This window comes from Bombina bombina, chromosome 1 (genome assembly GCF_027579735.1).
Source record: "Bombina bombina isolate aBomBom1 chromosome 1, aBomBom1.pri, whole genome shotgun sequence".
Taxonomy (NCBI): domain Eukaryota; kingdom Metazoa; phylum Chordata; class Amphibia; order Anura; family Bombinatoridae; genus Bombina; species Bombina bombina.
The window spans coordinates 1452568498-1452640586 of record NC_069499.1 but is presented as its reverse complement, the minus strand read 5'-3'; the positions used below and the strand labels follow the sequence as shown (position 1 = coordinate 1452640586).

Here is a 72089-nt window from a genome sequence, read left to right as displayed (position 1 = left end):
ACGCAGTAAAATTTGTACCGGTTTAATTTTTAAAGGCACAGCACATATTTTTGTTATTTACATTTCTTTCATGTAATTAGCAAGAGTCCATGAGCTAGTGACGTATGGGATATACATTCCTACCAGGAGGGGCAAAGTTTCCCAAACCTTAAAATGCCTATAAATACACCCCTCACCACACCCACAAATCAGTTTTTACAAACTTTGCCTCCTATGGAGGTGGTGAAGTAAGTTTGTGCTAGATTCTACGTTGATATGCGCTCCGCAGCAGGTTGGAGCCCGGTTTTTCCTCTCAGCATGCAGTGAATGTCAGAGGGATGTGAGGAGAGTATTGCCTATTTTGAATGCAGTGGAATCTCCTTCTACGGGGTCTATTTCATAGGTTCTCTGTTATCGGTCGTAGAGATTCATCTCTTACCTCCCTTTTCAGATCGACGATATACTCTTATATATATACCATTACCTCTGCTGATTTTCGTTTCAGTACTGGTTTGGCTTTCTACAAACATGTAGATGAGTGTCCTGGGGTAAGTAAATCTTATTTTCTGTGACACTCTAAGCTATGGTTGGGCACTTTTTTAATAAAGTTCTAAATAAATGTATTCAAACATTTATTTGCCTTGACTCAGGATGTTCAACATTCCTTATTTTCAGACAGTCAGTTTCATATTTGGGATAATGCACTTGAATCAATTATTTTTCTTACCTTAAAAATTTGACTTTTTTCCCTGTGGGCTGTTAGACTCGCGGGGGCTGAAAATGCTTCATTTTATTGCGTCATTCTTGGCGCTGACTTTTTTGGCGCAAAAAATCTTTTCTGTTTCCGGCGTCATACGTGTCGCCGGAAGTTGCGTCATTTTTGACGTTCTTTTGCGCCAAAAATGACGGCGTTCCGGACGTGGCGCGTCATTTTTGGCGCCAAAAGCATTTAGGCGCCAAATAATGTGGGCGTCTTATTTGGCGCTAAAAAAATATGGGCGTCGCTTTTGTCTACACATTATTTAAGTCTCATTTTTCTTTGCTTCTGGTTGCTAGAAGCTTGTTCCTTGGCATTTTTCCCATTCCTGAAACTGTCATTTAAGGAATTTGATCAATTTTGCTTTATATGTTGTTTTTTCTCTTACATATTGCAAGTTGTCTCTCGTTGCATCTGAGTCAGAAGATACTTCAGGAAAATCGCTGTCTGGTGCTGGAACTACCAAAGCTAAGTGTATTTGCCTGTAAACTTTTGGTAGCTATTCCTCCAGCTGTTGTTTGTATTAATTGTCATGACAAACTTGTTAATGCAGATAATATTTCCTTTAGTAATGTACCATTACCTGTTGCAGTTCCATCAACATCTAATGTTCAGAATGTTCCTGATAACATAAGAGATTTTGTTTCTGAATCCATCAAGAAGCTATGTCTGTTATTCCTCCTTCTAGTAAACATAAAAAATCTTTTAAAACTTCTCTTTATACAGATGAATTTTTAAATGAACATCATCATTCTGATTCTAATGACTCTTCTGGTTCAGAGGATTCTGTCTCAGAGATTGATGCTGATAAATCTTCATATTTATTTAAAATGGAATTTATTCATTCTTTACTTAAAGAAGTACTAATTGCTTTAGAAATTGAGGATTCTGGTCCTCTTGATGCTAAATCTAAACGTTTAGATAAGGTCTTTAAATCTCCTGTGGTTATTCCAGAAGTTTTTCCTGTTCCTGGTGCTATTTCTGAAGTAATTTCCAGAGAATGGAATAATTTGGGTAATTCATTTACTCCTTCTAAACGTTTTAAGCAATTATATCCTGTGCCGTCTGACAGATTAGAATTTTGGGACAAAATCCCTAAAGTTGATGGGGCTATTTCTACCCTTGCTAAACGTACTACTATTCCTACGTCTGATGGTACTTCGTTTAAGGATCCTTTAGATAGGAAAATTGAATCCTTTCTAAGAAAAGCTTATCTGTGTTCAGGTAATCTTCTTAGACCTGCTATATCATTGGCTGATGTTGCTGCGGCTTCAACTTTTTGGTTGGAAACTTTAGCGCAACAAGTAACAGAACATGATTCTCATAATATTATTATTCTTCTTCAACATGCTAATAATTTTATCTGTGATGCCATTTTTGATATTATCAGAGTTGATGTCAGGTTTATGTCTCTAGCTATTTTAGCTAGAAGAGCTTTATGGCTTAAAACTTGGAATGCTGATATGTCTTCTAAATCGACTCTACTTTCCATTTCTTTCCAGGGTAACAAATTATTGGTTCTCAGTTGGATTATATTATCTCAACTGTTAATGGTGGGAAAGGAACTTTTTTACCACAGGATAAAAAATCTAAGGGTAAAAACAGGGCTAATAATCGTTTTCGTTCCTTTCGTTTCAACAAAGAACAAAAGCGTGATCCTTCATCCTCAGGAGCAGTTTCAGTTTGGAAAACCATCTCCAGTCTGGAATAAATCCAAGCCTTCTAGAAAAGCAAAGCCAGCTTCTAAGTCCACATGAAGGTTGCGGCCCTCATTCCAGCTCAGCTGGTAGGGGCAGGTTACGTTTTTTCAAAAAAATTTGGATCAATTCTGTTCACAATCTTTGGATTCAGAAAATTGTTTCAGAAGGGTACAGAATTGGTTTCAAGATAAGACCTCCTGCAAAGAGATTTTTTCTTTCCCGTGTCCCAGTAAATCCAGTGAAAGCTCAAGCATTTTCTGAAATGTGTTTCAGATCTAGAGTTGGCCGGAGTAATTATGCCAGTTCCAGTTCTGGAACAGGGGCTGGGGTTTTATTCAAATCTCTTCATTGTACCAAAGAAGGAGAATTCCTTCAGACCAGTTCTGGATCTAAAAATATTGAATCGTTATGTAAGGATACCAACGTTCAAATGGTAACTGTAAGGACTATCTTGCCTTTTGTTCAGCAAGGGCATTATATGTCCACAATAGATTTACAGGATGCATATCTGCATATTCCGATTCATCCAGATCATTATCAATTCCTGAGATTCTCTTTTCTGGACAAGCATTACCAGTTTGTGGCTCTGCCGTTTGGCCTAGCTACAGCTCCAAGAATTTTTACAAAGGTTCTCGGTGCCCTTCTGTCTGTAATCAGAGAACAGGGTATTGTGGTATTTCCTTATTTGGACGATATCTAGGTACTTGCTCAGTCTTTACATTTAGCAGAATCTCATACGAATCGACTTGTGTTGTTTCTTCAAGATCATGGTTGGAGGATCAATTCACTAAAAAGTTCATTGATTCCTCAGACAAGGGTAACCTTTCTGGGTTTCCAGATAGATTCAGTGTCCATGACTCTGTCTTTGACAGACAAGAGACGTTTAAAATTGAATTCAGCTTGTCGAAACCTTCAGTCACAATCATTCCCTTCGGTAGCCTTATGCATGGAAATTCTAGGTCTTATGACTGCTGCATCGGACGCGATCCCCTTTGCTCGTTTTCACAATGCGACCTCTTCAGCTCTGTATGCTGAATCAATGGTGCAGGGGATTACACAAAGATATCTCAATTAATATCTTTAAAACCGATTGTACGACACTCTCTAACGTGGTGGACAGATCACCATCGTTTAATTCAGGGGGCTTCTTTTGTTCTTCGACCTGGACTGTAATTTCAACAGATGCAAGTCTTACAGGTTGGGGAGCTGTGTGGGGATCTCTGACCGGCACAAGGAGTTTGGGAATCTCAGGAGGTGAGATTACCGATCAATATTTTGGAACTCCGTGCAATTTTCAGAGCTCTTCAGTCTTGGCCTCTTCTGAAGAGAGAATCGTTTCATTTGTTTTCAGACAGACAATGTCACAACTGTGGCATACATCAATCATCAAGGAGGGACTCACAGTCCTCTGGCTATGAAAGAAGTATCTCGAATTCTGGTTTGGGCGGAATCCAGCTCCTGTCTAATCTCTGCGGTTCATATCCCAGGTATAGACAATTGGAAGCGGATTATCTCAGTCGCCAAACGTTGCATCCGGGCGAATGGTCTCTTCACCCAGAGGTATTTCTTCAGATTGTTCAAAATATGGGAGCTTCCAGAAATAGATCTGATGGCGTCTCATCTAAACAAGAAACTTCCCAGGTATCTGTCCAGATCCCGGGATCCTCAGGCGGAAGCAGTGGATGCATTATCACTTCCTTGGAAGTATCATCCTGCCTATATCTTTCCGCCTCTAGTTCTTCTTCCAAGAGTAATCTCCAAGATTCTGAAGGAATGCTCGTTTGTTCTGCTGGTAGCTCCGGCATGGCCTCACAGGTTTTGGTATACGGATCTTGTCCGGATGGCCTCTTGCCATCCATGGACTCTTCCGCTAAGACCAGACCTTCTGTCGCAAGGTCCTTTTTTCCATCAGGATCTCAAATCCTTAAATTTAAAGGTATGGAGATTGAACGCTTGATTCTTGGTCAAAGAGGTTTCTCTGACTCTGTGATTAATACTATGTTACAGGCTCGTAAATCTGTATCCAGAGAGATATATTATAGAGTCTGGAAGACTTATATTTCTTGGTGTCTTTCTCATCATTTTTCTTGGCATTCTTTTAGAATTCCGAGAATTTTACAGTTTCTTCAGGATGGTTTAGATAAAGGTTTATCCGCAAGTTCTTTGAAAGGACAAATCTCTGCTCTTTCTGTTCTTTTTCACAGAAAGATTGCTAATCTTCCTGATATTCATTGTTTTGTACAAGCTTTGGTTCGTATAAAACCTGTCATTAAGTCAATTTCTCCTCCTTGGAGTTTGAATTTGGTTCTGGGGGCTCTTCAAGCTCCTCCTTTTGAACCCATGCATTCATTGGACATTAAATTAATTTCTTGGAAAGTTTTGTTCCTTTTGGCGATCTCTTCTGCCAGAAGAGTCTCTGAATTATCTGCTCTTTCTTGTGAGTCTCCTTTTCTGATTTTTCATCAGGATAAGGCGGTGTTGCGAACTTCTTTTGAATTTTTACCTAAGGTTGTGAATTCCAACAACATTAGTAGAGAAATTGTGGTTCCTTCATTATGTCCTAATCCTAAGAATTCTAAGGAGAAATCGTTGCATTCTTTGGATGTTGTTAGAGCTTTGAAATATTATGTTGAAGCTACTAAGTCTTTCCGAAAGACTTCTAGTCTATTTGTTATCTTTTCTGGTTCTAGAAAAGGCCAGAAAGCTTCTGCCATTTCTTTGGCATCTTGGTTGAAATCTTTAATTCATCATGCCTATGTTGAGTCGGGTAAAACTCCGCCTCAAAGGATTACAGCTCATTCTACTAGGTCAGTTTCTACTTCCTGGGCGTTTAGGAATGAAGCTTCGGTTGATCAGATTTGCAAAGCAGCAACTTGGTCCTCTTTGCATACTTTTACTAAATTCTACCATTTTGATGTATTTTCTTCTTCTGAAGCAGTTTTTGGTAGAAAAGTACTTCAGGCAGCGGTTTCAGTTTGAATCTTCTGTTTATGTTTTTCATTAAACTTTATTTTGGGTGTGGATTATTTTCAGCAGGAATTGGCTGTCTTTATTTTATCCCTCCCTCTCTAGTGACTCTTGCGTGGAAAGATCCACATCTTGGGTAGTCATTATCCCATACGTCACTAGCTCATGGACTCTTGCTAATTACATGAAAGAAAACATAATTTATGTAAGAACTTACCTGATAAATTCATTTCTTTCATATTAGCAAGAGTCCATGAGGCCCGCCCTTTTTTTGTGGTGGTTATGATTTTTTTGTATAAAGCACAATTATTCCAATTCCTTATTTTATATGCTTTCGCACTTTTTTCTTATCACCCCACTTCTTGGCTATTCGTTAAACTGATTTGTGGGTGTGGTGAGGGGTGTATTTATAGGCATTTTAAGGTTTGGGAAACTTTGCCCCTCCTGGTAGGAATGTATATCCCATACGTCACTAGCTCATGGACTCTTGCTAATATGAAAGAAATGAATTTATCAGGTAAGTTCTTACATAAATTATGTTTTTATATCTGTACCACGACCAATATTGCACTTTGTTTTTCTTTTTATCATCAGAGGAAGAAAGAAAGCAGCGCGGCTCCAAAGCAGTCTCCAGGAACAGCGGCGAACCCAAACTAAACACAGGCTGAGCACAGGGACTTCGTAAGTGGCTGGAATTGAAGAGGTGCTCACCGAAGAAAGGAAAGTCAATCCAGCAAATCACAAAGAAAGGATGACTAAGTGCCGCACGGCACGAAACGCGTAAGGACATGCCACCTTCTTCTGTCTCCTGTTGATAGTTTGTGTGCAGCGACTGAAAATATGGAATAAAGCTCCGTTCTTGTTTTCATTTACCAAGTGTGCCGCCTCCTTCTTTCTTTGTGTCTTTCTTTTTATCATGGCTGACCTACTGGAACATACTTGTTCTATGTGTTTAGCTGCCAATGTGGAACCCCCTCTTACATTTTGTCCCTCATGTACTGAGAGGGCTTTACAGTTTAAAGAACAGATTTTCTTTAAGGCTAGTATATCTAAGGATGCTTCTAAGCTTGATGAGACTCAGGGTATGCCGCAACTTTCTCTCCAAGCGTCACAGCCTTTAACACCCACTTAGACGCCATCAACTGTGTCCACCTCATTTACTCTGCAGGATATGGCTGCAGTTATGTCATCCACTCTTACAGAAGTTTTGTCTAAGTTGCCAGTGTTACAAGGCAAACGTAGTAGAAGAGAGGACCCAGGTGGTCCAGGCGACTTCTGACTCTTTGATGGCGATCTCCGACGTACCCTCCCAGGGGTCTGAAGTGGGGGGTAGGGAGACTCTATCTGAAGGGGAACTGTCTGATTCAGGAAGTACATTGCCCCAGACAGATTCGGACGTGATGTCCTTCAGATTTAAGCTTGAACACCTCCGTCTGTTGCGGGAGGTTTTGCTGACTCTGGATGATTGTGACTCTATTGTGGTACCACCAGAGAAATTGTGTAAGATGGACAAATACTTAGAGGTTCCTTTTTATTCTGTTTTTCCGGTTCCTAAGAGAATTTCGGAAATAATTACACGGGAATGGGAAAGACCGGGTATCCCGTTCTCACCTTCCCCTACTTTTAAGAAAATGTACCCTATAGCTGACACCGTTCGGGACTCTTGGCAAACGATCGCTAAGGTGGAGGGAGCTATATCTACTCTGGCTAAGCGTACGACTATCCCTATTGAGGACAGTTGTGCTTTCAAAGACCCTATGGATAAAAAATTGGAGGGTCTTCTAAAAAAGCTATTTGTTCATCAAAGGTTTCTATTACAACCGACGGCCTGCATTGTACCAGTCACAACGCGGCTGCCTTTTTGTTTTTGACGCCTTAGAAGAGTCTCTTAAGACTGAGACTTCTTTAGAGGAAATAATGGATAGAATTAAAGCCCTTAAGCTGGCTAATTCTTTTGTTGCGGATGCCGCCTTTCAGATCGCCAAATTGGCGGCTAAGAATGCAGGATTTTCCATTTTAGCGCGCAGAGCCTTATGTTTAAAATCTTGGTCTGTGGATGTGTCCTCTAAAGCCAAGCTTTTGGCTATTCCTTTCAAAGGAAAGACCCTATTCGGGCCTAACTTGAAAGAGATCATTTCTGACATTACGGGAGGTAAGGGTCACCTCCTACCGCAGGATAAAACATCTAAGCAGAGGGGTAGACAGAGTAATTTCCGTTCCTTTCGAAATTTAAAGGGAGTCCCCTCTTCCTCTTCCGCTAAACAGGAAGGGAATTTTGCACAAGCCAAGTCCGTCTGGAGACCCAACCAGGCTTGGAACAAAGGTAAACAACCCAAGAAGCCCGCTGCTGCTCCCAAGACAGCATGAAGGGACGGCCCCCGATCCGGAACCGGATCTAGTAGGGGGCAGACTTTCTCTCTTTGTCCAGGCTTGGATAAGAGACTTCAGGATCCCAGGACACTAGAAATTGTGTCTCAAGGGTATCAGTTGGAGTTAAAAAATTCATTCCCAAGGGGAAGGTTTCTTCTTTCACGATTGTCTGTAGACCAGATAAAAAGAGAGGCGTTCTTACGTTGTGTAAAAGACCTCTCCACTATGGGAGTAATTTGTCCTGTTCCAATACAGGAACAGGGGCAGGGGTTTTACTCAAATCTTTCTGTGGTTCCAAAAAAAGAGGGAACGTTCCGACCCATTTTAGATCTCAAGAGTCTAAACAAGTTTCTCAGAGTCCCATCCTTCAAGATGGAGACTATTTGGACAATTCTTCCATTGATCCAGGAGGGTCAATATAAGACTACCGTGGATTTAAAGAATGTATATCTTCATATTCCTATCCACAGAGATCATCACCAGTTTCTGAGGTTTGCCTTTCTGGACAAACATTTTCAGTTTGTGGCTCTTCCCTTTGGGCTGGCCACGGCACCCAGGATCTTCACGAAGGTTCTAGGGTCTCTGCTAACGGTTCTCAGACCGCAGGGCATTGCAGTGGCGCCTTATCTGGACGATATTCTGATCCAGGCGTCGTCTTATCAACTGACAAAGTCTCATACCGACATGGTTCTGTCCTTTCTAAGGACTCACGGGTGGAAGGTGAATCTAGAAAAAAGTTCACTAATTCCACAGACAAGGGTTCCTTTCCTGGGAACTCTAATAGATTCTATATCCATGAAAATCTTTTTGACGGAAGTCAGAAAGTTAAAGATTCTGAATACATGCCGAGCCCTTCAGTCCAATCCTCGGCCATCAGTGACTCAGTGCATGGAGGTAATTGGATTGATGGTGGCGGCAATGGACATTGTTCCGTTTGCTCGTTTTCATCTCAGACCTCTACAACTGAGCATACTCAGACAGTGGAATGGAGATTATGCAGATTTGTCTCCTCAGATAGATCAGGAGACAAGAGACTCTCTTCTTTGGTGGTTGTCACAGGATCATCTGTCCCAAGGGATGTGCTTCCGCAGACCCTCATGGGTGATAGTGACAACGGACACCAGTCTACTAGGATGGGGTACAGTCTGGAATTCCCTGAAGGCTTGGGTGTGTGGACTCGGTCGGAGTCTCTACTTCCAATCAATATTCTGGAGTTGAGGGCAATTTTCAATGCTCTTCAGGCTTGGCCTCAGTTGGCTTCGGCAAAGTTCATCTGATTTCAGTCGGACAACATCACGACTGTGCCTTACATCAATCATGCAGGAGGATCAAGGAGTTCTGTGGCGATGACAGAAGTATCCAAGATAATTTGGTGGGCGGGGCTCACTCTTGTTATCTGTCAACAATCTTCATCCCAGGAGTAGAAAACTGGGAAGCGAATTTTTTGAGCAGACAGACGTTTCATCCGGGGGAGTGGGAACTCCACCCGGAGGTCTTTGCCACCCTGATTCTCAGATGGGGCAGACCGGAGCTGGATCTTATGGCATCTCGTCAGAATGCCAAGCTCCCGAGATACGGATCCAGGTTCAGGGATCCTCAGGCCGAACTGATAGATACCTTGGCAGCGCCTAGGTCGTTCAACCTAACTTATGTGTTCCCTCCATTTGCTCTCCTTCCCCGGGTGATTGCTCAAGTCAAACAGGAGAGGGCTTCGATGATTCTCATCGCTCCTGCGTGGCCTCGCAGGACTTGGTATGCCGATCTGATGGACATGTCATCTCTGCCACCGTGGAAGCTCCCATTGCGGCAGGACCTTTTCATTCAGGGACCCTTCCATCATCCGAATCTAATTTCTCTGTAGCTGACTGCTTGGAGATTGAACGCTTGATTTTATCTAAGCGGGGGTTCTCTGATGCGGTCATTGATACCTTGATTCAGGCACGCAAGCCTGTTACTAGAAAGATTTACCATAAGATATTGCGTAAATATCTTTATTGGTGCGAATCCAAGGGCTACTCATGGAGTAGGGTTAGGATTCCCAGGATTTTATCTTTTCTCCAAGAAGGATTGGAGAAAGGGTTATCAGCTAGTTCCTTAAAGGGACAGTCTACACCAGAATTTTTTTTTTTAAATTTCTTTTTATTGAAGAGACATAGGAGCAAGACAACATATTCATATGCACTCAGAGTAATATTACAGAGAATAAGTTACAATCAGAGTTCTAGGTTAAATGCTACATTATAAGCATCGATATACAGTATTCGCGTACTTTTGAGAAAGATGAAAGACACTTATGCATTTAGAGGTACATATAGCTTATTCAGGCATTTTCTTATATTGCACCCATGTCCCTAAATTTTATAATATCATCAAAACTAAACTAAACTAAATAAAACCCAAACTAAGCACTAACTAAAAGAAAACAAAACCAATCCCCTCTCCCCCCATGAACATGGATATATATATATTGCACCCTGTAAAGCCGATTGATAATGTGGTCTCATAAGTAAGGGTTCAGTGTCATAATGAATAATGGTGGTGCGCGAGTGTTGGACAGCTCAAGATACACCACAGCCCGTGCTTTGTGGACCAGAAGGAGGGATCTAAAGAGTGAGACAGTAAGGGCCATTCTTTAACCAGAATCTTGTGTTAGATAAAAGGGAATGTTTGGGGGCTAGAAAAGTAAAAGATAAGAATATAATGTGCTAAGGACTATAGGAATATTACAGCTGAAAGCCGGAAGTTTTACCTCTGTGGTTATGCAGTGGGAGACATCCAGAGGGACAATACTTCTAAGAACGTATAGGCAAAAGAAACTGTTTGCAGCTTTAAATATATAGATATGCTCAAAGTGGGATGTTGACGATTCGACTTGTGTTTGTATTGTCAGCAGTATAAATGGGTATTACAGATGGGTTGGGCCTACAAATGTAGCAGTCAAGTGATTAGTATTTTACTGCCATAGAAGCTGGAAGGGGGGGGGGGGGCTCCCCGCCCAACTGTTAACAATGTTGTTACCCCATCAAACAGAGTTGTGAGACATAGGAACAAGACAACCTATACATTCAAAGTAAGATTACAGAGAGTAAGTCACAATCAGAGTTCTAGATTAAAGGCTACATTATAAGCACCGATATACAGTATTCGCATATTTTTGAGAAAAAATGAAAGATACTTATGCATTTAGAGGTACATAAAGCTTGTTCAGGCATCTTCTGATGTTGCACCCATGTCCCTAAATTTTATAATAGCAACAAAACTAAACTTGCATTTTGAATAGGCTGTTACTCGTTGATCTAGAGCGTATCACCTCCATGGAAGTGGAATGGGATAACGAGATATGTTACCTGTGCTGCAGATTTTAAAACTTATGCTATGCTAACAACAAGCATGTTCAGGGATGGTTGATGTCCCAGCCAAAGGGGAGGGATCCAAGGGGTCTCAACTTTTCCAACTTTAATCAAAATGGGTATATAAAATTAGAACAGCTCCAACAAATCGGAAATAATATTACGGGGTGTGATATAGGTGGGTTATCAAAATTGCAACACTCAGTTAGCAAGTTTTATGGCGCTCAAGTTTAAATATGAGGACTGACATGTAGTTAACAGAATGACTTACAATCAGACACCAGGTGATCTCATTTATCCTCTAGTATGGGACCAATAAATAGTGTGTTAGGTGTAATCCATGAATAAGCAATTAAAGACTAACTACATTCTCATTGCTAACCTATGCAGATAAGTAAAAAAAAAACTATCAAAAATATCTATAGCACCTAAAACTAAAAAAAACTATCTACCTACACAAGAAATGTATATGATTTGTTCCACATTCAATTAGGATGTCTGAATAAGCACAGCTTTGCGGCATTGGTTGAGGGGGCTGCAGCGACTACATAGCATAGGAGAATTGTGCCGTCTAAGATTAGTGTACATAGCAGTGTTCAATGTCCCGTCTGGATCAACCCTCCTTGCGCCCATAATGATGCTTGTATGCGCACAAGAGAAAGCAAATACACAGCTAGGATTAGGATATCGGTACAGATACAGCTTTGAAGAGGGTACTGTGAAACAGGTTAACAACAGCTTAGAACATCTTGAAAACAAAATAAGTGGCCAACTGGGCCAAGGTCAAGTGCTCTTGTGAATTCAACTTCACGCAGAAATTGGAGGTATGGGGGTCTGTCATACCCGCATTGTATGATAAAAGGGGGGGGGGTGCATAACGGGTAGCGGCTCAGGGACGCACACTATATTTCAGCTGACTCCAGTAGGCAAGCAAAACTGCCGAAATATATAGTTCCCCCTGCATAGCGCAGTATAAAAAACTCCTTCTCCAGACTGCCCCATGAAGATTCCCGCCTGTCGCCAGGCTTCTGTTGGTGAAGGTGCTTTATGCATCTCATAGACAAACAACGGGGAGGGTAACACAGGCTCTAGCATTATACCAGTCCACGGCTGCATGAAATGTTCCAGTCTATGCTGTTGTGCTTATTAGTGGTAAAGCGCAGTTCCGTTATTCATGCAGTAAAACGATCAATTTCAACATAAGTCTGCGTTTCAAAGTGTGAAATTAACTTGCCATGAAGCTTCACCTCCGTTTGCCAAAAATTATTTACACATAAGTTAGCTGAGGGTGCTGCGTATTATCAACCCACTCCAGCTTTCGGTAGATCTAGTCCTTCTTTTAATCTAAATCTGAGGCGACAGCTGGCAGTAGCGCTATGACATAGTGAGGTGCTGAGTATAGAACCATGTAGCTGAGAAAAGGCAGCAGCAAAACTCATGAAGCCGTAAACACCTACATACGTGCTGAAGCTGCTTGCTGTTGGATTGTAGTGCCAAGGCGAGTATGAGACAAGGTTAGCAGAGTCCTTAGATTTCTTCCTCAAACTATGCGGCCAATCTCTAGATGTAGAATCCAATTCTTCAGGGACATTGGCAGGGTGTTGTGCTTTGCGTTTGCCTGTTTCAGCCTCCCAAATAACCCGGTCATCCATTTGTGCCGAGGCCCTGATAGAGCAACTATTCCTCGCCGGGGATACCACGCTTGTGTTTAAAATGGCCGCTGTTAAAAAGGCCCCTTCTGTATTCATTTTGCCTGTTGCTATCTGCCGCGGTACTCTCAAGCCGGCAGGGGAGGTCTTTGAACGGTCAGCTGTGCGAAGCACTCGCGCTTCCCAGAGAAGCTCTTCCATGGCATCTGCTAGGGAGTCAAACAAGGGCTGAAAAATATCAATGAGGGAGGAAATAGTGTGCTCCATCTTGTGTGCTGACAGGGTGAACACTCCCAAAAAGTTAATGGGCTTAAGTTTCGTTTTATGCCTTCTCGGTGGCCAGGAGTTAGAGCTTCCTGATCCTATAAGTTTCCCGGACACAATTATTGTCAAGGGAGGTCTGGATGGCTTGAGGTTTGGCCATAATTCTCTTAGAAGCATTTGTTGTTCACAGAGCAGTGTGAAGCAGTGGCCATCTTGCTGAGCCGCTCACCGGAAGTCCCTACACCAGAATTTTTATTGTTTTAAAAGATAGATAATCCCTTTATTACCCATTTCCCAGTTTTGCATAACCAACACAGTTATAATAATATACTTTTAACCTCTGTGATTATCTTGTAGCTAAGCCTCTGCAAACTGCCCCTTTTTTCAGTTCTTTTGACAGACTTGCAGTCTAGCCAATCAGTGCCAGCTCCCAGATTACTTCACGTGCACGAGCACAGTGTTATCTATATGAAATATGTGAACTAACACCCTCTAGTGGTGAAAAACTGTTAAAATGCAATCTGAAAGAGGTGGACTTCAAGGTCTAAGAAATTAGCATATGAACCTCCTAGGTTAAGCTTTCAACTAAGAATACCAAGAGAACAAAGCAAAATTGGTGATAAAAGTAAATTGGAAAATTGTTTAAAATTACATGCTCTATCTGAATCATGAAAGTTTATTTTGGCCTAGACTGTCCCTTTAAAAGGACAGATTTCTGCTTTGTCTATTTTGCTACACAAACGTCTGGCAGATGTTCCAGATGTTCAATCTTTTTGTCAGGCCCTGACTAGAATCAGACCTGTGTTTAGACCAATTGCTCATCCTTGGAGTTTGAATTTAGTTCTTAATGTTCTTCAAGGGGTTCCATTGGAACCTATGCATTCCATAGATATTAAGTTATTATCTTGGAAAGTTTTATTTTTGGTTGCTATTTCTTCTGCTCGCAGAGTTTCTGAGCTTTCGGCATTACAATGTGATTCTCCTTATATTATTTTTCATTCTGATAAGGTGGTGTTACGTACCAAACCTGGTTTTCTTCCTAAGGTTGTTTCCAACAAAAATATTAATCAGGAAATTATTGTTCCTTCATTGTGTCCTAAGAAGAAGCGTCTGTTACATAACTTGGACGTGGTCCGTGCCCTGAAGTTTTACTTGCAGGCGACTAAAGAATTTCGTCAATCATCTTCATTGTTTGTTGTTTTTTCTGGGAAACGTAGGGGCCAGAAAGCTACGGCTACCTCTCTTTCCTTTTGGCTGAAGAGTATCATCCGTTTTGCATATGAGACTGCTGGACAGCAGCCTCCTGAAAGAATTACGGCTCATTCTACTAGGGCTTCCTCATGGGCAAAATGATGCTTCTGTTGAACAGATTTGCAAGGCTGCAACTTGGTTGTCTCTTCACACTTTTTCCAAATTTGATACTTTTGCCTCGGCTGGGGCTGTTTTTGGGAGAAAGGTTCTTCAAGCAGTGGTGCCTTCTGTTTAGGTTCCTGTCTTGTCCCTCCCTTTCATCAGTGTCCTATAGCTTTGGTATTGTATCCCATAAGTTAGGATGAAATCCGTGGACTCATCCTATCTTGTAAAAGAAAAGGTAATGTATGCTTACCTGATAAATGTATTTCTTTTACGATATGACAAGTCCACGGCCCACCCTGTCATTTTTAAGACAGGTCTTTATTTTTTGTTAACCTTCAGTCACCTCTGCACCTTGGCTTTTCCTTTCTCTTCCTAACTTCGGTCGAATGACTGGAGTGGGAGGGAAGGGAGGAGCTATATATACAGCTCTGCTGTGGTGCTCTTTGCCTCCTCCTGCTGACCAGGAGGCGATATCCCATAAGTAAGGATGAAATCCGTTGACTCGTCATATCGTAAAAGAAATAAATTTATCAGGTTAGCATACATTTCCTTTTTTAACAAACAAAATAACATTCTCAAAATCATACGTTTTTAAACTTTCCTTTTATTTTTATTAAAAAAATAAATTCTATTTGTATAAAATCCTATTTGGTGTCATAGAATACATATATATATATATATATATATATATATATATACATTTTTTTATATATATATATATATATATATATATATATATATATATATATATATATATACTTTTGCATATACATTTTCTGTATATATTATATATTTTTTATATTTCCATAATTTTCCCTATTTAAAAAAAATAAATCTCCATAAGGTATTAGCTCTTTTGAGAGCGCCCTTTCCTATAAACTACTCTTCTCACAATTCCCCCTAGGAAACATAGAGGAAGCTTCCAAATAGTGATAGGAGCCTATACCAACTAGCGCTAAATTTATATATTTTTTGACACATGTTCCTTCCTTGTGTCCTAATCCCAAGAATGCTCTTGAAAGATCTTTGCATTCTTTGGATGTTGTAATAGCTTTGAAATATTATGTTGAAGCTACTAAAGATTTCATGAAGACTTCTAGTCTATTTGTTGTCTTCTCTGGTTCTAGGAAACGGCAGAAAGCTTCTGCCATTTCTTTGGCATCTTGGTTGAAGCTTTTGATTCATAAATCTTATTCAGAGGCGGGACAGTCCCCACCTCAGAGAATCACAGCTCATTCTACTAGATCAGTCTCCACTTCTTGGGCTTTTAAGAATGAAGCATCAGTTGATCAGATTTGCAAAGCAGCAACTTGGTGGTCTTTGCATAAATTTACAAAATTTTACCATTTTGATGTATTTGCTTCTTCCGAAGCAGTCTTTGGTAGAAAAGTTCTTCAGGCAGCTGTTTGTTTGATTCTTCTGCTAATGTTTTAAGTTTTTTTCTTTCAATTTATGAGAATCTTTTTTTTTTGTGGATTTAATTTTTTCAGCGGAAAATGGCTGTTTTTATTTTATCCCTCCTTTTCTAGTGACTCTTCTGTGGACTTCCACATCTTGGTTATTTCTATCCCATACGTCACTAGCTCATGGACTCTTGCCAATTACATGAAAGAAAACATAATTTATGTAGGAACTTACCTATTAAATTCATTTCTTTCATATTGGCAAGAGTCCATGAGACCCACCCTTTTTCTGGTGGTTATGATTTTTTTGTATAAAAGCACAATTATATTTCCATTTTCTCTTTTTTGTATGCTTTTTACTCCTTATTTTATTACCCCACTACTTAGCTATTCGTTAAACTGAATTGTGGGTGTGGTGAGGGGTGTATTTATAGGCATTTTGAGGTTTGGGAAACTTTGCCCCTCCTGGTAGGATTGTATATCCCATACGTCACTAGCTCATGGACTCTTGCCAATATGAAAGAAATTAATTTATCAGGTAAGTTCTTACATAAATTATGTTTCTTTCATGTAATTGGCAAGAGTCCACGAGCTAGTGACATATGGGATATGCAATCCTACCAGGAGGGGCAAAGTTTCCCAAACCTCAAAATGCCTATAAATACACCCCTCACCACACCCACAATTCAGTTTTACAAACTTTGCCTCCTATGGAGGTGGTGAAGTAAATTTGTGCTAAGATTTCTAAGTTGATATGCGCTTCTCAGCATTTTTTGAAGCCCGTTTCCTCTCAGAGTACAGTGAATGTCAGAGGGATGTGAAGGGAGTATCACCTATTGAATGCAATGGTTTTCCTCACGGGGATCTATTTCATCGGTTCTCTGTTATCGGTCGTAGAGATTCATCTCTTACCTCCCTTTTCAGATCGACGATATACTCTCATATTCCATTACCTCTACTGATAGTACTGTTTGGCTATATGCTATATGTGGATGGGTGTCTTTTGGTAAGTATGTTTTCATTACTTAAGACACACTCGGCTTTGGTTTGGCACTTTATGTATTTATATAAAGTTCTAAATATATGTATTGTACTTATATTTGCCATGATTCAGGTTTCAGTATATTTTGCAGACTGTCACTTTCATATCTGGGAAATGCATTTTTTAGAAATTTATTTCTTACCTGGGGTGTAATCTTTTTTTTCAATTTACATTTTTTCAAATTCACGGGCAGAATTAGAAAAGAATTGCGCCCTTGCAAGCCTAAGTGCTTATTAAAATATAAGAAAATCTATAAGAGAGGAATTTTACTAAGGCCTCGAATAAAAAATTTTTAAGGCCTTGAAAATATTAACCAAAATTAACAGAGGGCTAACTCTACCCGAGATTTCTATAAACATAAGAAACAGAATTTATGTTTACCTGATAAATTTCTTTCTCCTACGGTGTATCCGGTCCACGGCTTCATCCTTACTTGTGGGATATTCTCAATCCCTACAGGAAGTGGCAAAGAGAGCACACAGCAGAGTTGTCCATATAGCTCCCCTCAGGCTCCGCCCCCCCAGTCATTCAACCGACGGTTAGGAGAAAAAGGAGAACCATAGGGTGCAGTGGTGACTGTAGTTTACAAAAATAAAATTAAACCTGACCAAGAAACCAGGGTGGGCCGTGGACCGGATACACCGTAGGAGAAAGAAATTTATCAGGTAAACATAAATTCTGTTTTCTCCTACATTGGTGTATCCGGTCCACAGCTTTATCCTTACTTGTGGGAACCAATACCAAAGCATAAGGACACGGATGAAGGGAGGGAACAAGTCAGGTAACCTAAACGGAAGGCACCACTGTTTGTAAAGCCTTTCTCCCAAAAATAGCCTCCGAAGAAGCAAAAGTATCGAATTTGTAAAATTTGGTGAATGTATGCAGTGAAGACCAAGTCGCTGCCTTACAAATCTGTTCAACAGAAGCCTCATTCATGAAAGCCCATGTGGAAGCCACAGCTCTGGTGGAATGAGCTGTAATTCGTTCAGGAGGCTGCTGTCCAGCAGTCTCATAAGCTAATCTGATGATGCTTTTCAAGCCAGAAGGAAAGAGAGGTAGCAGTCGCTTTCTGACTTCTCCTCTTACCAGAATAGACAACAAACTAGGATGATGTTTGTCTGAAATCTTTAGTTGCTTGTAAATAGAATTTTAAAGGTCAATTTTAATGAAATTTTCACCACAGTGTCTTAATACTTTGAAAAGATTGCACACAACAGCAGTTAACCGGTTAAAAACGCTACAGCACAATGCCACAGTCTCTACTGTGGCTTTTACCTTCCTTAGGGATTATTTGAGTAGGAAATAAGCCTCACTGAAGTCCTTTCTGATGTCTCTGGACTCCCCACGTGAAGATGCATGAACTGTCTAGCCAAAACAACTGCGCAATTGAGGCGCGAAAATGAGGTCTCCTCCCTCTTCATTCCAGAGTGGTGGGGCCTTTTAGACTAGAATAGGTGTCTAATTAAGTGCCAGGCGCAATATTAAACCTTATTTATACTGAAATATGCTAATAAGCAATCGATTAAACCCACAACAGTGTCAACCAGCATTGAGCCCTTAATTTAAGCCATCATTTTATACAGAGTCTGAGAAAAATGGCTTGCCTATCCCTGAGGGGATTTCTGACAGCCTTCTAGCATTACTTGGTCTTGCTAGAAAAATGACTGATCATACCTGAAGCAGTTAAGCCTGCAAACTGTTCCCCCCAACTGAAGTTCTCTGGTATTCAACAGTCCTGCGTGGGAACAGCAATGGATTTTAGTTACTGGTGCTAAAATCATATTCCTCTCAGCAGAAATCTTCATCACTTTCTGCTTCAGAGTAAATAGTACAAGCCGGCACTATTTTAAGTTGAAATAATTCTTTATTAAGTTTTTCAAAATACAGAAAGTAAGAAAAAGAAAAAATGTAAAACATTCCAACATAAAAAATCCCTTCTTGGATTCATCTCTCCCTTTGTGTCCCTGAAAGTAAATGTAGTTAATACTTCATTGTAAAAGACGTGGAACACAAGTAAGATAACAAAATCATATTGCATCATTAAGGCACAAGTCACAACCTATCTTTTGGAATAAACCAAAGAAATTAAAACCTGTAACTAAAAGGGAAGAAGAAAAAAAAAGAAAAAAAAAAAGAAAAAAAAAGAAAAAAAAAAGTGATTTACAAAGAAAGAAAAAGATAATAGCCATATTAGCTGTTTCTCCAAATTTCTCCTCAACGTTAACTCCTCACTCCCGGACCACCAGAACCAGTACATCCTCCATCACTAATATATCTCTGCTGTCACCTCCCTACCTCACCCCCAACAAAAATTGTTGTCTATGTGTTAGTCCTGCGCCTTATACATTATCCAGTGGAACCATGTGTTCTGAAAGGTTGTCTGAGTATCCTGTATATAAGCTGCTTGTTCATACATATTGTAGAAAAGTGTGATTTTTGCAATTATCTATCTCATCTCATCTCGTGTAGGTGGACCTACCTTCCAATGACGTGCTATGCAGATCCTAGTAGCTGTACATGTTATTTTAATAAACTGATTTACATATTTATTAAATTTTTTATTTTGTTTGTGTAATAAAGCCTGTGGGAGTGACAAATGTATTGGTTCAACCAGGATGACACTAAGAAGTTTGGAAAGATCCTCCCAAGTCACCCTAATGTGAGGGCAATCCCACCACATATGCTTGTAGGTTCCCACCAACCCACAACCCCTATAACAAAGGTTGGATCCTGCAGTTGTCGCATGAGAGGTAATTACTGGGGTCAAATACCACCTAGACACTGTTTTATAAAAAATTTCTATCATGTCTGCGCTTAATAGACCCCTACAGGAAGTTTGCATTATTTGGTTCCACTCCTCCTCAGTCATGTGTGTGTCTAAATCCTGTATCCATTTGTTGTAGAGTGAGGTGTCCGGTGTATGTGCCCTTTGTATAAGTACATATAATTTTGATATCGCTTTTTTTGTCCTTGTCCCTAGTTTACAAAGGAGTTCTAATTCCGTTGGGGCTCCTTCCTGAATGTTTACCAGAAAGGGGCGAAGATTAGATGTGAACTGTAGATATTGGTACCAATGCAATGCAAAGGGAGAAACCTTTTCCCTCATTGTATTGTAAGACATTATTTTTCCCCCCTCTAGTATATCCGCTATCCTGTATAGGCCCTTGTTTTCCCATTTAGTCAATGTAGAAAATGGTAAAGTTAATATTACACATTTCAATGGAGTATATATGGAATTGGAAGACAGGAGAGATAATCCTTTTGTTATTTTGTGCCACTGTGCTATCATGTTTGATGTTATAGGGCATGCCTTATTTTGTTTTATCGTCCCTGATGGAAAACCCCAAATCATCCCTTCTGGGGTGGTAGAGCCATTAATATCTGTCTCTAGTCTAACCCATCTGATCCTCTCCTCCTTTCCCGTTAATAAAATTGTCTGGGCTAATCGAGCTTTCTGGTAATAGTTCTTTAAATTGGGTATTCCTAGACCTCCCAACTGTCTATGTCTAGTTAGGATATTCCTGGCTATCCTAGCTTTCTGATTATTTCTTAGAAATGTGTGAATTATAGCCTGAATCTCCTCTAGCACTTTAAAATTTATTTTTATAGGCAAGGCCCGGAATAAATAAAGGATCCTAGGTAGGACCATCATTTTTATTGCTGAGATCCGCCCGTACCACGAGAAGAGGTACTGGCTCCATTTAAGAAGATCTTGTTTAATATTTCTGAGAATTGGTATATAATTAACCCTATATAATTCCGAGGAATGCTTTGTTATTTTAATTCCCAAGTATGTTATATATTTTTTAACCCAATTGAAATCATAATTCAGTTCTAGGAGTTTTTGGGTGTGTTTTGGCATTTTAATAGTCATGGCCTCACATTTGTCAATGTTAACTTTGTAGCCCGAGATTAAAGAGAATTGGGAAAGGATCAAATATAAATTTGGCAGGGATATCATAGGTTTTGTTAGGGAAAGTATTACATCGTCTGCAAAGAGCGCTAATTTATATTCTTCTCCTCCAATAGATACACCCGTAACATCCAGGGATTGCCTTATTTGTTGGGCTAGGGGTTCCATGCATAAAGCAAATAATAGTGGCGAGAGCGGACATCCCTGTCTAGTTCCATTCAGGACGGGGAAGCCCCGAGATTGATGGCCCATCGCCCTAACCCAGGCTAATGGCGTGGAATATATCTTCCGAAGAGCTGTCACAAAGTTGCCCGTGAACCCCATTGTCTGCAACACTGTCCACATGTACCTCCAATCTACTCTGTCGAACGCCTTCTCTGCGTCCAGTGATAGCAGCAGAGAAGGCGTGCCCGTATAATCCAAATAATCTATTAGAGAAATCATACGTCTTATGTTATCTGGTGCCTCTCGGTTTTTCACAAAGCCGACTTGGTCCGGATGAACCAACCCAGGTAGAATATGTTTTAACCTATTGGCTAGGATTTTAGTAAATATTTTGATGTCTTGATTTATCAATGAGATTGGGCGATAATTTTTACATAAGGTCTTATCTTTTCCTGGTTTAGGAATTACCACTATCTTTGCATGGAGAAGTTCTGTGGGAATCTCATTGCCCTGCAATATATCATTACAAAATTTCGTTAAATGTGGGGCTATAGTTGTGTTAAAAAGTTTATAATATTCTCCTGGGAGCCCATCCGGACCCGCCGCCTTACCTCTTTGTAGTTCTTTAATTACAGCCAAGACTTCTTGCACCTCTATCTTAGCATTTAAAGTATCTAGATCTTCTTTTGATATTTTTGATAATTTGGCCTCTGTTATGAATTTATGGAGAAGTGTTGATGTTTTTGGTGTATTTGAGACCTTTTTCCCATCATATATGGTGCTATAATTTGCCGGCACTATTTTAAAATAACAAACTCTTGATAGAAGAAATAAAAACTACAACTAACACCACATACTCTTTACCACCCCCGTGGAGATGCTACTAGTTAGAGCGGCAAAGAGAATGACTGGGGGGCGGAGCCTGAGGGGAGCTATATGGACAGCTCTGCTGTGTGCTCTCTTTGCCACTTCCTGTAGGGATTGAGAATATCCCACAAGTAAGGATGAAGCTGTGGACCGGATACACCAATGTAGGAGAAAAGAGACATTCACTCATATATCAACATTGTATTGTATCATATGGTAATTGAAGAATTCTCGTGTTTCCATAGAGGAACCAATGCTTATTTATGTGATTAAATTTTAATATGTATCGATATCCATAGTGACAATAATTTTGACATCTTTTAGGATTTTTAAGTTTTTATATAATAATGTATATCATAGTCTGCAAATGAAAATATATAATATCTAAAACTTATAAACTACTAGTTATTTAGCCACAGCCTACTGTATATTTCTTAAGTAATTCACATAATAAGGCCACTAGGTTAAGTACTTTAGTGAATTAATACTAGACTCACCATTTGAGTAAGCATACTATGGTAGGTTATATTGCACTTTAACCAGTGGTCATACACTAATTTGTCCTATCCATTTACTTGATATCTAACCAAAGGGTTTTATTTAAAGTGGGAAATCCGCATTTGCGCCACCTTATATCCGTATTGTTTCATTTATGCTGTATATAGTGGACGTTGTGTATTTTGCAGCCCAACCACTCTTGAGCCTCATGAGGTTTGGCAGAATCAAAGGTTATGCTTTTTATGTATCCGTAAAATCCTATAGTGGCCGGTTTGCTGCTCTTTCTAAACTCTCAGCTCCTGAAATCTCTGTTAAAGTCTCTGGTTATGTGCACTTAAAGGGACATAATACTCATATGCTAAATCACTTGAAACTGATGCAGTATAACTGTAAAAAGCTGACAGGAAAATATCACCTGAGCATCTCTATGTAAAAAAGGAAGATATTTTACCTCACAATTTCCTCAGCTCAGCAGAGTAAGTTCTGTGTAAAAAGTTATACTCAGCTGCTCCCAGCTGCAGGTAAAAAAAATTAAAAAATGATGAAATGAACAGCAGCCAATCAGCAGTTCTGAGGTCATGAACTCTTACTGTGATCTCATGAGATTTGACTTAACTCTCATGAGATTTCATAGTAAGCTTCCTTTACCTGATTGGTGAAATAATATGAGAGTGCACAAAGCTCATCCTTTCAGATGTCCCAGGACAGACACACTAATATGCTGCTTAGAAATCCTTTACAATGGGAGGTGGCTACTGAGGAACTTTTGAGGTAAAATATCTTTCTTTTTTACATAGAGATGTTCAGGTGATATTTTCTAGTCAGCTTTTTACAGCTATTCTGCATCACTTTCAAGTGTTTCAACATTTGGGTATTATGGCCCTTTAATCAGATTTGACCTCTGAGGGTGTAATATTGGATATTGACTAATTTATTAACGCTCCAATAGAAACACCTGCCCAATTTTGGGAGCGATATGTGATGGTCTACTTTTAATCATCTACAGACTCTGCACTCAAGAAGAGACTTTTTTTTACTTTACACGATTTTATGGATTGAACTTATTGATACACAGAGCCACAAGAGGACCAGAGGTCACTACTGGCGGATTCATGTGGAGTGAATATACTCTCCCATAAGGCATAGATTGTGTGCACTATTAAAGCTTGAATTTTTTTTTTTATATATTTATACACATGTAACCTAGATTTCCTATGAATTTGTAAAAAGTTAAATTTTATTGGTAGAAATTAAAAGCAATAACAGGGCAAAAAGAGTTCAGGCTTCAATGAGCCTGACTGTGTTCACTGTCATACGCATTTCCTGCCCATAGTTACTTCGTCAGGGACATAGTTTAAAACAGTACATTCACCTTTTCAGTTAATTAACATAATGTGTATCAAAAGGGAAGATATGAACAGGCGCTAAAAAAGCTAAGGTAGTGTTCAATTATTGGTCTAAAACAGATGTGTGGGTATTTGTCCCAAGAGTCTAAATACAAGCTCTATACGTTTATACTAGAATATGCAGATATACTCAATTATATATAGGTGAAATATTGTAATGAGGTTTAGAAATTCTAATTTCGTATATACAGATATATAAAATATAAATCAATCAATATTGCTTATGTGATCACAATCTAATAAGAGATAACAAGTTTAATCTATACAAATGTATTTTGTTTAAAAATATATTAGAGAATTCCGCTGTGCGGGTTTCAAATATTAGCAAAAATAAAAGTTCTCAAAAGAAATAGGGACGTCTCCCTAAATGATAATTTGATATTACTGATAAAAAAAAAACAGTCTTGATATATAGGTACCTTAAAAAAAGAGAAAACAATTGATGTCCGTATTAGGACAACTCACTGTGATATGGGGCTTTTATGCAGCCTATTTTGAGCTCCTTGTTTGTAGCAGAGTGGTTACCCTGTTGCTGTGAACGTGCGGTGTTCAGTCTCTTTATGGTTTCGTGCTTGCCAGTGTGTGATTGGCTATCGAGTGTTGTTGATGGCAATACGTCACTCAGAATGTGCCGGTTACAGTAATACTTTGTATCCAGTTCATCAATTGAAGTTTATTTGGCAGTTACAATTATCCCTCCAATGCGGTCAGGATTCAAGTTGGTGTGTGTGTTGTACACGTTTAAAAAAAAAAAAAAGCTCAGTGAAGTTTGGTGACCTGCGTCCGCACTCCTAAGAGTTATACAGGTATGTTAAATCCACTATTGAGTTTTAATGCTTTATCAGCAGAAATAGTCTAGGTTATGCAAAAACTACAACCTAATTAACATAATGGCCAACATCAAACTTACTTTCTTTAAAAGGTATATGAAACCCAAATTTGTTTTCTTCATGATCCAGAAAGAAAGTTGCTTAAAATTGCATTCTCTGATTTCCTCCTATTTTTCCTTCGTATCTTTATTTGATAAAGCATGAATTTAAAGGGAAAGTCAACACCAGAATTTTTGTTGTTTAAAAAGAAAGATAATCCCTTTATTACCCATTCCCCAGTTTTGCATAACCAACACTGTTATAGAAATACACTTTTTACCTCTGATTATCTTTTATCTAAGCCTCTGCAAATTGCCCCCTTATTTCAGTTCTTTTGACAGACTTGCATTTTAGCCAATCAGTGCTCACTCCAGGGTAACTTCACGTGCATGAGCTCAATGTTATCTATATGAAACACATGAACTAATGCCCTCTGGTGGTCAAAATGCATTCAGATTAGAGGCAGTCTTCAAGGTCTAAGAAATTAGCATATGAACCTCCTAGGTATATCTTTCAACTAAGAATACCAAGAGAACAAAGCAAGATTGGTGATAAAAGTAAATTGGAAAGTTGTTTAAAAATGCATTCCTTATTTAAAGGGTCATAATACTCATATGCTAAATCACTTGAAACTGATGCAGTATAACTGTAAAAAGCTGCCAGGAAAATATCACCTGAGCATCTCTATGTAAAAAAGAAGATATTTTACCTCACAATTTCCTCAGCTCAGCAGAGTAAGTTCTGTGTAAAAAGTTATACTCAGCTGCAGGTAAAAAAGTGGCTACAGAGAAACTTTTGAGGTAAAATATTTTTCTATTTTACATAGAGATGTTCAGGTGATATTTTCTAGTCAGCTTTTTACAGCTATGCTGCATCACTTTCAAGTGTTTAAACATTTGGGTATTATGGCCCGTTAAATCATGAAAGGGTTTTTTTGGACTTGACTTACCCTTTAAGCTTAGGAGCTGGCCCATTTTTGGTTCAGCACCTGCGTAGTATTTGCTGATTGGTGGCTACACATACAAGGGGGCTTTTTGGAACACAAACAGCCTGAAAACTAAATAATTCCCTTAAAAGGATCACTCAATGCAGTAGAATTGCACAATAAAGACATTTAATACCTACTCTTTCGAATTTCAAATAAGCAGTAGATTTTTTTTCTGACAAATTTATTTGTTCTCCCATTTTCTGGTCCCCTGTATCATGTGACTGAAAGACATCCAATCAGCCTAGTATACGTATACCCTGTGAGCTTGTGCACCTGCTCAGTAGAAATCTTGTTCTCCAGAAAGTGCGACTATAAAAAGGCAGAAACATTTGCTAATGGAAATAAATTGGAAAGTGTCTTAAAACTGCTGCTCTATAAAAGTTTATTTTGAGGGGGGGCAGAGCCTACAGTTGTTGCGGAAGGTCGTGTATATGAAGAGCTCCTGACTCTTACTTGGATATAACTATAATTCTCTCTTTTAAAATATAACTTTTGTACCTGGCACCTTTGTGAAAGTGCCCTGAAGTTTTCCTAGAGGAGTTAGCGAGATAATATTATATAGACGGCTCATCCTATGTTCCTCAGCTAGATTGAATGGAAGCTGACCGCATGGCAAGCAGGCCTACTTTGTAACTCAGTCATTCTATGCCATTGAGGCTGCCGCACATACTAGCCCCCCCCCCCCCCATAGAATAAAGAATGCAATAGAAACACTCTGAATGGGGAACCTACCATGAGTAGTGACTTTTTAGAGCCCCGGCAGTCGCCATCTTTGGCCTCTCACCGCAGTAATATGGAAACTGACCAGCAGACCTCCTGTGAGGATCCCCAGATCACGGGTGCACTTCAGACCTCCTATGACCAGTTAGGACAGGCCTGCGACAGTTTAGTATCAGTGACCCAGATTGCTGAGAGAAAACGCAGACCTAAAGTTCCCTTCTCGACTGAGGCCACAACATATAGGCAGCCCTGGACCCCACAGATTGCAGCAAACTCCGATATGGCTAGATCTAAAGGACTTACAAATATTCCCCAGGGAGGATTAGACCGTGCTAACAGCGGGCACTTACCAGTAAACAATCCACAGACTGAGTGTTTCTTCTAGTTAAGGGGGGGGTGAAACCCCTATCACTCGTGACAGTCTCTGCCTGCAGGGAATGAGGAGACCTCAACAAAGATACCCACGCAAGTGGCAATTACCGCATTCAGGATCCCTTACTCAGGCGAGTATTCCCCAGGAAGATCGACATGGAGTGGGTTAGGAAGGAGACAAGGGCTAAGTTATACCCCAGAACTAAGACCACAATCCCAAAACATCGCTGTGATGAACATTCATTCCTTTTGAATGATGCCTTTCCAGAGCGGGGCTGAATATTAACTAAACAGCCGCCTCCTTCTTTGTATATTTGACGGCTATGTGACAGGGACATAATAAAGGATTATAGAACATTTTAATCAATTTGACCCTAAATGCTACTTAAGCCCTTTGGACTTGGCGCCCCTGAAGTCACAGACTTAAAATTGATATCAGCTAGGATCCTTTTTGTTTGACTCTCCTAACATCTGTGGTATATGTCTATCCAGGGCTAGAACTGCTCTGTTCCATAGGTTTATATATTATATGGCTTTTGCTTTCACTGCAGATGACTAGGCTTATTAACTCATTGTTTAGTTACCCAATGCCTGTTGCACCCACATAGATGTTTAGCTATAGACGTGTGCAAGCTGTCAAAATGGTAAATTGTACTAGGCACTATAAATAGGGCTCACACTCTCTTTAAATGTATGCTCACACTGTTGTAATTTGCCATTTGGTCTTGACAATGTTTACTATGAGCAGAATGCATGTTTTATTAGTATTTAAATATTAGTTGATAGTGGAACGCAGCTTGTTAATTGGATCTTAATACTATTGCTTAACTTACAGCCCTGTGCATATTTGTATGAAACACTGGGTCTCTTTGTCTGGAGATATAATTCAATGCACTTCCTCCCACTAGTAGCTCCAACTGTTACCCCTAAGATATCAAGCTCACCACCTCATTATTTATATTAATAACCTCCAGGACCCTTTGCATTCCCATATGTACTGTATATAGGCTAAGCCCTGATAAATCCCTTCTGCCTCCCATGCTGCTGTATAGCCAGTTTCCTTATTGTCTAGTTTGATACACATACTCTGTGTCTGTTTTCTAATGTTCTTACTATCTGATTTAAAACCCCACTAACTTCATATAATTATTGTTCAATTGATACATTTTACTGTGGATTATATTTATGCTATATGAAGTTATAGCTTTTTTTCATACATATTTGTTATATCTATAGTTAAAATGGTTTATGAAGGACCAAAAGTGCCCTCACATGATTGAAATTCTCCTACTAGCTAAGTTGGAGGCCCAAAAGTGGCCTCATCAGCTTCAAGGAGATAAAAAAAAAAAAAAAAAAAAGGGTACCATTTAGGCAATTGTTTTTATTATTGAATTTTACACTCTTCTGTATTAGCTGCAATTTTTAATCTGGGTTTTGCTTTACTGTTGTGAAGCGTAACGACTGTACAACCCTTCTTTAAAAGTGCCTGTATGACTGTTTCTTTAACCCTCAATAAAATTAAAAAAAAAAAAAAAAAAAAAGTTTATTTTGATGAGTGTCCCTTTAATGTGTTGTGATGCAAAATGATTAGGGATGGGCGAATGTGTTTATATTCGAATGTTATTGTAGAAATTCTATTTATACAATAGAATGTTAACGAATATTCTTAAAAATTCAATTTTCGAATATTATTTACAGTTTTCGAATATTACATTTATAAAACACAATTGTAGACTAGAAACACTATTTCAAATGTCACCTTCGAATCGAATATCACTTTTGAGTATTACATTTATAAAACACAGTATTAGACTAGAAATACTATTTCAAATTCGAAAGGGACACTCGAATATTACATTAATTAAACACCGTTGTAGACTAGAAATACTATTTAGAATATTACATTTCGAAATTGAATTAATACATAGCTAAACATTCTATTATTCAAATGCATATTTTCAAATTTTATTGAAAACGAAAATAGACTGTTATATAAACATTCGAACGAACGTATCAAAATTAGTTTTAAATTTCAAATTTTTAGAAACATTCGCCCATCCCTAAAAATGATAGCTATAAAATGAAGACAAAGGAATATGCAGTACAAATCATTTTTAAACCGTATCCTCCAATCATGGAAAACCCTCATGCAAATGTAGATCAATGTTTTTCATAAAGCATTATCCCCTTAGGTATTTAAACAAAACACAAGTGAGGTATCACAAAATGATTTTATAAATAAAGAATAAAACAAATCACACATAAAATAGGCAGTTACATTATATACTAAAAATATAAGATTTTACAGGCCTGAGACATCACCCCAATACAAGCACAAAGCATGATGGGGAATTACAACAGTTAGCTCCTAGTTAAAATTAAAAACGTTTTCACTCAACATTAAGGTGAAGCTCGTCTAGTATATGTATTGTGTAAACCTTTTATCAAGTCCATGTCTGAATCGAGAAGGTTGATTGGCAAATCCTCATATAGTTTCCCCCGTTATCCACAGAAATAACAGTCCTCAGGGTTAAAACAAAAGGCTCATACACACGTTTCAGGATTTGTTGCAACTTCACCGTTCTTTTCCTTTTCATCTTTTAAAAATTGCTCCACTTCTGCAGAGTCCACATTGGTATTTTCAGGAACTGCAATCTTTGGGTTAAGTTCACCCATTTCTTCATTGATTTCCTTAGAATGTGAATCTTCAGCTCTCTTTTTAAGACAGAAAAAGTTTCCAGCAGATAAAATGACTGAAGAAAGCACCACTTCAGTGCCAGCAATAATGAAGAGAAACATGTACTTTCCAGTAGCGTCCAGGATTTTCCCTGAAATAAAGTTGCACAATCACATTAGTAATCATGACACATATACACAAGTCCAGTGAGTGCGGATCTCATTATATATATATATATATATATATATATATACACACACACCCCATGTTTATATTTACCTGCTGATGGTGGTCCAATAAGAACAGCAAAGGCCTCTGCAAGTAGCACCAATCCAATAGCACTGGAGAACTTCTTTGTACCAACAATACCCATTAGAACTTCAAACTGGAGTGCTCCAATCATTCCATAGGAAATTCCAAAGAAGACACAGAAAACAGCTAGTCCACCATAAGTATCTGCCATGGAGCCCATCAAATCAGTAAATCCATTAAAAATCATTGCAAAGGCAAAAAGATAAACTGAATATGGTCTCACTTTTTCTATACCTGCAATCACACCACAGGTGGGTCTTGCAAAAATGTCAACAAATCCAAGGATTGTTAGGAGAAAAGCAGCCTTTGTATCTTCTACTTTTAGGTCTTTAGCATAGCTCACAACAAACACTGGTGGTACAAACAGTCCCAGAACCATGGTGGATGCAGCTATGGTGTATATAACAAAACCTACATCTTTAAAGACACTGAAATCTAGAAGCTTCTTCTTTGGTTTCTTCAGCTCTGCTTCCTTGAGCTCCGCTTCCTTGATTAGCGCTTTCTCTTTCTTTGAAGGCTCTAGTGGCCGCATCAGGGAGGCGCACACACAACAGTTAAGCAGTAGTCCACCAAGGATAAGGAAGCCCCCACGCCAGCCAAAATGATAATTGAGCAATTGTCCCAGTGGAGAGAGGGCACAGAGGAAAACAGGGCTTCCTGCTGCAGCTAATCCATTGGCTAAAGGACGACGTTTGTCAAAGTATTGATTTAGCATGATTAGACAGGGTTGGAAGTTTAGTGCCAGGCCCAGACCTATTAACAAAAATGTGTTATTTTGATAGCAAATTAAAAAAAAAACTGCAAAAGCAGTGCAATAAATCCAGAACGCAAATATAGACCTCCAAATAGATTTTAGAAGATTGGGCTGATGTCTTTAAAGGGACAGTCTAGGCCAAAATAAACATGATTCAGATAGAGCATGTAATTTTAAACAATTTTCCAATTTACTTTTATCACCAATTTTGCTTTGTTCTCTTGGTATTCTTAGTTGAAAGCTTAACCTAGGAGGTTCATATGCTAATTTCTTAGACCTTGAAGACCACTTTTTTAGAATGCATTTTAACAGTTTTTCACCACTAGAGGGTGTTAGTTCATGCGTTTCATATAGATAACACTGTGCTCGTGAAGTTATCTGGGAGCAGGCGCTGATTGGCTAAACTGCAAGTCTGTCAAAAGAACTGAAATAAAGGGGCAGTTTGCAGAGGCTTAGATACAAAGTAATCACAGAGGTTAAAAGTATATTAATATAACTGTTGGTTATGCAAAACTGGGGAATGGGTAATAAAGGGATTATCTAACTTTTAAAACAATAAAAATTCTGGTGTAGACTGTCCCTTTAAGCTTGGGAATCCTTTCCTGAAGCAACCCATCTAGTGGTATGATTAAGGCCTTCTTTTGGGCCATGGGAGAGTTGATTTATCTCTGTGTAGTGTTATAATTATTTAATCTTGCTATATTTTCTAATACAGAGATAGAAATAACTCACCTGTGATAACACCAGCAGTGAGATAAAGTGTGATAATATTTGTGCTGAAGGATGCAGACACCATTCCCATGGAGGCAAAGAGACCACCAACCAACATGACCGGTCGGCATCCAAACCGGTTCACACAAATGCTGCATAGGGGACCTGTACAAAAGAGATTGATGATTTTTATTTGTTAAATATTAAAAAATAAATAAAAAAAAGAATTTTAGCAAATTAACAAATGGCTCCATTATGCCTAGTTTCTATTAGAGCTATTGGCATCAGAATTTTGCGCATATGTTCCAACTTTGGGGCATCAGATGCAGGTCCTGATACAGAGGAAGGTAAGTGACTGCCTTATGCTGCAACTACAGAGTGCACTGTCTTACTTGAATCAGCTCCTGTACAACAGGTTTTTCCAAGCAGGCAGCTCTAAGCCAGGAAGTGTCTGTATGGTTTTAGGTTGTGGGCTCCACCTTCTGCTGGGGCTGATTTTGAGTGCATGCAGGGGACTAACTGTTTTGATCCTCATGCTTAGCTGCTGAGATTTAATTTATACATATACTGAGCTGTATTGCACTGCTGCTATTTATGATCAAGTGCTGATAGGGGACTATACACATAACCCATAGTCTTAAGTCTGTTGATAAAATGTGAGTACAGGCTGAGATGTAAACAAAGACATGTGCGATGTACGTTCTATACTTATACTGATAGATCACTATTTTTTGAGACCAGACGGAGGAACAATTTTGATATAAGAACTTGTGTCTAAGCAATATGTGCTCCAAGGATTAACTCTTAGCCTTGCCGTATTGTATATATGGGTGATCTTTATTTTTTTACACACCTATGGGCGTGTATTAGATACAATCTGTGAAGATATAAGTACACGCTTCAGTCTCCGACAGTGACACATACAAAATATTAGATCATATGATTTCAAACAATCGTAGGACGAAAATATCGCTATTGGCAAGTTTATCACTACACAGCCAATGTTCTGTGACACATATGCACCATATATTTTGACACGCCTTTAGATAGATCATATGACTCACATGTGTGATTGTAGGGGTGTGTGTGATCCATTTATATAGACCATCTGGGAGCGTTTTGTAACAATGTTTACATTTGTTTTTATTACAAACATTGTGCTGCCCCTTTCAGTTGTGCCCCAGCCCAACCTCACCAACAGTGCTAATTTTGGAACTTCTAAGTATGTTTTATATCGATATCTGTGCATGTCCTTATTTATAGTAGTGTCTATTACATGCAGTTATATGAAGGGGAAAAAACAAACAAACAAAAAAAAAAGTGTACTGTCCCTAATCTTGCAAGCTGCTCTTATAGCAAGTTTACAAAGTATCCTCCAAGTGCTAGAAGCTGGGGGAAGTGCAGGAAGTCTTCTCCCTACATGTTCTGCACAGCCTTTTCCAGTAGTGACATGATTGGGAAATTAGCATTTACAGTGCACCTTGGTAAATGTTTTTTTTTTTTTTAAATTTGAAGTTAAAAGGATACTAAAAACCCCAAATGTTTTCTCTCATGATTCAGATAGAGCAGGCAATTTTAAAGGGACAGTCTAGGCCAAAATAAACTTTCATGATTCAGATAGAGCATGTAATTTTAAACAATTTTCCAATTTACTTTTATCACCAAATTTGCTTTGTTCTCTTGGTATTCTTAGTTGAAAGCTTAACCTAGGAGGTTCATATGCTAATTTCTTAGACCTTGAAGCCCACCTCTTTCAGATTGCATTTTAACAGTTTTTCACCACTAGAGGGTGTTAGTACACGTATTTCATATAGATAACACTGTGCTCGTGCACGAGAAGTTATCTGGGAGCAGGCATTGATTGGCTAGACTGCAAGTCTGTCAAAAGAACTGAAAAAGGGGCAGTTTGCAGAGGCTTAGATACAAGATAATCACAGAGGTTAAAAGTATATTATAATAAATGTGTTAGTTATGCAAAACTGGGAAATGGGTAAAGGGATTATCTATCTTTTAAAACAATAAAAATTCTGGTGTAGACTGTCCCTTTAAGCAACTTTTTAATGTACTCCGATTATCAATTTCTTTGTTCTCTTGCTATCATTTTAAAAAGCAGGAATGTAAGCTGGGCAGCCAGCCCATTTTTGGTTCATCACCCTGGATAGTGCTTGCTGATTGGTGGCTACATTTAAAATATATATATCCTATTATATAAAAGGCCAGGTGTGTTTGTCCGAAGCTGTCATGCGCAGAGGACAAACACACCTGGCCTTTGAGTCCCTAGCTGATCTGCGGCAGAAGTGGGCGTGACCGGGTGTGAGCAGGGGGCGTGGCCAGGTGTGGTTGCACGATAGAGAGCAAAAGGAGAGAGCTAGGAGAGAAAGGGGTGGGACCGCTGTACTGCAAAAAATGGCCCATGTGAATGGGCTTTAGGACATTATATATATATATATAAAATCACATGGACTAGTCTAGCTAATATATACTAGCTAAAGTGTTATTGCAGCTGTAATTAGGTTCTCTCTTACAGAACAGCCAAAAATAAATCCTCTCTAATAGGCTGATCACTGGAAAGACAGATTCAGAAACAGCCCCAGCCCCTTCCACACCATGCGCAGTTTCTTAGACCTTTTACACCTTTAATTATTAGTTGAAAGTTTTTTCTGAAAAACTATGTTACCTGCTTGCTATCTTTTTTTTATACTGGTACCTCTCTGGCATGGAGGTTTTGGAGCTGCTGTCAGCCTCCTCTTCCTCCCCAGGTGCCATGGCCTGTGTGGTTCTGGTATTCCCTCCCTGTCATCACTTACCACATACACACAGCACACTGACCGTTATAAATCTGGCATCAAGCAGACTGAATAATGGAAGGATTTTGCCAGCAAGAGGTGCAGTATGGTGGGCACTGGCAGCATCCATAAGGCTATCTAGGTGACCCATGCTAGCTCAGCTAAAGGGCAGTTTCTTACTAGTTGGCAAGATAGAAATGTCCAACAGTGCAGGTGAGAGTTCAGCTCCCACATTGATTCTGCACCCAAGTGTTTGTCAGTAAGTGGCACTAATTTAGGATTGTTTAATACAATACATATGCAGATATGCCGTGTCTGACCTGCACAACAAATCACATCATTGATTTGTCATTAGGCAGAAAAAGGAGTATGCCTGTTTTTCAATAGTCCTTGTAATATAATTTCTTATGCATCTATAAGAGATAAATGCTAAAGGGGGCCTAAGGCACAGTCATCACACACACAATAAGTCAGGCATGGATTAAAGAAATAAAAATACAAAGACACTCATATTGCACTGCAATAACATGATGTATGCGGTGTTCATGAAAGCACAAGCCAACGGCTCAGTCTCCTTTCATATGAGAGCCAGGGACATATGCCAAAGATGTCACCCAATGTCAACTGTCAAATGTGTGCAGTACAGTCCCAAGAATAGACAATAAAATGGGTGTTTTTTTTCCCTTTTAATCAACTTTAGCACAATATACGGTTCTCACAAGAAGCTCGTCTGACTGGTACTTTCACCGTCAGCCAACTACAGTGATAACATGCAGACAGTTCTTTACTAGACACTACTCACCTGTACCATAAAGCATAGCCAGCAAAATGGAGGAGATCCAGGCTGTGTCACTGTATCCAACGCCAAACTCCTTGATCAGCTCTTTAAAAAACACACTGACTGCTTTGGGAAATGCATAGGAAAAGCCATTGATGACAAAACTCCCGAACAGGACAGCCCAGGCCCAGCCACCATCCGGGGCTTTTATATTTGATGGACCATCATCTAGAGCAACGCCTCCCATGGTGCTTAAATATCACCTAAAATAAAAAGCAGGTAATTGTTTTAGACATCTGTGATCTACAACATGGCATAAAGTTCTATTTCTCAAGTGACAAATGTAATGCTTTGCTGTGCTATTTTTATCTACATTTTTTTCTAGTCAGAGCTCTGCCCTTGACATCAGAATGTTGCCCTGTCTCTTAACCTTACACCACAAAATGTCATTTGTTATAGGGCAAATACTATTTTGCCTACAGATGTGGCAATAACTTTACCCCTTTTAAAAATAGGGTATGAAAAAAAAAAAACCTGGTACCTCTTGTCTAAGAATAAAGATAAAGGGCCCGATAACCAAAAGCTCAGTGGTATGCAGGGGAAAAAAATAAATACAATGTAAGACTGTTGTAATGGAGATTGTTTTTTTTACCTTAAAGGGACGGTTCACCCAAAAAAATCCTCCCCCATTTAAGTTGTTCCCAATGATCCATTTTACCTGCTGGAGTGTATTAAATTGTTTACGAGTAGATTCTTTACCCCTATTTTGACCTTTGAAATAGCTTGTGGTTTCCCTACCTATACTGAAAGTTTTAATACTGAGTTTCAGCTATTGAGTAGCCTAAGTAAACACAGCCAGCAGAAGAAATGACACTCCCAGTGGGGTGCAGGATAGTTAAGCAATAGAAATTATTTTTCCATTGTTCTCTCTGTATTGAGCTTTAGTATTCCAGACAAATATAAGATAAGAAAGCAAATATGTATACACAAAGTGATAACATAATGAGATATGATATTACCTGAAGCTCAACCCATTGTAATAGGCTGTGGTTTAAAAGCACAAAACCAGCTACTTCATAGACACAAATAAACCTAAAAATGCAATTTCTCATACATTTTATACTCTGCAGCTGGTATAACAAGTCATTGAAAATACATGAATATAAAAACAATTTTACAGTGTACTGTCCTTTTAAGAGCTGATTAAAAGGATATGAAGCCCCAAATGTATCTCATAATGCTTCAGATAGAGCCTGCAATTTTAAAACAAACTTTCCAGTTTACTTATCTAATGTGCTTAGTTCTCTTGATATCCTTTGTTTAAAGGCATACCTAGGTAGGCTGAAGAGCTGGATGTGCCTATAGGTCTTGTCATTGGCTTAATGATGTGTTATGCTAACATCCAGTAGTGCATCCTTCAAAGGATAGCAAGAGAATGAAGCAAGAATAGGAGTAAATAAGAAAGTTGGTAAAAAACAAACTAAAAAAAAAACAAAAACAAAACAAACTCTGAATCATGAAAGAAAAATTGTAGGTTTCATGATTGCAATAACTTAGATAATCTCACTAGACTGGAGAGCTCTTATTCATTACCACTGTATAATATTATGCTTGTGTAATAGTGCTACAAATATTCATTTTAAATTTCTAATTTTTCCATTCTAATTTGAACCAATGTTACCATGAAGGTTATAGCGATTAGGTTTAGTTCATCCACACCAATAAAACAAACATTTTTTGGCAGAACTTTATAGTATCTTTAATAATTCATAGTATTGATCTCACTAATTGTTCAGTGTGGCACAATCTCTGGTGGGTATTGTAATAAGGCCCAAGGAGTTTAGGTTTCTGAGTTGTACAACTCTTTGCATACCCTGTTAAGTGCTTGCATCATGCACCCTGTCCTATGCGATTTCTAACCCCCACCTACCCTGGAACTATAGCTTTGAAGAATGTCTCTTGTCTGCAGGGATCTGGAAATAGGATGAGTCTCAGGGCAGAGAGCCTGTCCTTTCAGTGACATTTACACCTCGCTAGAAATCATTTCACATACACCAGAATAACCTGCACCGAGCAACACAGACAGCTGCACTATTTTTGGGTTATTGCTCTTTGGCTGGAAGGATGCCTGGATGTCAGCAATGCCCCACGTTGTCCTGTTTTCTTTATTGAATGTGTTTTACACAAAACGAATTGTAAAAGACCTTAAATGTCTTGCACAACTGCAATCATCTCTCTAAATTTGTGACAAAAAAAACTAAATATAAATAAAAATGGTATTTTGATATATTTTATGCTGATCTGAATTAATTGGTGTAGTAAATGTCAGGTATTAGCCACAGTAGGGAAATGTTAGTTAGATCAAGGAGGGGGGTGCCCCTGCACTGCAAGTTTAGCAGATCAAATAACTTGAAGATTAAAACCTTTGTAAAAAAATTCACAGCATGACCTAACCAATAAAGCTTATTATAAGGAACTGTGTGAGCCATTATTTGCCCTACCAACAAAAACATATCCAGGTGATAAAAGGCAAAGTAACATAAGTGCTTATTACAACAGATGTCTCAGCAGTGGCAGCTGTTGGTCAGTTTCATGCAAATGGCCTACTACATTCCCTTCATCTAAAACAGAGAGCCACCTGCTCTGGGGGAAGACCATTCTAGAATCTACACAGGACCATCTGGAGACTCACCCACCCCACCTACACATATGCAAGTACTTCATTACCATCAAAGTAAGAAGCAGAAAATGGTGTGAGCATCACCATATTCAGGTCCAAAACGCTCTACACCACAATTAATCTCCTCACTACACATTAGCAACCTACAGTGATAAACAATGTATCCCAAAATTACAGTATATGGTCCTCTCAAATAAAGTGTTATCACCACTATGTACCCAGTCACACTACATGCTCCCCTAGAGACAGTGTATTCCACTAGAATTGGGTTGCCTAAGGCCCATTAATACAAATAAAGACTCCCCACCACTGTAAGACTAGTGTGTATTCAGCTGCATAGAGATTATATATAGAATAGTTTGTTCACAGGCTCTTAAACGGACAGTCTACTCCAGAATTATTATATTTTTAAAAGATAGATAATTCCTTTATTACCCATTCCCCAGTTTTGCATAACACAGTTATATTAATAAATGTTTTAACTCTGTGATTACCTTGTATCTAAGCCTCTGCAGACTGCCCCCTTATCTCAGTGCTTTTGACAGACATGCAGTTAAGCCAATCAGTGCAAACTCCTAAATAACTTCACGGGAGTGAGCACAATGTTATATATACACACACAACACACATAAACTAGTACTGTCTAACTGTGAAAACTTTCAAAATGCTCTAAGCTAAGGGGCGGTTTAGAAATCAGTTTGAGCACATCTAGGTTTAGCTTTTCAAAAAAATACCACCAAGGGAACAAAGCAAATTTGATGATAAAAGTCAATTGGAAAGTTGTTTAAAATTGCATGCCCGATCTGAATCACAAAAGTTTAATTTTGACTAGACTGTCCCTTTAAATAAAAAAAAGCACATACTCTGTGCTACAGAAAAGAAACAATTTTAGCCTAATAAATAGAATGTCTTCACTGTTTAACCCCTGTTTAACCGGTTGTTTACTGCTTCTGGTAATGAAACAGCTCACCCACGCAGTGAAATAACAGCCACACAATGCTCAAACTAAAGAGTATGTAAAGTTTGTAATGCAGATTTAAGATGGTTTAAACTCATTTTAAAACTAGAGGGGGTAGGATTTTTATGTTTTCACCCCCCCCCCCCAGATTGTCATTATCAGCAAGTGATCAGTCCCAGAATCAGCTATAACATCCTACTGTTATATAATCTACAGTATAGTTTATGTATAATATATTAAGTAAAAATATAAAATTATTTACTACCTATTTATGACGAAGATTTAAAAAAAAATAAAGATTATGTTTTAAACACAACAGTACATTAAGCAGAAACTACACATCCCCTCTCTGACCATATACATGGTGGTCCCCATACAGCCGCATTAAGGAATATTGCCTGAGCCCTTCAGACAGCAGACACTTTGCCCCCATAAGCAGTGTAATATACCAGTACGTAGCATTGCTGCCCAGCATCCTAAATCACCTGTAGCTGGTCCAGTCGCTCCCATCCCTCAGCACTGCAATGGTGCAACCCTCCCCCTGCTCACCGGATTGTTATGGGTTATTACCTGTAGTTTGTGCAGCCGCGTCTGTGTTCCCCAGTGTACCGTGAAGCTGCGGATCACAGTGGTCTGTGCAGTGGAACCATCCGGTGCCCCCCAATCATAAGTAATAGATCCAACCACCGCTGCTCTGCTTCTGCTGCTGCTCCAGAGCTTTAAATCTGCACGTCCTCTGGTGACGTCAGAGAGGGCGGTACCGACAAGTGTCAAAAAGATAGGAGTCTGAAGGTCACTCAAGCAGCATCCTGGGGGAGGGTTTTATTCAGCATCCCTGTGCTAGGGTACACCGCATCATCATTATTATTATTAGTGTACACAGCTTCCCTGTGCTAGGGGTAGTATACCGCATCATTATTATTATTAGTGTACACAGCTTCCCTGTGCTAGAGAGGTACACTTCAAACCTATTATTGGGGTACACAGCTTCCCTGTGCTAGAGAGGTACACTTCAAACCTATTATTGGGGTACACATCATACCTGCGCCAGGGGTACACAGCTTCCCTGTGCTAGTGGTACACTGTATCCCTATTATTAGTGAGTAAAGCTTCCCTGTGATAGAGGTACACATCATCCCTATTATTGGGGTACGCAGCATACCTGCGTCATGGGTACACTGCATCCATATTATTAGTGAGTTCAGCATCCTTGTGCTAGAGGTACATAGCATCCCTATTATTTGGGTACGCAGCATACCTGCGTCAGGGGTACGCAGATTCCCTATTATTAGGGTATACAGCATCCTTGTGCTAGAGGTGCACATCATCCCTATTATTTGGGGTACACCGCATTCCTGCGTCAGGGGTACACAGCTTCCCTGTGCTAAGGGTACACAGTATCACTGAGTCTTGCTGTACATAATATCACAGTATCTTGGGGATCACTGCATCCCGATGAATACACAGCACCACTAAATCTTTAGATACATAGTATCACTGAGTATTGGGGTACACAGCATTATTAAGTTTTAGGGTACATAGTATCAGTGAGACTTGGGTTACACAGTGTTAATGAGTCTTAGGGTACACAGTATCAATGAGTCTTGGGGGACACAGCAGTATCACAAAGTCTTGGGGTACACAATATAACTGAGAATTGGGGTACACAATATCACTGAGTCTTATGGTACACATTATCACTGAGCCTTGGGGTACACAGTATCAAAGAGTCTTGGGGTACACAGTATCACTAAATCTTGGGGACACAGTATCACCAAGTCTTGGGGTACACAGTATCACTGAGCCTTAGGGTACTCAGTTTGACTGAGTCTTGAGGTACATAAAGCTCAATTTTAGGGTACACAGTACCAATGAGTCTTAGGGTACATAGTATAAATAAATATTGGGGTACACAATATTACTGAGTCTTGGGGTATACAATATTACTGAGCCTTGGAGTACACAATATTACTGAATCTTAGGGTACACAGTATTACTGAGTACACTATATCACACAGTCTTTGGGTACACAATGTCCCTACATCATAACAAAATCTGGGATACACATTATTACTGAGTGGTACAGAACATAATTGAGTCTAATACACACCTTATTTTTGTGTCAGAGGTATCTTAGGCACCCAGTATCCTTGTGTCAGGGCTCACTGGGATCTACAGTATCCCCATTTTGGGGCTCTCTGTGTTTGGGGGCACACATTATGTGATCACTGTGTCTGTCAGGTACACTGCATCCTAGTATCAGGGGTGCACTTATTACCTAAATATGGGGAATACAGAATCTAAACGTCTGTGATAATCAAAATGACTGTATTTTGGGTTCAAAATGTACTAGGGCACACATGAGCCTCAGCAATATATCTATAGAAGAAATGTAGGGATTCCTTTATCATTATGTATCATGTATCATAAATATCCAGCTAGATACTAAATGAGACATAAATGCTCAAATTGTTGAGAGATATAAAACTTTTATAAAATCTCTAAAGTATGTGAGGGAAAAGTAGGGTACAATGAGGTTCTATCACTTCCAAACATTCTTAGGTTTTATAGAAGTAGACATTTTCATGTTCAGATTTTGTTAAGCACCTGCATGTTTTGGATTGTTTGGGTATACACAAGATTGGTTTGCATAGCTAAAAACAAGATTAAAACTGCTCAAGCAATGATAGAGTTAAAAAAACAGTTTAATATTATAATATTAAATGTTTAATTATCTGTAGTAAAATAATCTGCATTATACTTTCATTATAATTTCATTATTTTTTGAAAATTGATGCTTTTCTCATTTCCACTGCAATTCTATTAAATAATGGACACCACCATGTTGTTACTTAGGTTTTCCTCTTATCTAGCTCATCTGATAAAGACAATAAGGAATAGGTATAAAACTGGCAATAAAATAGACTGTGTAGAAATCCTATTAGGTTAAATGAAATATCTTTTATTGCCTGTTTTATATGTGTCCCTAACTGTCCTCAGCAGACTAAATAGATAAGAGGAAAACCTAGGTTCCAACATGGCAATGCCCATTACTTTATAGAAACTAAAGTACTCTAAGGAAACAATCTGCTAGATTATGAGTCTTGCGTTAGCCTTAAAAAGCAGCGTTGAGAGGTCCCAACGCTGCTTTTTAGCGCCCGCTGGTATTATGAGTCTGACAGGTACAGGTGTACCGCTCACTTTTATTCCGCGACTAGAGTTTACCGCAAATCCCCTTACGTCAATTGCATATCCTATCTTTTTAATGGGATTTGGCTAACGCTGGTATTACGAGTCTTGGAAGAAGTGAGCAGTGCAGCCTCTCCTGTCAAGACTCCTACCGCATTTAAAAGTCAGTAGTTAAGAGTTTTATGGGCTAACGCCGGAACATAAAACTCTTAACTAAAGTTCTAAAAAGTACACTAACACCCATAAACTACCTATTAACCCCTAAACCAAGCCTCCCCCGCCCCACATCACAAACACTTAAATAAAGTTTTTAACCCCTAATCTGCTGACCGGACATCACCACCACTTTAATAAATATATTAACCCCTAAACCGCCGCACTCCCGCCTTGCAAACACTAGTTCAATTTTATTAACCCCTAATCTGCCGTCCCTAACATTGCTGACACCTACCTACATTTATTAACCACTAATCTGCCGCCCCCAACGTCGCCGCTACTATATTAAATTTATTAACCCCTATACCTAAGTCTAACCCTAAGTCTAACCCCCCCTAACTTAAATATAATTTAAATAAAACGAAATAAAATTACTACAATTAAATAAATTATTCCTATTTAAAACTAAATACTTACCTATAAAATAAACCATAATATAGCTACAATATAACTAATAGTTACATTGTAGCTAGCTTAGGATTTATATTTATTTTACAGGCAACTTTGTATTTATTTTAACTAGGTACAATAGTTATTAAATAGTTATTAACTATTTAATAACTACCTAGTTACAATAAAGACACATTTACCTGTAAAATAAACCCTAACCTAAGTTACAATTACACCTAACACTACACTATCATTAAATTAATTACCTAAATTAAAATAAATTACCTACAATTAACTACAGTTAAATAAAATAAGCTAAAGTTCGGAAAAAACCCCCCACTAAATTACAGGAAAAAAAAAATAATTACAAGAATTTTAAACTAATTACACATAATCTAATCCCCCTAATAAAATAAAAAGCCCCCAAAATAAAAAAAAACCTATCCTATACTAAATTACAAATAGCCCTTAAAAGGGCCTTTTGCGGGGCATTGCCCCAAAGTAATCAGCTCTATTACCTGTAAAAAAAATACAATACCCCCCAACATTAAAACCCACCACCCACACACCCAACCCTACTCTAAAACCCACCCAATCCCCCCTTAATAAAACCTAACACTAACCCCTTGAAGATCACCCTACCGTGAGATGTCTTCACCCAGCCGGGCACAAGTGGTCCTCCAGAGGGGCAGAAGTCTTCATCCGATCCGGGCAGAAGAGGACCTCCAGAGGGGCAGAAGTCTTCATCCAGACGGCATCTTCTATCTTCATCCATCCGGAGCGGGTCCATCTTGAAGCCAGCTGACGCGGAGCATCCATCCAGACCGACGACTACACAACGAATGACGGTTCCTTTAAATGACGTCATCTAATCAGCCAATAGGATTGAGCTCGCATTTTATTGACTGTTCCAATCAGCCAATAGAATGCAAGCTCAATCCTATTGGCTGATGGGGTCAGCCAAAAGGATTTTTCCTACCTTAATTCCGATTGGCTGATAGAATCCTATCAGCCAAGCGGAATTCAAGGGACGTCATCTTGGATGATGTCATTTAAAGGAACCGTCATTCGTCGTGTAGTCATCGGTCTGTATGGATGCTGCGCGTCGGCTGGCTTCAAGATGGACCTGCTCCGCTCCAGATGGATAAAGATAGAAGATGCCGCCTGGATGAAGACTTCTGCCCCTCTGGAGGTCCTCTTCTGCCCGGATCGGATGAAGACTTCTGCCCCTCTGGAGGTCCTCTTCTGCCCGGATTGGATGAAGACTTCTGCCCCTCTGGAGGTCCTCTTCTGCCCGGATCGGATGAAGACTTCTGCCCCTCTGGAGGACCACTGGTGTCCGGCTGGGTGAAGACGTCTCATGGTAGGGTGATCTTCAAGGGGTTAGTGTTAGGTTTTATTAAGGGGGGATTGGGTGGGTTTTAGAGTAGGGTTGGATGTGTGGGTGGTGGGTTTTAATGTTGGGGGGTATTGTATTTTTTTTTTACAGGTAATAGAGCTGATTACTTTGGGGCAATGCCCCGAAAAAAGCCCTTTTAAGGGCTATTTGTAATTTAGTATAGGGTAGGATTTTTTTTTATTTTGGGGGACTTTTTCATTTTATTAGGGGGATTAGATAAGGTGTAATTAGTTTAAAATTCTTGTAATTATTTTATTTTTTTCTGTAATTTAGTGGGGGGGTTTCGTACTTTAGTTTATTTTATTTAATTGTAGTTAATTGTAGGTAATTTATTTTAATTTAGGTAATTAATTTAATGATAGTGTAGTGTTAGGTGTAATTGTAACTTAGGTTAGGGTTTATTTTAAAGGTAAATTTGTCTTTATTTTAACTAGGTAGTTATTAAATAGTTAATAACTATTTAATAACTATGGTATCTAGTTACAATAAATACAAAGTTGCCTGTAAAATAAAAATAAACCCTAAGCTAGCTACAATGTAACTATTAGTTATATTGTAGCTATCTTAGGGTTTATTTTATTTAAATTATATTTAAGTTAGGGGGGGCGGGTTAGACTTAGGGTTAGACTTAGGTTTAGGGGTTAATAACATTATTGTAGTGGCGGCGACGTTGGGGGAGGCAGATTAGGGGTTAATAAATGTAATTAGTTTGGGGCGGCAGATTAAGGGTTAATAAATATAATGTAGGTGTCGGTTATGTCGGGGACGGCAGATTAGGGGTTAATAAGTGTAAGATTAGGGTGTTTAGACTCGGGGTTCATGTTAGGGTGTTAGGTGTAGACATAAAATGTGTTTCCCCATAGGAATCAATGGGGCTGCGTTAGGAGCTGAACGCTGCTTTTTTGCAGGTGTTAGGGTTTTTTTCAGCTGAATCAGCCCCATTGATTCCTATGGGGAAATTGTGCATGAGCACACTTTGCCAGCTTACCGCTACCATAAGCAGCGCTGGTATTGAGGTGAGATATGGAGCTAAATTCTGCTCTACACTCACCTTTTTGCGGCTAACGCCGGGTTTAAAAAAATCTGTAATTATCCAGCGTTACTTTAGGTGAGCGGTGAGCTGAAACTAAGCGTTAGCAACGCACCCCTGTTACCGCAAAACTCGTAATCTCGGTGTTAGCATTAACATTTATATATGCTATATTTAATCAACTAATATAATTTAATTAAAAAATATATAGCTAATCTTGAATATAGCATTGTATAAACTAGCATTTATTTATGGTTTAATGTCCCTTTAAATGCATAGAGTGACATGATGGGGTATACAGCATCTTCATATGTAGGGGGCTGTGACACTAAGGTATTGTAAAGAAGGTAAGTTGGTCAAGTCATATACACAGCTTTCTCCAAGTATTTCAGGTACTTGCAGAACCCTGGGTCAGAGCCCCCCGTCTATCTAGCAGCAGTAGGGAGCATATAGGGCAATTAGACCAGGTAAGTCACTCTGCCCCAGGCAACATCTCCTCACAAATGTGTTTCTATCCAGGAGTTGCCTGCTACACACTGTTTAGTAAACTGGACATTGTTCCACTCTCCTTGTTTTTAGTAACCAAGAAACTGATCTGGGCAGATCTACTGCTCTTTGTTTATTATTTACAAATTCTTATTTTATAGAAAAGATCAATGTTCCTAAACAAACATAGTTTATCAAAATGCCTACAGGGTGTAACCGAGATGTACATCACATTATGTAGTGAGTACAACAAACACAGTGAAATTATATAGGTATCCATTTACTATAACAGAAAGTAACACATTCTTACACACGCTGTAGCACTGTATACTGAAAAACACAATGCAGCACAGTAATTCTGTACATAGAACAGAGCAGATAAGTAGTTTATATATTATATTCCAGATTAAAGCACATGCCACACAAATATATACACATTTTAAAGTAAAGGTACATCTATTATTCAAAATAATAATAGCAATAGTAATGTAATATACTTTGAAATGCAAGAAATAAAATAATGACTTTACTGTAAGAAACTGTGCAACAGTTTAGTAACTCAAAACCAATGTATTATATCACTGGGTTTAACAGGGTAATACAGTGTTTCTATTGTGTCTGAAAAAAAAGTTTGTGGATTAATGTGACATTAAAGTAGTTACAGTCTTATGTTGCCGTTTGAAAATGCTGGGCAGGCTGTGTGCTCTTAAAATAAACTGAGTATTACATTAAAGGGGCATTTCAGGGTCTTGCAAAATGTTATAGGTTGATCAGGAGCTTTTTTTAAAGGGACAATCTACTCCAGAATTTTTATTGTTTAAAAAGATGGATAATCCCTTTATTACCCATTCCCAACCAACACAGTTATATTAATACACTTTTTACCTCTGTGGTTACCTTGTATCTAAGCCTCTGCAGACTGCCCCCTTATTTCAGTTCTTTTAACAGACTTGCATTTTAGCCAATTAGTGCTGACTCCTAAATAACTCCATATGAGTGAGTACAAAGTTAATGGCACACACAAACCAGCAGCGTCTAACTGTCAAAGACTGTCAAAATGCAGATAAGAGGCGGTTCAACGTTTTAGAAATTAGTATATAATCCTATCTCGGTTTATCTTTCCACAAAGAATACAAAAGGAACAAAGTGAATTTGATGATAAAAGTAATTTGGAAATTTGCATGCCCTATATGAATCATGAAAATTTAATTTTGACTAGACTGTCCCTTTAAGTTTAGGGGTTCTTTCAATATTTTGTATGCCCTTAATCCATTCTGATGTTAAAAACAGTGGGCTACATCATAGATATATATGTCAAAATTCAGCTATATGCAAATCTGTATATGCCAGTGAGTTAAAGGGACAGTATATTATAAAATAGTTTTTCCCTTAAAGGGACACTGATGTTTCTTTTGTGAATCAGATAGACCATGCACTTTTAAGCAACTTTCTAATTTACTCCTATTTTCAAATGTTCTTAATTCTCTTGGTATCTTTATTTGAAATGCAAGAATGTAAGTTTAGATGCCTGCCCATTTTTGGTGAACAACCTGGGTTGTTCTTGCTGATTGGTGGATAAATTCATCCACCAATAAAAAAGTGCTGTCCCAGAGTCCTGAAACAAAAAAAAATGCCTTCTTTTTCAAATAAATTTAGCAAGAGAACGAAGTGTCCCATTAATGTATTTCCAATTACTTTTTTACCAGCTGCAGAGTATAAAATGTATGAGATTTGCTGTTTTAAGGCTTATTTGCATATATGAATTAACTGATTTTGTGTTTTGAAGCCACAGCTTAATAAAATGGGTTGAGCTTGTAGGTATAATCATATGTCATTACTTTATCACCTCATGTAAATATACCTGCTTCTTTATCTTATATCTGCCCATAAACCGATCACCAATACTTGGAGAGAACAATGGAAAAAAAATATTTATGCTTACCTGATAAATTTCTTTCCAGATATGGTGAGTCCATGGCTTGAGTAATTACTGTTGGGAATATCACATCTGGCCAGCAGGAGAAGGCAAAGAACACCACAGTTAAATTGCTAAGTATCACTCCCTTACCCACAACCCCCAGTCATTCGACAGAAGGGAAATGGAGAAAAAGGAGTAACACAAGGTGTAGAGGTACCTGAGGTTATAGTCAAAAGAACAACTGTGTGAAAAATAATGGATGGGGCTGTGGACTCACCATATCAGGAAATAAATACATTTATCAGTTAAGCATAAATTTTGTTTTTCTTTCCTAAGATATGGTGAGTCCACGGCTTGAGTAATTACTGTTGGGAACCAATACCCAAGCTAGAGGACATGGATAAATAGGGAGGGACAAGACAGGCAGTCCTAAACAGAAGGCACCACCGCTTGAAGAAGCTTCAGAAAAGGCAAAAATATAACATTTGGAAAATATGGAAAAAGTATGTAGAGAAGACTAAGTTGCAGCCTTGCAAATTTGTTCCACATAATCTTCATTTTTGAAAGCCCAAGAAGAGGAAACAGCTCTTGTGGAATGAGCCGTAATTCTCTTAGGAGGCTGCTGTTCAGCAGTCTCATAAGCCAAACAAATTATACTTCATAACCAAAAAGAAAGGGTAGTAGCAGTAGCTTTCTGACCTCTATGTTTCCCAGAGAAACAGACAAAGAGGGCAGAGGACTGGCAAAAATCCTTAGTCACCTGTAAGTAGAATTTAACAGCACTTACAACATCCAAATTGTGTAACAAACATTCTTGATATTTCTATTAGAAACAACCTTAGGAAGGAAACCTAACTTAGTACGAAGAACCGCCTTATCGGCATGAAAAATAAGATAAGGGGAATCACACTGCAGAGCTGAGAGTTCCAAGACTCTTCGGGGCAGAAGAGAAAGCAACAAGAAACAAAACCTTCCAAGATAACAACTTAATGTCTATGGAATGCAACAGCTCAAACGGAGCCAACTGTAAAACTTTAAGAACAAGGTTAAGGCTCCAAGGAGGAGCAACAGACTTAAAGACAGGCCTGATTTTGACCAAGGCCTGACAAAAAGATTGCACATCTGGCACATCCGCCAAACGTTTATGTAGTAAAACAGATAAAGCAGAAATCTGACTCTTCAGGGTACTGACTGACAATCCCTTTTCCAGGCCTTCCTGAAGAAAAGATAACATTCTAGGAATTCTAATTCTACTCCAAGAGTAGCCCTTGGATTCACAGTCGCACCAATAAAGATATTTACGCCATATCTTATGGTAAATCTTTCTAGTAACAGGCTTGCGAGCCTGAATTATGGTCTCAATGACAGACTTACCATAAGACAGAATTAAGCGTTCTATCTCCAAGCAGTCAGCTTCAGAGAAACGAGATTTGGATAAAGGAAGGGACCCTGAATCAGGAGGTCCTTCCTCAGAGTTAGTCTCCATGGTGGGAGAGATGATATCTCCACTAAATCTGCAAACCAGATCCTGCGAGGCCACGCAGGGGCTATTAGAATCAACGCCCTCTCCTGTTTGATACGAGCAATGACGCATGGAAGGAGAGCAAACAGAGGAAACAGGTATGCCAACCTGAAAACCCAAGGAACTGTCAGAGCATCTATCAGAATGGCCTGCGGATCTCTTGACCTTGAACAGTACCTTGGAAGCTTGGCATTCTGACGGGATGCCATCAGATCAAATTTTGGCACCCTCCCATTTGAGGACTAAGCTAGAAAACACCTCCGGATGGAGTTCCAACTGCCCGGGATGAAAAGTCTGTCTGCTCAGAAAATCATCTTCCCAGTTGTCTACTCCTGGAATGTTGATGGCAGATAGACAGCAATTGTGGGTATCTGCCCACTGAAGAATCCAAGTAACTTCCTTCATGGCTAAGGAACTCCAAGTTCCTCCCTGGTAATTGATGTAAGCCAAAGAGGTTATGTTGTCTGACTGGAACCTGAGCTGGGCTGAGGACAACTGAGGCCAAGCCAATAGAGCATTGTAAATCACCCTCAACTACAAGATGTTGATGGGAAGCGCAGCCCTGAGCTTTTAACGAGTTCCAGACTGCTCCCCAGTCCAGCAGGCTGGCGTCTGTGGTCACGATCACCCAGGAAGGTCTCCGAAAGCATGTGCCCTGAGACAGATGTTTCTGAGAAATCCACCACGGGAGAGAGTCCCTTGACGACTGATCTTACTCTGTTCTCTGAGATAGATCCACATGGTTGCCATTCCATTGTCTGAGCATGCACAACGGGAGAGCTCTAAAATAGAATCGAGCAAAAGGAATGATGTCCATGGAAGCCACCATCAGACCGATTACCTCCATACATTGTGCCACTGAAGGATAAGCAGTAGCCTAAAGAGTGAGGCAAGAGGAAATCATTTTGTTTTTCCTGACCTCTGTCAGAAAAATCTTCATCAATAGAGAATCTATTATTCCAGATTCACATTCCATCCGTGGGAACAAAGAAAAGACAACAATATCTATGTGTGATATATTACTTGTTGAAAAGATGGCGCTCGACCCAATATGTCATCCAGGTAGGGTGCCACAGCAATTCCACGAGAATGGATCGCTGCCAAAAGAGCCTCCAGAACCTTTGAAAAAATTATGGGAGCCGTGGCTAAACCAAATGGAAGGGCCACGAAATGGAAATGTTTGTCCAGAAAGGCAAATCTCAGGAATCTGTGATGGTCCCTGTGAATAGGAACATGAAGATACGCATCCTTTAGGTCTATGGTTGTCATGAACTGACCCTTTTGTACTAAAGGAAGAATGGAGTGTATAGTCTCCATCTTGAAGGATGTAACTTTGAGAAACTTGTTTGGACACTTCAAGTCAAGAATGGGACGGAAAGTTCCCTCTTTTTTTGGGAACCACAAATAGGTTGGAGTAGAACCCGAGACCCTGTTCCTACACTGGAACTAGAACTATCACTCCCAGGGAGGAAAGATGTTATATACATTTCAAGAATGCTTCTCTCTTTATCTGGTCTGCAGATAATCTTTAGAGATGGAATCTACCTCTGGGAGGAAAAGTCTTGAATTCCAATTTTGTAACCCTGGGATACTATGTCCATAGTCCAGGGATCTGGGACATCTTATATCCAGGCTTGAGAGAACTGAGAAAGTCTGCACCTCACTTGATCCAATCCCGGATTGGGGGCAAACCCTTCATGCTGATTTGGAATCAGCTGCAGGTTTCTTTGATGGTTTCCCCTTGTTCCAAGACTGATTGGGTTTCCAAGAAGACTTAGATTGTCCCTGCTTGGAAGAAGAAGGGGAAGGCTTTCCCCTGAAGTTCCGAAAGGAACAAAAATTACTCTGACGTCCTTTAGGCCTATTCTTCTTATCTTGAGGTAGAAAAGACCCTTTTCCACCCGTAATATCAGAGATCATTTCTGCCAAACCAGGTCCAAACAAGGTTTTGCCCTTGTAAGGAATTGCCAGAAGCTTGACTTTAGAGAAAACATCTGCAGACCAGGATTTCAACCATAACGCCTTGCGGGCTAGGACAGCGAAACTAGAATTTTTAGCTCCTAGTCTAACAACCTGTAAAGTGGCATCTTCAATTAAGGAATTGGCCAACTTAAGAGCTTTAATCCTATCTTGAATTTCATCAAAGGAAGTCTCAAATATATCCAGGAGACAGTTTGAGGGTCTTGGCATAAGCAAGGTCAGGCAGGCAATAGTCGATATCCAGAAGACAGTTTAAGGGTCTAGGCATTAGCAAGGTCAGGCAGGCAATAGTCATTATCCAGAAGACAGTTTAAGGGTCTAGGCATTAGCATGGTCAGGCAGGCAATATTCGTTATCCAGAAGACAGTTTAAGGGTCTAGGTATTAGCAAGGAATTAGTAAGGTCAGGCAGGTTCAGATAGAGTCCTCACATCACAAGAGACAATCAAACAAACGGGCCCCGAGTAAGATCTTCCGCCATAATTTAAAGGCAGGAGAGGAGCCGTCATCAGAGGGAGTGTCAGAGACGTGTTACGTTGCTAGGCAACGTGATGTAAACACACAGAGGAGATCCGGGAGCTGCAGCGACACGGTGATGAACGAAAGGATCATGACAATACCAAGGCTCTTTAATGGAGTCCTCAAGAAGAAACATTTTCTTAAAAATGGGAGACTGGGAAAAAGACACCCCTGGTTTCTCCCATTCCTGTGAGATAATCTCCCTAGCACGGTCCAGCACAGGAAAAACCTCTGAAGTGGAAGGTTCATCAAAGAAACAATACACAAAGATGTTCAAGCTTAAATCTAAAGGATACAACCTAAGTCTGAGAAGAAGGAATTATACTGTCCGAATCTGAGATTTCACCCTCAGGAAGTCCCGATGTATCTTCTTCATCAGACTTATGAGAAAGGGCAACTTGGTAAGCAAAACTGAGGACAGGCACCTTACTTTCTGAATTTCTAGATTTCCTCTTGCCTTTTCCCTGTAATCTGGGAATGGCAGCTAATGCCACAGATATCGCTGAATTTACCTGGGCAGCAATTTCTTCTTTTAAATAAACTCCACTAGAAGTTATAGAAAAACCGCAGGGCACTGCATGTGACGCCATTGAGGCTTGGGACGTAGCAGGAGAAACGCTGAGGTATTATTTTAACAGCATCATCCCCAGAGACATTAGGCTAAAAATTATACCTTTATTTTGAAAGGTTTTCTTGACACATGAAGAACAAAATTGCATAGGAGCTGAAATGTGTGCATCTAAACATAATAAGCATTAATTCATAAGAGCAGGCTCTTGCTTCATATCAGACATGTTGTGAAACATTAAATAAACTTGTACAGATAAGTTGCAAAGATTTTAAAATTCAATTAAAATAAGCCAAGGAAAAAATAGACTTTAATTTTTTTCCCAAATTAGGATCGATCCCCAGCTAATATTATGTGAGAAAAGTTAAGAATTTTTTTTTTATAAACATCAAATAAACTTCTAAAATACCCCTCAGGCAACCCTACACCTCAATTACTGAGGTGTCTTACCTCTACCAATTAAGACCGGATCACCCAGAAATGGAGAAAAACAACTTTTTCCTCAGAAACGTTATGAAGTAAAGCCGGTCCTGTGACCGCAACTGCCGAGCTCAAATTACTGCTGTGACATAGAGAGGCACTACTTCCTGGTACACTGAGTACCAGAAATAACCGTTTTTTCAAATCTGACAGTTTAAAATGTTGCATCGGTTTATTTTAAAGCAAAGAGGAAATGAATAAGCTGCTGAAATAGAAAATTCAGCCTTACTTTCAGGTTAAACTTATATTGTTTTATCAAGTAAATGTGTGTCAGAAAATAAAGCCTAATAATAACATTTTACCCTTTCTTTTTTAAAAGAGTTTAAATATTCGTCTCACACATGCTGTTGTGCCTGCTTCATGCCCCAGTGTAACCCATACAACAGGATTATCTATGTCGCAATAAAAAAGCAGTGTTTTTAATTTGTTAAGTGCATGGTGTACCCAACTGGAAGAAAAAGCACTTACCTGCTCCGCTGTCCGTCATGTAGACAGTTACAAGGTATGAGAGGACACAGTTCCTCACAGAGACCTTTGAAAAAAGAAAGAAAAGAGTAGCCAACTCTGGCTTTCTAAACTAGGGCAGCAATTGTTAGGAAAATGCAATATGTACCTCTTTACAAGTTCCTAACTGCTTTAAAGCCACCACTACCCGACTGCAAGGAATGACGTTGAATACGGCTATACCCCAAAACTTGCTTGTAGATGAAATCAAAAATTTTCTTCAGACACCTAAACTTCACCTCCTCCATGCACCGAAGGCAAAGAGAATGACTGGGGGTTGTGGGTAAGGGAGTGATACTTAGCAGTTTAACTGTGGTGCTCTTTGCCTCCTCCTGCTGGCCAGGAGTGATATTCCTAAAAGTAATTACTCAAGCCGTGGACTCATCATATCTTAGGAAAGAAATTAACATTTTATTACCTTATTTCTTTTATAACCCACTGGGAGTGTAATATCTTCTGCTGGCTGTTTTATTACAGCTTGGCCTTGAGGCCAAAAACTTTCAGGATGGGTGGGGATACCACAGGCTAAATAAACTAATTCAAATGCCAATATAAGTTTAATGGAAATACTTGGACACAATTTAATACACTCTAGAAGGTAAAGTGGATCATTGGGAACAAATTATAGGGGAGAACAATTTTGAGTAAACTGTCCCTTTAATCTGGGGCGTTTGCCATTTACCCTGCGGTGTTAGGAGTTGTGTTGAAACATGCCGGAAGTGATAAAATTGACCATCCTTCAAAACTAAGTAGCCTAAAACTCTTAGAAGAGTGTTGTATAACTGTGACATAAATTGCAAACTATAAGTGTTTATTAGTTACATTTACTCTCTTTCGTGTGTACAACATATTTAACACTTTGTGGTACACTGTGTTGCACGTCAGTATATTGTATTTTAGGATTGGTGTAAAATCAGTTGCAACAGTACATGGCAACAATAGATTGCTTTATATTCACTAAGGGAAGAGGTTCCGCTCCATTGTGAGAAAATTCTCTCAATCCTATGATGGAAAAATCTGTGATTTATTGGGGATATTTGTGTTTTTTTTGCATAGTATAGCAGGCATCAGAAATATGTATCCCATTGGATCATTAAGTATACCTAGTCCAGGAGTGTATAGCCTATCCATATGATGTATTTCACTCAAAGAGTTATATATAGGTGTGTGTGTATATATATATATATATATATATATATATAAAATAGGGACACTAAACGCAAATTCCGATAGACCATGCTATTTTAAGCAACTTTCTAATTTACTCCTATTATCAATTTTCTTTGTTCTCCTGCTATCTTTATTTAAAAAGCAGGAATGTGATGCATAGGAGCCGGCCCATTTTTGCTTGAGAACCTGGGTTATGCTTGTTTATTGGTGGGTAAATGCCAGCCTCCAATAAGCAAGCACTATCCATGGTGCTGAACCTAAAATGGGCTGGCTGCTAAGATTTACATTCATGATTTTCAAATAAAGATAGCAAGAGCATGAAGAAAAATTGATAATAGGAGTAAATTAGAAAGTTGCTTAAAATTGCATGCTCTATCTATCATGAAAGAAAATGTTGGGTTTTGTGTCCCTTAAAATAAGAAAAGCAGGAATGAGTAGCAGGAAGTGATATCTACACATCTGTACTAACATCTACTTTTGATACGGCCAGATTACAAGTTTTGCGTTATGAGGGGTGCGGTACTAACTTACACGTTATTGTCACCGCTCACTTACCTACAGCGCTAGTACTACAGGTTTTTACAAGTCCGGCGTTATTAGGCAAGAAGTGAGCGTAGAGCAAAACTGAGCTCCATACTGCACTCCAATACCTTAAGGCAGCGGTGAGCTGGTTGTACGTTCTCGTGCACGATTTCCCCATAGACATCAATGGGGAGAGCCGGCTGAGAAAAAGTCTAACACCTGCAATAAAGCAGTGTAAAGCTCCGTAACGCAGCCCCATTGATTCCTATTAGGAAACAATTTTTATGTTTACACCCAGGGTCGTCTTTAACAGAGGGCAAAAGGGGCAGCTACCCAGGGCCCAGTCTTTGTTGTGGGGCCCAAGAGTCCTAAAAAAAAATATATTTTTTTTGGGTTCATACCAGACTGCTGATGTCAGTCCTAATAATGTCACAGTCAAAAGTTCTCTGCTTATATTTATTTGGGAGAAAATGTGCCAGCCTGTGCTGGGATCATGTGACATGCCAAGCTAGTGCCATGTGCTGTTTTAGGTGTGCACTGTGCAGCACTGAATGCTAAGCCCTAACTAGGCATCCAACTAATCATACTGTATAAGAAAAGGTCCTGCTGAGGTTACCACTGTTACCAGGTAACTGCCCTGGTGGTGGGGATTGTTCAGGGTAGGGCTTACTGTAGGCGCATGCAGCAGAAAGCTGGAGCGGCAGGCACGTGAGGATTTAAACATCTGTGCAGCTGCAGACACTGCTCTCTTCCGTCTTGAGGCACGCATACATTGTATTTTTAATATTGGATTATATAGAGTGTGTACATAAATTTGTGTGTGCTCTGTGATGTGTGTGTACATGTATATGTGTATGCTCTGGAGAGTGTGTGTGTATATGGGTTAGGGGAGTTTGTTATGTTAGGCATTCCCTTGGTATTCATGAAAGTGGTAATTTTGCTGTACAGTGGCTGTCTAAACAATAAATATGTAGTGAAAATCCCAAAACTGGTGAGATACTTTTAGGGGGGCCCAAAATAAATTCTTGCACCGGGGCCCTGTAGACATTAGGTCCGACACTGATTTTTAATATGCAATGCCGTGCATTGCATTAAATATTTACGTACTTAAAATATTATATAAATAAATTAAAAACCAACATTTAATTAATTACTAAATATTTTAAATTAATCCACAGTGGAGGAATTTATATATTTATTTACTTATTAGTACTGCTTAGGTCCCGTTTCACATATTGCAATTTATTTCATATTTTTTTTTAAATGATTAGCCCAACAGTGGGGTGAAGAGCGAAATTGCATGGGCGGGGAGGAAATGTTTGCCCAGGGTCCAGTCAATATTAAAGACGGCCCTGTTTACACCTAACACCCTAACATGAACCCCGAGTCTAAACACCACTAATCTTACACTTATTAACCCCTAATCTGCAGCCCCCGACATCGTCGACACCTACATTATATTTATTAACTCCTAATCTGCCACTCCGGACATCGCCGACACCTACATTATACTTATTAACCTCTAATCTGCTGCCCCCAAACATCGCCGACACCTACATTATACTTATTAACCCCTAATCTCCTGCCCCCAATGTCATCGCAACCTACCTACACTCAACCCCTAATCTGCCACTCCGGACATCACTGCCACTATAATAAACATATTAACCCCTAAACCACCGTACTATCCCGCGCATCACAAACACTAGTTAAATATTATTAACCCCTAATCTGCTGTCCCTAACATTGCCACCACCTACCTACATTTATTAACCCCTAATCTGCCGCCCCCAACATCGCCGCCACTATACTAAATTTATTAACCCCTAAATCTAAGTCTAACCCTTACACCTCCTAACTTTAATATAATTAAAATAAATCTAAATAAAACTTACTTTTAATAACTAAATAATTCCTGTTTAAAACTAAATACTTACCTGTAAAATAAACCCTTAACTAGCTACAATAAAACTAATAGTTACATTGTAGCTAGCTTAGGGTTTATTTTTATTTTACAGGCAAGATTGTATTTATTTTAACTAGGTAGAATAGTTACTAAATAGTTATTAACTATTTACTAACTACCTAGCTAAAATAAATACAAATTGACCTGTAAAATAAAACCTAACCTGTCTTACACTAACACCTAACCTAACCCTACAATTAAATATATTCCCTAAATTAAATACAATTAACTAAATTCAAAACAATTATCTATTTAGTAACTATTGTACCTAGTTAAAATAAATACAAACTTGCCTGTAAAATAAAAATAAAACCTAAGATAGATACAATGTAACTATTAGTTTTATTGTAGCTAGCTTAGGGTTTATTTTACAGGTAAGTATTTACTTTTAAATAGGAATTATTTAGTTATTAATAGTCATTTTTCTTTAGATTTATTTTAATTATATTTAAGTTAGAGGGTGTTAGGCTTAGGGTTAGACTTAGATTTAGAGGTTAATAAATTTAGTATAGTGGCGGCGACGTTGGGGGCGGCAGATTATGGGTTAATAAATGTAGGTAGGTGGCGGCGATGTTAGGGACAGCAGATTAGGGTTTTATAATATTTAACTAATGTTTGCGAGGCGGGAGTATGGCAGTTTAGGGGTTAATATGTTTATTCTAGTGTCGGCGATGTTCTTTTAGTGTTTGCGATGCGGGAGATTTAGGGGTTAATAGGTAGTTTATGGGTGTTAGTGTACTTTGTAGCACTTTAGTTATGAGTTTTATGCTACAGCTTTGTAGTGTAAAACTCATAACTACTGACTTTAAAATGCGGTACGAATCTTGATGGGATAGGCTGTACCGCTCACTTTTTGGCCTCCCAGGACAAGCTCGTAATACCAGTGCTATGGAAGTCCCATTCAAAATAGACTATACGCAATTTGCGTAAGTTGATTTGCGGTAAGGCCAAAAAAGTGTACGGGACAGCTGTACCTACAAGACTCGTAATATCAGCGGTAGTAAAAAAGCAGCGTTATGACGCTTAATGCTGCTTTTTTACTCATAAAGCAAGACTCGTAATCTAGCTGTATGTTTGCTTTGTAGAATCATCTATTAGGAGCACCAAGGGAAAAAAACAAAACAAGCACTGCACACCCACACAAATCAGTGAAAACAAATCTGATATACAAATATAATCTCCATCTTGTATATTAATATAGAGTCCTTCTTTTGCAGTTTCACTTTGCACTGGAGAAAGTATAGTATATGGCACTAAAGAGTGTAATATATATCTATATCTGTCCAAATCAAATTTACTTCAGTCTTTTGGTTCAGAGGTGCAAACAGTGCTGACTAAGGGGCCTATCTATCAAGCTCCGAAAGGAGCTTGACGGCCTGTGTTTCTGGTGACCTTCAGACTCGCCAGAAACAGCAGTTATGAAGCAGCGGTCACAAAGACCGCTGCTCCATAACCTGTCTGCCTGCTCTGAGCAGGAGGACACACATCGTCAGAAATCAACCCGATCGAGTACAATCGGGTTGATTAACACCCCCCCTGCTGGCGGCCCATTGGCCGCGAGTCTGCAGGGGGCGTCGTTGCACCAGCAGATCTTGTGAGCTGCTGGTGCAATGCTGAATACGGAGAGCGTATTGCTCTCCGCATTCAGCGAGGTCTGTCGGACCTGATCCGCACTGTCGGATCAGATCCGACAGACCTTTGATAAATAGAGCCATAAAGTGCTAAAAACATGCTCTTCAGCAAATGATACCTAGATAGCAAAGCAAATTTGATAACAGAAATAAACTATATATATTTTTTTATTATTATTCTAAATTACATGCTGCCATCTAAATAACAAAATTTTTATTCTGAGTTGAACAAATCAGAACTTTTTTTTATTTTAAATTACATGCTCTCATCTACATAATAAAACTTTAATTTTGAGTTTAATGTCCCTTTAATAAATCAGAACTTTTTTAAATTCTAAATTACATACATTTGCAAAACGAAATTTTTATTTTGAGTTTACTGTCTCTTTAATAAATTAGATTTGTTTTCCTGTTTAGAATTACATACTCTCATCTAGATAACAAAACTTTAATTTTGAGTTTACTGTCTCTTTAATATATTGGAAAGATTTCTTTTTATTTAATATCTGCATGCTGTATGATAATGATTCATGAAAGTTTAATTTCTACTTTACTATTCTATAGTATAGAGAAATACAGTCAGAGTGTCAGAGTGTCACAAGTTTATATATTTTATATCAGTGTGTATAGGTATATAGCAGAACAGCTGATCAGTCTATTGTATGTAGGGTGTATCTAACATACATAGTAGATAGTAACATAGTAGATAAGGTTGAAAAAAGACTGAAGTCCATCGAGTTCAACCTATACAAATCTAAAATACTTACAAAAAGCTCCAGTTAAGCTTAAATAACCCCATTAAAATGTGACCCATTTAATACTAGCAATCATATCCATTAATTTTGTTTATATACAGAAATTTATCCAGACTATTTTTAAATGTATCTATGGTATTGGCATTCACTACCTCCTTTGGTAATGAGTTCCACAATTTTATTGCTCTTACAGTGAAAAAACGTTTCCGTTGCAGGAGATTAAATCTCCTTTCCTCCAACCTTAAATTATGACCTCTTGTCAGAAACAATTTTCTTGGAATAAACAGAGCTTCTGCCATCTCTGTATATGGGCCTTGAATATATTTATATAAAGTAATCATGTCACCTCTCAAGCGCCTTTTTTCTAAAGAAAACAGACCCAGTTTGGCTAGCCCATAGGTTAATTTCTCCAATCCCCTTATTAGCTTTGTGGCCCTTCTCTGAACTTTTTCTAGTTCTGCAATATCTTTTTTAGCTATCGGTGCCCAGAACTGCACTCCAAACTCAAGGTGAGGTCTTACCAGGGCTTTATATAATGACAGAATTATGCTTTCCTCCCTTGAATCAATGCCTCTTTTAATACATGCTAGTATCTTATTAGCCTTTGAAGCCGCTGCCCTGCATTGTGCACCCATCTTTAGCTTGTTATCTATTACTACTCCCAAATCCCTTTCCTCCTGTGTTTGGCTAAGTCTTGTCCCATTTAAAGGACCAGTCAACACATTAGATTTGCATAATCAACAAATGCAAGATAACAAGACAATGCAATAGCACTTAGTCTGAACTTCAAATCAGTAGTAGATTTTTTTATAACAAATTTCAAAGTTATGTATATTTCCACTCCCCTTGTACCATGTGATAGCAATCAGCCAATCACAAATGCATATACGTATAGTCTGTGAATTCTTGCACATGCTCAGTAGGATCTAGTGACTCAAAAAGTGTAAATATAAAAGACTGTGCACATTTTTTTAATGGAAGTAAATTGGAAAGTTGTTTAAAATTACATGTTGTATCTGAATCATGAAAATTTAATTTAACCTGATTGTCCCTTTAAAAAATACGTAGCCTGCTTATTTTTACTTCCAAAATGTAGAACCTTGCATTTTTCCGTATTAAATCTCATACTATACATACTAATAAAATATATTGTTTAATGGGTGAAACAATCATATATTGCAATAAGGCTTGGAGCAGTATTGGGCAACACTTGGTAACATGGTGTATGTTTTTGTAATGCATAGTGTTACAGTAAATGGTAATTCATTAGGCAGATCAGGAGCATATTATAAAACAGGATGTTTAGGGTGTAGCAGAGCTTTTGTTAAACTGCCTCTAAGCACAGGTGATCTACTTCCCGTGTACCTGATATCAGTCATGTACTTCTGCTCATAAAAAATTTCTACAACAAACAACTTAGATCTCTCTAAAAAGTACCTAACACCAGTAGTATTTTAGACAAAATAGTTGTTGAAATATTCTATAAAAAGTACATTTAATTCTGATTGCCTGGCTTTAATATGCAGTGGGAATGTTTTCCTTAAAGGGGCATGGGATTTTAAACAACATTCCTAATGACTTCGATTATCTAATTTGTTTTATTCTCTTGGTATCCTTTATTGAAATAGGATACCTAGGTGGGCTCAGGAGCTGCTGATTGGTGGCTGCACATATCTGCCTCATGTTATTGGTTCACACAATGTGTTCAGCTAGCTCCAGGTAGTGCACTGCTTTTTCTTCAACAAAGGATACCAAGAGGATGAAGCAAATTAGATAATAGAAGTAAACTGGAAAATTGTCTAAAATTGTATTCTCTGAATAATAAAAGCAAAATGTGGGGTTTCATGTTCCTTAAAATGATCAATAAACTCCTTGTAATTATAAGATTTGTTTTTCTGCCTTGCTATACATTAATATAGTGGGTTAGTTTGAAAAAGTCTTGATTGAATTAAAGGGACAGTAAACACCTTGGTAAGTTTTTAGTTATGCATAATGAAACACCTTTGCAATATAATTTTTATTATTTATTTTGCCCCTTTTCATTTAAGTTAGCTCTGACCATTGAACTGCACCCTGCTGACTTCTCAAGGCTAACCCTGCTACATCCTGCACTTCATACTAACATTATAACCTGGACTAGCCTTGTTGTCTGTGGACTAAAGTTCAGATTGGCTCCTCTAAATAAGGCAAGTAATTGCAGTAAAAAGGATGTTAGTTTGTTTTATAAACATTAAGACTTGGCTGATATGTTATTCTATAGCAACACAATGAAAATGTCTTGTAATTGCAAGGTGTCTTCTGTCCCATTAAGACCTTGTTTGCTGCAGATATTTTTCAATAGCTAAACTCCACCCACCACTTGTTTTATTTGTAGGTGCCAATCTGTTTAAAGGGACATTAAAGTTAAAATTAACCTTTCATGGTTCTGATATAGAATGAAGGTTTAAGAGACTTTCCAATTTACTTCCATTACCAAATTGTGCACAGTCTTTTTATATGCAAACTTTCTGAGGCACCAATTCCTACTGAGCACGTGCAAGAGTTCACAGTGTATATGTATTTGAGCGTGGGATTGGCTGGTGGCTGTCACATGATACAGGGGGCAGCAAACTGAAGTATATTTTGAAATTTTTCAGAAAAAAAAATCTGCTTATTTAAAACTACTGCATTGTCATTTTATTATGCACTTGTTGGTTATGTGATTCATCTATAATTAATGGTCCTTTAAATAGGAAAGTAATAGTTAAACTTGCATGATTCAGATAGAGAATGTAATTTAAGACACTTTTAGATTCACTTCTATTTTCAAAGTGCTTCGTTCTCTTATTATCCCTTGTTGAAAAAGATTACGCACATATCATACACTAGTAAGAACCAGGGATAGGCACAGACAAAGGTTGTGGTGGACATTTTCCAAAGTACAGACCTTAGTGAAGGACACCAAGGTACATCTGAAATTAAAAAATGATTTTATAGTGCTTGGTGATATTATACTGATGCAGATACCACTTATCCTATAACCCGCCCTCCTCTAGCTATACCCATGAGCCAGTGTCACTACTGTGTCTTTGTATAGTGCTTGGTGATATTATACTGATGCAGATACCACTTATCCTATAACAAGACCTCCTTCCTCTGGCTATACCCATGAGCCAGTGTCACTACTATGTCTTTGTAATGTGCTTGGTGCTATACTGATGCAGACACCACTGATTCTATAACCAGCCCTCCTCTGGCTATACCCATGAGCCAGTGTCACTACTGTGTCATTATATAGTGCTTTGTGTTATTATACTGATGCAGATACCACTGATCCTGTAACCAGCCCTCCTCTGGCTATACCCATGAGCCAGTGTCACTACTGTGTCATTATATAGTGCTTTGTGTTATTATACTGATGCAGATACCACTGATCCTGTAACCAGCCCTCCTCTGGCTATATCCATGTGCCAGTGTCACTACTGTGTCATTATATAGTGCTTGGTGTTATTATACTGATGCAGATACCACTGATTCTATAACCAGCCCTCCTCTGGCTATACCCATGTGCCAGTGTCACTACTGGGTCATATACTGATGCAGATACCACTGATCCTATAACCAGCCCTCCTTTGGCTATACCCATGAGCCAGTGTCACTACTGTGTCATTATATAGTGCTTGGTGTTATTATACTGATGCAGATACCACTGATTCTATAACCAGCCCTCCTCTGGCTATACCCATGAGCCAGTGTCACTACTGTGTCATTATATAGTGCTGGGTGTTATTATACTGATGCAGATACCACTGATCCTGTAACCAGCCCTCCTCTGGCTATACCCATGAGCCAGTGTCACTACTGGGTCATATACTGATGCAGATACCACTGATCCTATAACCAGCCCTCCTCTGGCTATACCCATGAGCCAGTGTCACTACTGGGTCATATACTAATGCAGATACCACTGATCCTATAACCAGCCCTCCTCTGGCTATACTAGGGTTGCCACCTCAGCCATGTTTTCCTGGACACTTATGAGTTACACATGCTGCAGGGTGTGCAGGGAGGAACATGTATTGTGTTTCTGGACAGCACTATTCATATTCCTCCCTGCACACCCTGCAGCATGTGTAACTTATAAGTGTTCTGTATTTTAAGGGACAGGTGGCAACCCTAGGCTATACCCATGAGCCAGTGTCACTACTGGGTCATATACTGATGCAGATACCACTGATCTTATAACCAGCCCTCCTCTGGCTATACCCATGTGCCAGTGTCACTACTGTGTCATTATATAGTGCTTGGTGTTATTATACTGATGCAGACACCACTGATTCTATAACCAGTCCTCCTCTAGCTATACCCATGTGCCAGTGTCACTACTGTATCATTATATAGTGCTGGGTGTTATTATACTGATGCAGATACCACTGATTCTATACCCAGTCCTCCTCTAGCTATACCCATGTGCCAGTGTCACTACTGTATCATTATATAGTGCTGGGTGTTATTATACTGATGCAGATACCACTGATTCTATACCCAGTCTTCCTCTGTCTATACCCATGTGCCAGTGTCACTACTGTATCATTATATAGTGCTGGGTGTTATACTGATGCAGATACCACTGATCCTGTAACCAGCCCTCCTCTAGCTATACGCATGTGCCAGTGTCACTACTGTATCATTATATAGTGCTGGGTGTTATTATACTGATGCAGATACCACTGATTCTATACCCAGTCTTCCTCTGTCTATACCCATGTGCCAGTGTCACTACTGTATCATTATATAGTGCTGGGTGTTATACTGATGCAGATACCACTGATCCTATAACCAGCCCTCCTCTGGCTATACCCATGAGCCAGTGTCACTACTGTGTCATTATATAGTGCTGGGTGTTATTATACTGATGCAGATACCACTGATCTTATAACAAGACCTCCTTCCTCTGGCTATACCCATGAGCCAGTGTCACTACTGTGTCTTTGTATAGAGCTGGGTGTTATTTTACAGATGCAGATACACATCCAGCATTTCACTCACGCTTTATTTATTCCATCTCTTGACAAGCCACTAACTTTATTCACACTACATTTTTTTTTAATTCCTATTATTTAATCAGAAAGAAAAGATATACTAAGGTTGTGGCGGAAACTGCAAGGGCTAGTCACGGACACCAGTGTCTGTGTACGGACACCTTGCCTATCCCTGGTAAGAACTAGCTGCAGATTGGTGCCTTCACACATTTGTCTCTTATGATTGGCTAACTAGATGTGTTCATCTAGCTGCCAGTAGTGCAATGCTGTTCCTTCAGCAAAGGATAACAAGAGAATGAAGCAAATTTGATAATAGAAGTAAACTGGAAAGAGGCCGGAAGGGGTGGAGCTGCACGGTGGTAGCGTGTTGTAGCGCTCTGTGTGGGAAAGAGCGTGGAGCCCCTAAGAAAATCAGCTAGGAACAACTGACAAGCTAAACCTTGGTAGGCAATCTTGCCTGGTACCCATCATCGTGGTGGGAAGCTTGGGGACTGCAAAGAAGTCCAAACCGGCCGTTGGAGAGTGGCGTTAACCTTACAACCCGTTGCCGGGGTCAGACCTAAGGAGAAGCTGAGCCGCGCAAAACGAACAGTGTGGTGAAAGCTTGGGGACTACAAGGAAATCTAAGCCGGCAGCCTATCGCCTGGGACAGACCCAAGGAGACGCCGAGACGAACGGCAGTGTGCAAAATAATTTGGAGTGGCATGCAGAAACAACAGAGGTATACATACCATCAAAGTCGTCTCACACAAAAAGGTACTGAAAGCGGTCTGTGGATGCTGGACTTTGAGGTGAGTGGGGAAAGGAAGAGAGGGTGGTAAGGAATGAAGGTCCCAAATTGCAGAGGTATCCTGTGGTAAAGAAAGTGCTGAGCTGAGACCCAAGCATAGCTGGAGAAAGCGGAGGGAACCGCAGTAAAAGTGTAAGCACGAATTAACAGGACTTTTCTCTGAGGTTGCGAAATTATTAAAAGCATAAGAACTGCAACTAACATTTTATCCCCACTCACAGGAAAGAAAAATATAGTACCAAGAAGAGTGTGACTCAGTGTGGCTGTAACCTCTATATGTTTTTTGTTTAAAGCCAGCACGAGTTAAATTTATTTGTTGGTGACTGAACGAATCTGCACTTCTCTTTCTTCCAATGCAATTTGGTTAGATCAAGTTCCACAAAGTGGGTAAAGACTTGGTCACATGGTACTCAAGAAAGGGAAAGGGAATAAAATAAAAAAAAACAGGACTTGCCTTGTTTGGTGCAAACTAGGGAAGGGAGCCAAGATTAGTTGGGACGGAAGGAAGCTGAAACAAGTTTGAGTGCATCACTGGACTTTAAAGTATTTCCTTTTTGTGTTTTTTATTTGTTTTTGTTTTTTACTGGCATAGCTTAAAAACGGCTGCCAAGGTGATCAAAAGAGATGGTTAAAGTAGCAAAGTAACTATAAATTCAGCTATACTCCTATAACATAAAAAGCTGCTATTAACATTTTGTACAGGTGAAATACAGGTTTATGTGATAACTATTACTTGTAATAGAACACTAAGGGGTAAAACGACTTACTAAGCAAGATACCATTCAAAGTTATTAGTTATAAAAATATGCTGAAACCTGAATAGAAGTGTTTTCAGTGAATTATTGTAAAACAGAGAATTAACTGTGTTAACTGTAAGTTGATTTTTTATTTTTTTTTGGAAGTATTAGATTACAGCATAGAAACAATCTATATCTATTTTGCAATTTATTATAAAACTGTTTTTCATAAATAAAACTACCTAAGGCAGTCTAGGGATTAATGAAAGCAGTAAGGAAACAGATCATTATGCAATAACTGGAAACGTGGTACTAGGGTCCAGCAAACTAACTTCTATGATCTGTTTTCATATACCCGCCTCTGTTTTTGGTTAAAAGAGGAAAGAAAGTATTGATAAAATTTGCAGAGCTATCTTTAACTGATTTGAATAAGATGGTAATAGAAGGTTGATAACAGTGGTATCCTTGTACTGGTCTAGATGGTAGAGAATGTTTTTGCTCTCCACCAGGAAAAAATTAACAAAGTCAAGAAGTGTTGTGTAAATCAGAGGTTTATTGGTTCTCCCTTTTTGCTCTACTTATTTAGTGGGAGATTATCTATTTATCTATCTGTCTATAGCTATTGATATCTATATTAATAAGCAAAGTATAACTGGCAGAAATTGATATATAATTGGTTTAATACAGGGTGAATAAAGCTGGTTCAGTGAAGGATTGGGTATAGTACAGTTAAGATATACTGTGTATAAGAAAGGGGAATATCCTCTCATATAACAAAGATCTATATATATATAAGCTATATAGGCAAACTAATTTAGAATTACCGGTAAGTCTAGGAATATTTTTAAATAGACTCTTCCCCAAATTAGATAGTTGAATAAGTTTATTTTAAGACATTGCCATTTTAATATTGCACAGTGTTTTCACTAGAATAAATAATCACTAGCCCCAAAGGCATCACTAGTTTAGACAATCCACATTCCCCTTTTTTTTTTCTTTTTTTTTTTTACCCTTCTACACTACATTTACACATAAGGCCCATTTTTTAGTCTAAGGCCCTAACTAAATATTAATTTTTTCACTATCACTTATGGAAAAGTTTGTCACGCTTAAAACCAGATCTCCGGCAATGCCACCCAAAGGGAAAGAAAAAAAAGTAACCAAAAGGAATAGCTTGGAAATAGTGAATGATAGCCTAATAGAGACAATTAAGCCAAATAAAGACACAATGGAAACTCAGGATCTAGTAAGGCAGATTTCTGACATCATGCTGCCACAATTTGAACAAATTAAAAAAGAAATAATAGAATTAGCGGCAGAAGTTAAGCAATATTCAGTACGACTTGATGAAGCGGAGAACAGAATTTCTGATATAGAAGACCTGAGTTCGAGACAAGAGATAGAGATTAAGGAACAGGGAAAACAGATAGATGTACTCCAAAATAAAATAGAGGAATTAGAAAATCGCGCAAGACGCAATAATATAAGAATAATCGGCTTACCCGAATCTAAGGAATTCCAAGACCTACTGAAATTCACTGCTAGTCAACTACCACAAATATTAGATATGCAAATACCTATGCAAGGCATTCAGGTAGAAAGAGCACACAGAGTAGGCAGCGTAAGAACATATCCAGATGGTAAAACATCGAACAGACCGGTCTTGGTTAAATATCTAAACTTCCAAGACAAAGTTAATATAATGAGACAGTATAAACAAAAAATGCCAGTAACAATTGGAGATAAAAATATAATGCTCTTCCAGGACTTTTCAGTAGAGACATCTAAAAAAAGAAAGGAAATGGTACCCCTATGTACAAAACTGATTAATAAAGGCTTGAAAGCCACAATTATATATCCGGCAAAAATTAAAATATTCAAGGAACAGGGGAATGTACTGCTTAACAATGTGGAAGAAGCTAAACAATTTCTGGAATCAAGCCACATTGAATAGAAGAAAACAAGGAGTAGACATTAACACTATAGATTCATTTTAAAGTATAGAGGAAATTGTTGAAGGGTATAATAAAGGAATAGACTTGAAGGTTCAAGATAGGCTTAGTGCCCCCCAACCTAGGTTAGGGAGGGCTTACCCTCCGAGGGTTTTAGGTATTATTCAAGATGTATATAAAATTGTTTGGTATTAGTCTTTTTTGTTTTTTGTGTGTGTTTTCCTTTTTTTTTTTTCTCTCCTCTCCTTTCTCTCTCGCTCTCCCCCCCCCCCCTCTCCGCGGAGTATTATCTATAAAAAGATAAGCATGCCGATAGAAAAAGTATTTGGGAAATTATGAGTGAACACATAAAAATTGCATCCTGGAATGTGGGTGGGATTACGTCACCCTGGAAAAGAAAAAGTATTCTTAAACAACTAAAAATACATACTGTAGATGTAGCAATGCTTCAGGAAACACATCTCAAAGAACAAGAGATTATTAAGCTTAAAACTGGGTGGGTAGGAGAGGTAGTAGCAACAGCTGGTACGACAAGGAAAAAAGGCGTGGCTATACTATTTGACAAAAATCTGGAATTTAAAATTATAACAAGAGAAATAGATACAGAGGGAAGATTCATAATATTACAAATTAAACTAAAAGAAAGATCTTTAATATTATGTAATGTTTATGGCCCTAATAACTAGATAAAGCTTTCTGGAGTGGAATACAAGTTAAATTAATTAACTTTAATACTGAGAATATAATACTTGCAGGTGATTTGAATATGGTTATGTACCCGACATTAGATAGGCTAAAACCACCAGCAAATAGATACAGCAAACAAGAAACTAAAATATTAAAGGATCTATGTAAAAATGTAAGACTTAAAGACATTTGGAGGATTCAAAATCCAGACACAAAAAGTTTTACATGTATATCGCATAGCCATAAAACTATGTATAGAATTGATACTTTTCTTATATCGGAAAATCTTATGGGTACAAATATAAGGGCAGATATTAATGACATCATAATATCGGATCATGCTATTATTTCCCTTAAATTACAGTTTAGTAAATCAAAAATAGATCCTGCAAAATTCTTCTTTCCTACGTATCTAAGCTCTAACATTCATTTTAGGGGGTGGGTTAAAAGAAAATGGAATGAGTACTGCCTTTTTAACAAAGAATACGAAAACAAATATGAAATATTCTGGGAAGCTTTTAAAGCTGTTATTAGAGGGGAAATAAAGGCTTATCTAGTTAAAACTAAAAGAATTACTCAACAAAAGGAGCTTCAACTAGCAGGACAAGTACGGAATTGCTATAATGCCTATCTAAGTGACAAATCCAGAGTCCTATGGGAAAGATATATAAAAGCCAAACAGATAAGGGAAATTTTTCTTAATCAGAAATTAAGACAGGAGGAACAAGAGCTTTCTTTTATAGGTATGGCGGAAGGGCTGGAAAGTTCTTAGCAAACTTGGTCAAATTAAAGAAAAAAAATGCCCTATAGACGCAATTAAAGGGGAAAACGGAAGACTGACGAATATGGAAGAAATAAATAAAAAGGTATATGAGTATTTTAAAAAGATCTATACGACCGATAATATTAATGGTGAAGATAAACTAGAATTTTGGGGGAAAATTAAATTACCGGTGATAGATAAAGAAGGATTAGAAGAATTAAGCAAACCAATAACACAAGAAGAAATAAAAAAAAGCAATAGATAATACAGCAATAAATAAATCACCAGGTCCAGATCAACTACCAATAGAACTATACAAAATAATCAGGGAAGAAATAACCCCAACATTGGAAAGACTTTTTAATACGATTTTTATAAAAAATGAGATGCACTCTAAATATTTTACAGCATCAGTAATCTCATTAGTGCTCAAAAAGATAAGGATCCAGAAGAAATAGGGTCATATCGACCGATCTCACTTTTAAACAACGACTACAAAATCTTTATGAATATAATTTCACAGAGGCTAAAAAAAGTGATAGACCCTTTAATACACAAAGATCAAGTGGGCTTTATGCCAAATAGAAGTGCGACAACCAATCTGAGGAAGTTACAACTAGTAATTGATTACTATTGGAATCAGACTAATAGAAAAGGTGCGGATGTAGCAATTACGTCTATTGATGCAGAAAAAGCTTTTGATATGATTATATGGGATCATTTATTTACAACAATAGAAAAATTTGGGATCACAGGACCCTTCCTCAGATTGGTTAAGCTACTATATAAGGAACCAATGGCTACAATTTTAATAAATGGCAATATGACACCAAGCTTTGTACTGCAAAAAGGAACTAGACAAGGATGTCCCCTTTCGCCGTACCTATTTAACTTGGCTATAGAGCCCTTCGCTATTCTCCTTAGAAAGGAAATGGAGGGGGTCTGGTTAGGAAAAAGAAGAGTTACATTGTTATTATATGCAGATGATCTGCTTGTCTTTATAAAAGATACAAAGAAAGGTATTCCGATGTTAATTCAGATATTAGAAACATTTAGTAGTTTTTCAGGATATAAAGTGAATATAAATAAGTAAGAGATTCACTGGCTATATAAACGGAAAGATAGCTGCAATAATCCCCCGTTCAAAGAAGCAAAAGAAAAATTGAAATATTTAGGGATTGTACTAGCCAGAGATCCAAATAAGTGGTATATATTAAATTATCCTCAAGTGTGGAGGAAGATGAATGAAGAACTGATAAGATGGGCAAAGTTCCCATTAAATCTATCAGGCAAAATCAATTTAATTAAAATGATATTATTTCCCAAAATTCTATATCTTCTACAAAATTTACCAATTATGCTCAAATCTAGGGATCTTAAAATGTTCAAAGGTAACTGTATAAAATTTTTATGGGGGGAAAAACGTAGAGCCTTATCAATTCAAAATCTAATGCTGTTAAAAACAGGAGGAGGGCTAGCATTCCCAGATTTAGAAATTTACAATTTAGTATGTATGGGGAAAATTGTATTAGAATGGCTAACGGAAGTGAATTTTTACTCATTGATAGAAATAGAAGAACAGTTAGTTGCCCCATACACTCTGAAAGCCCTTATTCATTGTAGGGAAAAACTCCCTGAGAAAATTAAAAATCTAAAAACGATAAAAAATGTGATTTATGCATGGCAAAAATTATTACAAATACTTAAAATTAACTACAGATACTCAAAATACCTTACAATAAGGGGGAACCCAGAATTTATACCGGCATTAGAGTCTAAAATATTTAAGAATTGGGAAACTAAGGGCTTAAGATTTATATATCAATTAGAAGACAATGGAACCAATGGTTGCAGATCGTTTCAGGATCTAAAAAATGAACTTGGAATTCCCAACAATTAATTTTATGCATATCTTCAAGTAAGGCATCTCTTTAATGGAATAAGTAAAGAAGAGGGAGAGGATAAATGGGAAAATTTAAGGGGAGTAATAAATTTGTATAAACAAGGCAACCATTCCATCTCCTTTTTCTATAAAACGATTAAAAAGTTTCAAGAGGTGACAAGAGTAAGAGCACTAGCGACTAGCTGGTACCAATCGATAGAGAGACTACAAAAAAGTTTTGACCTTGTAGATAAAGCAACGTTATCAATTGCTTGGAGAGAATCACATATTAAGCTGATCAATAGAGTTTATATTACACCAGCAATTAAGTCAAAATGGGACAAATCATCAAATAATAAATGTGAGAAATGTAGTATGTCAATGGCAGATTTAGACCATTGTATGTGGGAGTGTCCAAAAATTAAACAATTCTGGGGCAAACTTAACTATTGGTTGAATAAAATTAACCAAGAAGAGATTAAGTTAGATAGAGAAGATATTATTTTTATGTATCAAACACCTAGACGACAGGTCAATTTTAAATTTATAAATACAGTTATATTGATCGGGAGATCTTTAATTTTGAAGCAATGGAAAGCAAAAAAAGGTCCCAATTTGTCTGAATGTATCAACAAAATTAAACAGCAGCTAATAGTGGAACAATACAATACGGCGGTTAAAGCAGAATTACAGATTCAGTGTTTCATTAATAAATGGAAAAAATTTATTCAGGCACTATCTGAAGAAGAACAAATGCGGGTGCTCTATCCTTTTAGAGACTCAGAAGTAATAATTAATGCAATAGCAAGGCATGAATTTCCTAATTTGTCAGAAGTCACAGGGCTAATAGAAATATAATAGCAGGAGCAGGTGGGAGAGAGCGTGAGGGATGGAGGGGCTGCATTTTTTTTATTTATTTTTTCTCCTTTTGTTTATTGTTCGGTGTTAATTTTGAGGTCTGTTAAAAAAAATAAGAAAAATCCAACATTGAGTATCTACGGTACCTACGTAGTACTAAGGATGATAAATTATTGTTATATATTGGAATTTGTATAATTTTTTTCCTTTTAAGCTTTATTCTGTATTATTATAATAAGACCTGCGTGGCGCAATTATAGACATGTATATGCTTTGTACCCAATGTTGGCATAAAAAAAAAGAAAAAAAAAAGAAGTAAACTGGAAAGTTGTTTAAAATTGTATGTTTTATCTTAATCATGAAAGAAAATGTTGGAGTTTCCTGTCCCTTTAAGTAAAGAAAACTAGCCATGGTCATTATATATAACACATTAACCATTGTTTTCCATATTCCATATCCATATTTAGGGACAGATATGTGGCAGGATTCGATTTGTTATGTGCACTTCCAGTTATTTAAATTGGAAAACATATTTTTCAGATTTAAAGGGACACTAAAGTCAAACATTAAATGCTAAATACATTTTAAAAAGCACAGTATGGAGGTTATTCCCCACCTCCCTTTAGTCATGGGGGGCGCCATGTTGAAATCTGGCTTTCAATGCATTCCATTATTTATGTATTTGCACATGGGCAGCAACTCTCCTTCAGATACCTGCAGTGTAACATAGGTTCCATAATGGCAGCGCCTTAGAGGAAGGGGCATGAAGTATTTAGTGTCCCTTTAAGAGATTATCCAATTTACTTCAATTATCAAATTGTGCTCAGTCTTTTTATATGCTCATTACCACAGTTTCTGAGGCAA

At 38.4% G+C, this 72089-nt stretch overlaps 1 protein-coding gene across 1 annotated transcript; it reads right to left on the bottom strand.

Moving 5' to 3' along the window:
* Positions 1–28847: 28847 nt before the first annotated feature.
* SLC16A3 (solute carrier family 16 member 3) lies at positions 28848–39016 on the bottom strand. Its single transcript, XM_053705747.1, has 5 exons — positions 38862–39016; positions 34678–34916; positions 31111–31254; positions 29592–30377; positions 28848–29463 (listed from the first exon to the last, which is right to left on the bottom strand). Exons 2-5 carry the CDS (start codon positions 34898–34900, stop codon positions 29180–29182), a joined length of 1437 nt encoding a protein of 478 aa, XP_053561722.1. The 5' UTR covers positions 34901–34916; positions 38862–39016; the 3' UTR covers positions 28848–29179.
* Positions 39017–72089: the final 33073 nt, after the last annotated feature.

Coding starts and splice junctions, on each gene's coding strand:
- SLC16A3 (XM_053705747.1), bottom strand. CDS start 34,900: ATGGGAGGCGTTGCTCTAGATGATGGTCCATCAAATATAAAAGCCCCG. Junction 31,255..34,677: donor GGCTATGCTTTATGGTACAG/GTGAGTAGTGTC, acceptor TCTTTTGTACAG/GTCCCCTATGCAGCATTTGT. Junction 30,378..31,110: donor CACTGCTGGTGTTATCACAG/GTGAGTTATTTC, acceptor TTTTGTTAATAG/GTCTGGGCCTGGCACTAAAC.